The sequence below is a fragment of the Ruditapes philippinarum genome, unplaced genomic scaffold (assembly GCF_026571515.1).
Source record: "Ruditapes philippinarum isolate M1 unplaced genomic scaffold, ASM2657151v2 ctg761_1_1_1_1, whole genome shotgun sequence".
Taxonomy (NCBI): Eukaryota; Metazoa; Mollusca; class Bivalvia; order Venerida; family Veneridae; genus Ruditapes; species Ruditapes philippinarum.
In genome coordinates this window covers 10,245-71,192 of record NW_026865114.1, presented here as the reverse complement: position 1 = coordinate 71,192, position 60,948 = coordinate 10,245, and the positions used below count along the sequence as shown (strand labels likewise).

The 60,948-nt window shown below is 32.4% G+C and overlaps 3 protein-coding genes and 4 long non-coding RNA genes across 7 annotated transcripts in view; 2 read left to right on the top strand and 5 right to left on the bottom strand.

Moving 5' to 3' along the window:
- Positions 1–436: 436 nt before the first annotated feature.
- LOC132727893 (sodium-dependent glucose transporter 1-like) lies at positions 437–8,275 on the bottom strand. The gene is made up of 4 exons (XM_060713493.1): positions 7,981–8,275; positions 4,057–4,202; positions 2,975–3,114; positions 437–2,036 (listed from the first exon to the last, which is right to left on the bottom strand). The coding sequence occupies exons 1-4, from the start codon at positions 8,197–8,199 to the stop codon at positions 1,009–1,011; spliced, it is 1,533 nt and encodes a 510-aa protein (XP_060569476.1). The 5' UTR covers positions 8,200–8,275; the 3' UTR covers positions 437–1,008.
- Positions 8,276–12,089: 3,814 nt separating this feature from the next.
- On the top strand, positions 12,090–13,528 carry LOC132727888 (uncharacterized). Its single transcript, XR_009625406.1, has 3 exons — positions 12,090–12,246; positions 12,729–12,854; positions 13,413–13,528. It is a non-coding gene; the product is annotated as an uncharacterized LOC132727888 (long non-coding RNA).
- A 6,317-nt stretch (positions 13,529–19,845) lies between these two features.
- LOC132727897 (uncharacterized) lies at positions 19,846–21,949 on the bottom strand. The gene is made up of 3 exons (XR_009625409.1): positions 21,770–21,949; positions 20,736–20,850; positions 19,846–19,968 (listed from the first exon to the last, which is right to left on the bottom strand). It is a non-coding gene; the product is annotated as an uncharacterized LOC132727897 (long non-coding RNA).
- Positions 21,950–30,760: 8,811 nt separating this feature from the next.
- On the bottom strand, positions 30,761–32,821 carry LOC132727896 (uncharacterized). The gene is made up of 3 exons (XR_009625408.1): positions 32,723–32,821; positions 31,186–31,386; positions 30,761–30,885 (listed from the first exon to the last, which is right to left on the bottom strand). It is a non-coding gene; the product is annotated as an uncharacterized LOC132727896 (long non-coding RNA).
- A 2,452-nt stretch (positions 32,822–35,273) lies between these two features.
- On the bottom strand, positions 35,274–36,737 carry LOC132727895 (uncharacterized). Its single transcript, XR_009625407.1, has 2 exons — positions 36,129–36,737; positions 35,274–35,612 (listed from the first exon to the last, which is right to left on the bottom strand). It is a non-coding gene; the product is annotated as an uncharacterized LOC132727895 (long non-coding RNA).
- A 394-nt stretch (positions 36,738–37,131) lies between these two features.
- On the bottom strand, positions 37,132–39,404 carry LOC132727891 (sulfotransferase 4A1-like). Its single transcript, XM_060713486.1, has 4 exons — positions 39,206–39,404; positions 38,843–38,971; positions 37,944–38,041; positions 37,132–37,359 (listed from the first exon to the last, which is right to left on the bottom strand). The coding sequence occupies exons 1-4, from the start codon at positions 39,402–39,404 to the stop codon at positions 37,132–37,134; spliced, it is 654 nt and encodes a 217-aa protein (XP_060569469.1).
- An 18,223-nt stretch (positions 39,405–57,627) lies between these two features.
- LOC132727900 (sulfotransferase 1E1-like) overlaps positions 57,628–60,948 on the top strand; it is a 5,210-nt gene continuing 1,889 nt past the window's right edge. Inside the window, exons 1-4 of the mRNA XM_060713496.1 lie at positions 57,628–57,752; positions 58,477–58,574; positions 59,467–59,596; positions 60,179–60,273. Coding sequence (XP_060569479.1) covers positions 57,632–57,752; positions 58,477–58,574; positions 59,467–59,596; positions 60,179–60,273 — 444 coding nt within the window. The 5' untranslated portion in view covers positions 57,628–57,631. The remainder of the gene's footprint in view (positions 57,753–58,476; positions 58,575–59,466; positions 59,597–60,178; positions 60,274–60,948) is intronic.

Here is a 60,948-nt window from a genome sequence, read left to right as displayed (position 1 = left end):
TGACAGACACTTCGCTCCAAAAAGTTACACTTTCGGCAAGATATACTTCCATATAGAATGTAAAATTATTGCCAGGGAGATGCTTTAACATGTTTTTTCCATAAATGATCACATTTCTGACAATATTATTGCCAATTCAAAATATAAACTTTCAATGACTATTTCCAACACTGAGTCCTTGCCGTCTTCTATAAATTGCCAAAAAAGATACACATTTGCCAAAATATTTTACAGAAATCATCCACTGAAATTCATGCGTCAATTATTTTTATTTTATTAATGTAATGAACTGTGTTTATTCTTTAACAGATGTCAAGATGTGAAAACTATCGGCAACATACAGAGAACACGTTTCGGATATCATCAGGAACAAGTATGAACCGCACTAAGGGCACTAAACTTAACAACTGATATTTTTTGGCAGGACAGTGGTGTCAAACATGACATACATTTTTATCGTGCTAAGGGCGCCGAAATATAATTATTCGAGCTTTACTACTGGTGTTCTTTGGCTGATGTCTTCATACACTTTTAATAATTTCAGTACTAAAAACCAGAGAAGACAGGAATCACTCTTTAACACTCAAAGCGACAAAAAATAATAAAGTATGTTAATGCATGATTTACGTCACTAGATTCGGCTTAAGCAATCTAACATTTAAAATAAAATTTTAAATTGAGAAACAGTTAATGGTAAGTAGATATATGTTTTAGATATGAATGCATCCTCCGTAACTCATTTTCCAGTATAAACACATGCTATACAGGTGTGCGTTTTTGAAGCCATTTAGTATATTACATAAAATAATTTGTAAAAGCACAACTACAGGTATCTTTGAATAGTTAAAAAAGAAAAGACGCTTAACATGTCCGTCAGGATTATCAAGCTTTTTCTTAAAAAATGTTTGCTTGTGTAATTTTGAGGAAATTTATCCGTACACAAGTTTGAACAAAGAAGACAGTGATTTAACTACAGACATTGGCTTTACTGTGTTACAGAAATCCTGTTCAAGAAACCACGTTAGTGTTTCCTTTCAGGTCATGGTTTTTAACATAAACTTTAAGCAGTACGCGAATGGATATGTAAATACAAATGGTGATAACACATTGAGCAATCAGCAAATCAACAAAATACATTTGTGTATAATTGTCCATCAGATGACCGTATAATAAAGGGAAAAGCATATTAAAAAGTGACACTCCCACGAGATATACAGCAGAAATTGTTCCTGTCACATTAAGAATACTTTCGCCTGTCCACGTGAAAATGGCGGGAAAAATCACAGACATGCTCATCCCAGCTAACGCCGCGCATGCCCAGACGAGTTCCTCGATATTGTACCTTGCTGCAAGAAACATGCCTACAAAGGATAAAGTAAGCGCACCCACGTATATACCTATCATTGTAGGTGTTTTAACGAAACGTGTTACAAGAATACCAAGAAATCTGCCAGCCGCAAATGTTCCCCAGAATAACGACGTCACGTGCAGACCTTCAGCCGTAGACCAATCCAAGTATTCAGTCAAAAATGTCGTTAAAAGTCCCGAAAATCTTGCTTCTGTACAAGCATATATGCTGATAAGTAGCATCAGAAGTGTGACAAATGTTATCTTTTTCTTCAAAGACAACTTTGGAAGGTCATCAATCGTATTTTCATTTTTAATGTCGGATGAAGCTAAAGGTGAATCGACGTATGTTGCATACTTCTGAGAAAGCAAGAAAAGGCAAAGAAAAGGGATTGTCGCAGTAAGCGATACAATACCTGCAATAAGATATGCATAATGGATATGTGTTTCACCATATACTTCTTCACATTCTTCACTTCCTGTTGTAACATTTACAACCGGAAGTTCTGTTGTTGTAAATGCCGTAACAGTAATGTTTTCAACTAATTCACTGGGACAAGATTTTGGCGCCAAAAATGGTTCTGCTGACAATGGACTGATGATTCCACCGAAGCTAAAGCCAAAGTGAATGGTTTGCATAAAAGGTGCTGAATTCCGTCCCCAAATAGATGCAACATGGGAATTTCCCCCTGCAAAAATCAATTATATTTTTGCGTGATCACGTGGCAATTGTTTTCGGTAACAATTTGTCACCATTTAAAATCGTGCACATCATTTAATGGTGTATTTTGCTATTCTTTCGTGTCATTATTTAATATAAGAAAAATCAATGTATACCATGTTTAGGCAATTATTCCGGTGTTACATAATTTACCATTCTGGCCCATTATGCTTGCCAAAAATGTTCAATGTTGGAAGATTTTTGATAAATATATACGATTATATTATGTCACAATTTCTGCAAGCCACAATAGTTTCATTAACAAAATCTGCACCATTGGAATCAGCAAATATTTGTTTGGCGCATGTTATATGTTAATAATTCAAATTTTGAAATAGTTTACTTAAACTTAGCAAATACATTTTAATCATGAATGTTTGCCAATAACGGTTATCAGATGTTAACTTTAACAAATAGCATGTGATCACCTATTGCTTTTAAACATTTGAATTAACATTTGCACACGAACCAATATTAGATTAAATTTCCTGTCTATGATAAATGAAAAGTTGTTTTCCTATGATATTAAGCAGGACGTGTTTCGTCCTTTCATGACAATTCAAAGAAAACCACAAATTACAAAGCCAATTTCTTACTGTACGTTATTCAAAAATGTTTTAATTAAGTTTTGAACAACAAATAGATAGAAAAGAAACCGATTTTACTATTAAACCGTTAGCAAAAGGGAATGCAAGACAATGACACAATACAAGTTAAACAAGATTTTCTTTTAGCAACATACGAGGAATGATCCAAAATAACGCAGAATATTGCTGTTGCTTAGACATAGGTGGATTAAATTTACGTTGAACTACATAACGTTGATATCAAAAGTCTGCAGGTTTTTAATCACCCCTCGTACCTTGGTCAAATCTACGCCCAAAATGTATTTAAAGTAACACATACCAACATCCATTCCACCATTAAATAAGCCAGAAAAGAAATTTATCGCTAGCATGGTAGGAAAGGTGCTGCACCATGGAAATGCTGCGATAGCCAAGGCGTTCAATATCGTAACGATTATAAGAAGCAGTAAACGGTTCATTCTAGAAGAGAAAAGAAAAATATAGTTACATACTGCTGACAGAATTTATCAATAACGTGTTCGACTTCAGGTAGTGAATTTTCAATTGTTCACAGGACTTATGAAGAATATTTGTAACTTTTCTAAGTACTTGTCAATGAACGGTACATTGCTAGTCCACAGTACCTGTAAATGAACCTTAAAGTGGATTGGTCTACAATGGGCACATTTTCAAAAATTTTAAATATCGAAAAGACACATAAAAAAAATATGATTTGAATATTCTCATTAAAAATTGTTCAAAAATAGTTGTAGACAAAGCTCTTAGTGATTTGGTATGAACATTCATAATAATCATGTATCGGACCATATATCTCACGCTTACCAACAAAATCCATGCAAATGTTTTTCGTTGAAACTATTTATCTTATTACAGACCTTTCTTTATAGAACAATTCACTTAAAGTAAAACAAACCAACCAATAAGTATATGAGTGTATTAAATAAGTTTTATTACAGTATATGTATAATTGTTCATGGTACTTATTAAGTGTATGCAGAACGTTTTTCAGTACATTTCAGTGGAAGATATATGGAATTGTACACTCCAAAGCACATACTTGCTAATGAAGATTATGAAGAATTTTTATAATTTTATACACTAATTGTTTACTATTTTACACACACGAAATTATATAAATATTTAAGTACTTATTTTCGTTTTTCCTTTTTTTTTTTTTTTTTTTTTTTTTTTTTTTTTTTTTGAAGAAAATGCTGGCAATGTAATAATTATGTATAGTAATATATTGTTATCAAAAGAGGAACATTTTTACTTACAGTGGTGGATTTTTTTCTTTTTATTTGTTTCGTAATAGATCTCAAACATTTGTAAGGTTCATATACCCGCAAAACAAATGGACCTCCAAATAAACCGTCAATTAAGTAAGTGAGTTTTAATATATACCTGTCAAACAAGAGTCCACCAATGAAAGCACCTAACAAATAACCGAGAGACCCAAGAGTGAATATCCAAGATGCAGTCTCCAAATCTTTCTGTATAATCAGACGAAGATCTGGAAAAGTTCCTCCAACCACCGATACGTTCCATCCCTGGTTGAAAATTATAATCGCCATCGATTAGTTAACACAAAACTATTTGAGAATAGTTTATATAATTCTATGCGTACTCAAAACAATTATAAAAGGGGCTCCAATGAGATACAACTTATCAAAGTGGCTCCAATGAGGTACAAATTATCAAAGAGGCTCCAATGGGGTACAAATTATAAACGGGGTTCCAATGAAGTACAAAAACCTAAAAACATAGAATTCGAAAATCTTAAAATGGTTCTACTCGAGTACTTAAAACTGAAAAGTATGCTAAAGATAGTTCATAAATATATTCAGAAATAAAATAGAAATTCATATTTCGTGACAGCTATTTGATTCAAAGATCCTGCATGTTGTAATTAAGGTTGTTACCACACTTAAGTGAAATTTTATATATGTATAATAATGCTTCTAAATCAATTGTCAAACATCGAACACTATGTACTGTTAATATTTGTCCACATTATATGTAATCAAAAAAATAAATATATGCATTTATTTCTTATTGACAAATTTGACTGAGACTTTATAGGAAATAAATTTTTAATTACCTCCTTTTAATAATATGAAATGTAAATTCGGTATTATATTTACAAATAATGCATTTGGGAACTCACTATATTGATTAACCTTCATTTGAGCATTATATTCATGATATACATGATATATAACCATAAAAATTGATTTACTGAATCTTTAAAATCATAAAAATTATTTTATTTTAGATCATTAATATATTAACACTATAGAAATGGTCAATATGGAGAAACGAAGAAGTGAGCAATTGATATGAAAGTTTGCAAACAAGTTACAAGGAAAGACTCATATCGATACATGTAGGTATAAACATCGCAAAGAAATTATTTATTTGTAGTCCAATCATGCGGAAAAAAACCTTCGTTGGAGTTACTTTAAACTACAAGTAAATCATTCATAAAGAAAAAATTAATACAGTTTGTTAGAAACATTCCGTGTAGTTAACACAACTTTAGTAATGTTGTAGAATTTTGTACGTTTTTCCTCTCACAGTACCACAAACACCGATATGCCATCTAAAAAGTATGAGCAACACCTTACTGAAATCATGTTGCTTACGAAACCCTATCGAACAAAATGTCTTAAGCTAATGTATCAAAATATGTCTCGTATTCATCTGTACTTCGGATATTAGTTTACTTTTAAAGACTTTCTCTTGCAACTTTAATCTAAAATATCGGTATGTTCCTATAAAAATGCTCTTGAAAGCATTTAATCGAGCGAAAGAAAATTTAGAAAAAAGTAATTGTTGAAAAATTTGTAGAAGAGATGTATCAAGAGATGTATAAAAGTTCACTAACCAGGACATGCTTTGCATATTATATATGGAAAATATTTACTAAATAAACAATTTGTATCACCATGCTGTATTCAAGTTCAAGAGTTTATTCAGCATAAACATACAATATGTTCATTGCCATACATATGATATAATGTGCATGTAATATGACAAGAAAACAAACAAACAAACAAACAAATAACAAAAATAAAATACATTTGGTAACAATGAGAATAACCCAAACAAACACACACACACCCACAAAAAAATATTTTTGAGAAAAGTGTAAAGAAATAGTAATTATTCAATATGTATTTAAACAGTCAGATTTATTGATTATACGTATCTCGTTTACATGTAGCTAGGTATAAATACTTTGCCAGTTTATTTATAATACTTTTTTGGCAAGATGTCATAATATTTCTAAATTTCTGGATACTAGGCCAAGAACAGTAATAATTAGGAAGGCAACGATATCTTATTTCTCTATAAAAGGGACACACTAATAGAAAATGATACTCATTTTCAACAACATTCATGTTACAACGTAAACAGATTCGTTCAGATCTCGGAATATTCCTGTGTCTACCTTCCTCTATCAGTAATTTGTGAGCAGAACATCTAAATCGACATAAAGTAGTACGATAATTTAAATTACTAACACACAACAAATATTTTCCGCAACATGTTCATTTTTAAATATGCAATAAGTTTCTAATTTAGGTAAACTGTTGATTTCACTTTGTCATTGTTGTAAGTATTGATCTTTTATTCGTGCTATACAAATATTTAGTTGATCATTTGTAATATTTTGATTATTCCATAAAAACGGAAAACCTAACTCATTCAACAAATCTCGTACATCACTGGACCACTTGTTTAATAAAACATCATTATTATTTCTCATACTATAAATTCTATAAATAAGTTTGTCGTTATTCTTAAGAATTCTGTACCAAAATTTCAATATCCTTATCTTTCTATATACAATTAATGGAAATCTTCCTAATTCTCCATACACTGTTGTATTTACAGTTTGTTGCCTTACACCTAACAACTGTTTCAAAAATTTCAAATGTACTCTTTCAATGTCAGGGGCTTTATGTAGCCCCCATATTTCTGATCCATAATTTAATATAGGTAATATCATGGTATCAAATAATTTTAATTTATCTGGTATCTCAAAATTAACTTTATCAAATAATGCATTTAAAGAAAACAAAGCTTTTAAAGCTTGATTAGCAAGCGATTTTTGTGCTTGATAAAAACGACCATTAGAAGAAAGCGTCACACCTAAGTATGTAAAAGTTCTCACAACTTCTAGTTTTTCACTATCATAGAATATATCATAATCTTGAGTTCTGTTTCCAGATTTACAAACCATGACTACAGTTTTATCAGTATTAACAGTAATATTCCATGCTTTACAATACATGTTCATGTTATTTAACAAATTTTGTAGACCTTCAACAGTATATGAAAATAAAACAGTGTCGTCAGCAAATAATAACATAAACATCTGTATTTCATCTAGACTGAAAATATCATCAGATTGAGTCAACATACAATTATACATATCATTTATGAAAAATTATTACTAACAGATAAGAAGCTATATAATCCTCAAGTGTATAATGCAAGTTTAATCGCTGTGTTTGTTCGTACTCATTTTTTCTTCGGATCATCCTCTCATTCCGAGTTTACAGAAAACTAATAATCTTTTTATTGTGCAAGAAACGCGTTTCAAATGCTTATAATATCTTACATTATATCTTACATTGGGCCAATAATCACATATTAAATTATCGATTATCTGGGTATATTTCTCTAATATCGTTTTCGAATTTTTCGTTAAAAGTGAAAAAGTTGATCTATATAATTATGATTTCCAAATTTTATAATTTTAAGCTCTAGGACCGCAGTGGAGCTCAGGAAATGCAAGGATGCTTGACCTCCTTAAAGAAATACTAACTCTAAGTCTATCTTAAAATTAAAGAAACTTTGGATTCTGGCATTTCTGCAACAGAATACATGTAACATATCTCTCTTGACTTAAGTTTTGCTTATCTAACTAATCTAAAGACTCCACGGGCCGAACTATGATTGGTTGTTTATTACCATAAACATGATGCTAACATAACATTGTACCGTTTGAACGTTGTTGATATTTTTGTTGGTTTAAACATAATTTTGTAAGCTCGATTGCGAAACAATGTCCTTCTATCTATATTAATCACTGTCGAGCCGCTTCTTTGAACCATCCACTACTTGTGTCATATGTAACATGGTCGTGATCCGATTAGGGCTCAAATCCATGCTCTCTGGGTTTAGAGGCAGACACCTTAACCACTAGACCACCGCTCGCCTTTAATTTTCATTGTAATGGCTAATATAATAATATATAATTGAGTTTTCTTAAGTGTTCAAAATTGATGATAACAAGTAAACTGTAAAAATAATTACCAATGTGATGAACATCCAGACAACAAAACATGTATGTAAGAAACGAATTCTGTATTCTCCATTGTATCTCAATTTACCAAGAAACGTAGTACTCTCTGTTTCACTATCATCTTTAATTACCGGATTTTCATTTGTCCCACGGTCTGGATTGTCAAAGTTATTCATTATAAACTTTATCCCAACGACACTTTTACTAGTATCTTTTTCACTGTAATCCATCTCCCGGATATATGTTTAGACTAAACCTTTGAGCATTTAAGGTGGGCAAATAATCACCCCTTTAAAATGAACCGTTATGAAGATAGTTCCATTATCTGATCTATTACGATAAAGAGTTTCGTGCATATGACTTTTGGTTTTGGATAACATGTTTGTGTTGATTCGTACCTAAGGAATGTTTGTAGAATATATTTAAAGCTGCCAGCCTTCAGCTGAGCAAAAATGTTTAAAGAAAATCAAACTAGTGAAAAATGACCTAAGCTTTTAAGAAAGTAAAAATATTCGAGATTCAAGTAATCATTTACATGTTAAGTGCATGACAGGACTGCTTTTGCTGTATTTATGGCAATATTTCTACAACATTACTAACTAACGCTGTAAGGGCTATTATTGTATATTGTGACCTCTATTTTTTGGTAATTTGCGTGGACTGTAAGTGCTGCTTGCCATGTGTAATACTTTCTTTGTTCAATTCACAACATTTTACTTCTAATTACATTTTCAAAATTTTTATGAAAATTAGCATGACTCTAGAGGAATTCTGCACATCTTGCAGAAGTGGGTTATCATTTCAAGTCGTGTAATTTGTTGAAAAAGATAAAACCATATCTTTTCTGGCATAAAAAGTTTACTGTCAATTAAACAGTAGTTAATATTAATTCAAACAACCATTGCAAGAAATGCTAACTGAATAAAGGGAAAATTGCTTACTTAATAAAGAGATTAGCAACACAAAAATAATACCGAACAAGTCGTAACTTCATTAAATTCATTACACTTAAATTCCCTGGGCTTAAACAAATAATATATACTCTACTTTAACACAGACAAATCTTTTACAATGTTTTTATCTTAAGATGTATAAGAATTTTCGTCATCATTAAAACGCGCCTAGAAAAATACGCCATCTATTTACTGGAAGTTCATATTTTAGTGTTTTAAGTAACAGTACCATGTCTTTTGTGTACTTTTTTTCTATCATTGAATTATAAAGAGTTTCTTATAGACAATTATCCTTTTAACCAAGTTCTCTATATCCATACATTTTTATAATGGGCGGAATTCGGAAAAAAATGTTTCTTATAGCTGAAAATATAACCTGGTTCGGCCTAAGTGAACTTAAATGAATATCGATATCACGATATACCACCGTAATACGTAAACTATCTCTTTCGATACCACGATATACCACTGCAATACATAAACTATCTATATCGATATCACGTATAAACTATCTTTATCGATTCCACGATATACCACTGTAATACGTAAACTATCTATAGCGAAACCACGATATACCACTGTAATACGTAAACTATCTATAGCGAAACCACGATATACCACTGTAATACGTAAACTATCTATAGCGAAACCACGATATACCACTGTAATACGTAAACTATCTATATCGAAACCACGACATAAACTATTTATATCGATATCACGATATACCGCTGTAAAACGTAAACTATATTGATATCACGTATAAACTATCCATATCGATAACACGATATACCACTTTAATACGAAAACAATCTATATCGATATCACGATATACCACGACTGTAATACGAAAACTATATTAATACTACTATATACCACTGTAATTCGTAAACTATCTAAATACCATTATTACACGTACACTTTCAATACAACAATATACTGTTGCATATAATCTAGAATCATACCTTTTGGAAAAAAATGTATTTTTCCAATACAATATCATTTAACAATACAGTTTTATAACATTATGAATTTACAGACATAAGTGTATATATCTACACTCCGTAGTTACGCAACTATTCGCTTCATCATCATTTAGATAAATATGTTCCCACTGAGAAAAAATAAACAAATCTAAAGTTTAATCATAGAACGCAAGTATTTATAATTATAAAAAAACCCGCATGTCTTTAAATCTAGCGTTGATATGTGAATATGAAATGTATCACAAGATATACTATGCCAAGTTAATAGTATGAAACTTAATAAGCCAACACTGTACATGTATATAGCCGAAGTATTTTGACAGATAAAGCATAATATATTAATTCATAATCTTAGTGAAAACCAGAATAACTGCTACACATGATTTGTAGAACATTTATTAATAATATTGACATAGAAGACTCAACAATAACTTCAGCGGTGTTAAACACAGCAAGCAAATACTAATGCATGCATGACAAAAAATGTAGAATATGTTTTATAATAACAATAAGTTTCAATGGTTATTGATACCAAAACATTCCATCATTGAATTATAATATTACATATATACTGTTAACACGCATATTTTACACACGTATATTGGGATACCGTATTCTTTTTATGCCAAAATTCATAAAGAAAGTGTAATACTGATCTGGATATGGTTAAGTAACGACAAAGTAAGGACAGTGTGAGGAACAATACACTATTGTGAATATCTTACAACTTTAGTCAGTTAACATTATTGTACAGAAAACGCATGTATACATACATACGTGGTTAGGTCAGTGTGGCAGTCAGTAAACTTTGATGAAATCTGTGACTCAGCCACACCATTGTTCGAAGCATCAGTTCTAAACGAATCGTTTTATATTGTTTTATAACGATTTCTAAAGATGATGTTCAAGCTGTTCCGCGTTCCATCCATTTGAATTGTATCGTTTTATTAAGATATGGTTCCTACAAAATAGCATTTGTTTCAAGTGAGACATAACTTTTGTTAAGCTTTATCTGTCTGTATCTTTTCCCGTAAGCTCTAGCTTGTGATCTAGTTGTGAAAAGCATATATATTTTTGAAGAGTCACAGAAATTGTGGTTTTATAACCATCAGAGGTTCGATATGGTGCGTTTAATAAATGTTCTTTTTTGTTGTTGTTGTTGTTGTTGAAATATAATAAAATGTAATGAAGCGGGTACTGGTGAATATGTACTTAAAACGGAAGCTTATTTTGATCTAGCCAAATCATGTGTGACAATCAGAAGTGCAACATTTTCTATGACCCATTTACAAATAAAACAAAACCACAGTGATTAAGAGTGGGGAGGGCCCAACACACAAACATTTAAATATTACAAATGTTTGTTTTATTTAACGTGTATGACAACGGTATAAAAGGATTAACATTATTCACACTCCTAGCATCGGTAAGAAGAGAATTTGATATTCAAAAATTAAAACAGGATACGATATAATCATATATATTATTATAGACCTATCACTTTTTCGAACAGACAGACAGGGGATAAATATATATTATATAGGGTTGTTACAAACAGAGCGCTCGTTCCCTTTTTTCTCACCCCTTATTCTTTCCGTTTTAAGGTTTAATACCTGCTGGCTACCATGGAGGTGTGGCAATGTTATATAAGAGTGTTTCTTTGATGAACGACACCCTTTGTTGATCTTTCTCCTCATTTTTCTTCATATTTTATGACATGTTAGGTCATAAAATCCAAATATTTTTAATTTTCAAAACCTACGTATTGTTTGTGTCCAGTTACAGTTTTCAAAATAAACTCACTGATCATATAGCTGAACCATGCTCTGTTAAAGTAATTTTGGTACTTTGTGTAGCAGTCAAAATACAATTTTGTTTACATTGTGATATATTTATAACAAATCATTTCACATTCTGCTCTATTTTCCTCCTGTTATTAGCGTTTTATATGTACGAAGCTCTAAGTGCTTTTCTACAGAAAAAATAAACTTTGTTCCAATGCTTAGGCTAAATTTGCTAAAAGAATATTAGTAATATTTAACAAACCACCCATATATATCTGAACGGTTAGGGCCTCATTCAAGCCGTCGCATAAAATGCCTTTGAACGGAAAATAATATACAGCTTTTTAACAATAGAAGTATATTCTTATCCTTTTAAAAATCCACACAAGATAGAGTTTGCCTTATAAATACTGACAGCCAAGCGTTGGTTATTCATCGTCTGTTAAAGCTACTTTTTTGTGGACAGAACCTCCAAGACAGCAATATGAACGGGAAACTTATGTTGGTGCTACTTTTGGTTGGAATGCTTATGCTAGCTTCTATTGAAGTTGCCGGTAAGTCACATTTACTGATATATTCTTCACGATCTTCATAACTTGTAAGAGATGAACTATTCATAGTATTTAGAACATTAGATTTGTTTCCATTTTCACATCTGGTTTTGTATATATGTGTTTAGATGCATTATAGATAAATTCTAACAGTATACTTGTTGTATAATACATGTATCTCGATAATATTTATAAAAGGTGATTATCTTGCATTTGAAAGGTGTAATGTTAGCTAGTATTTTAATGGATTGGTAAAAAATTCAAGTAACTTACCGTTTAAAAGCAATTCAGTGCAATTTAGACAAAATCTGCTTTATCATTATCTTTAAACACGATTTATAAAAAAGCGGCGGGTTGTTTTATTTTACCACAAAAATATCACAACCACACATAATTATAAACCGTGTTTAAATCATTTACAAACTCATTCATAAAGCCTATTACTTATCTATACCCAAAAAAAACAACACCTTATTTTCTTTCAGATGCATCATATAGCTGTTACAATGAGGGAGCCGGTTGTCCAGGTGGTGCAGGTTCAGTCTCTGGTTCAAACTGTGACAATGCTTGCTCCAGAGACTTTATGTGCTGTCAAGATTAACAAAATGATGGTATGAACTTTGTTGTTGATTCTTTTGCATTAATACAAATGCAATAATATCTGGTAATAGTTACATTTTATTCAGGAACTTGTATATAACTGTACGTAGATATCGAGAAACTGTAAAGACGTACATTTAGTATACTAAATAAAGGGCTTGTTTATATTGATAATAAGCTGAAATGAAATTGTTTGGAAACGTTGTTCCACTTATTGCTTGAAAACAAAGATCAACAAAGAAGGGTGGCATTCAATGCACGTATTCCCCAACACAGAATCACCGTCCCAGCAAGATACCAAATATGGCAGGGCACACGGGCAGTTATTATCGAAACAAGAAATTTCGAAGTAGAAATATATATTTAAAACACATTTGGATAATAAAATTAATAGCCTGTGTCACCGGATGTAGAAACACGGTACAATCTTTTGATCATAATTAAGGTTTTCGTATGTCAGCTATACTAATTTGTTTGTACACTGATTGTGGCCTGTATCCCGTTTAGCTACGTTTAAATTAATACATTGTATCATTGTTTTACATCGAGCTTTTTTTATTTTGTTTCAGTTCTGACATCGAAAGCTTTTGGGATGAAACATTTATTAGTACTCAACATAAAGCTCAATGTTATATGTATATGACACAACCAATAGATATTATGGAATTAAATTATAAAGTTAAAATTGTTCTTATTTTGTTATACTGGACTTCGACCCGACATCTATTGATAACACAGAAAATACGCCCGAACTATGAAGTATGCTAAGTAACACAACGTCTACTTAGCAGAAGTCGGTATTCCTACTTTTAATAAGACAAAAGAAAATCAAATAATCAAATAAAAAAGAAATATGAACACAATGAAAAAAATACTTGAATAACAAATAATTCCGCACTCCGTGCAGCTCTCTTCAGGTGATAAGCTTCTAACAAGTTGAAAAAATATTTTTTTAGTTCCTACTAAACTCATTTTATCTTTTTCATCAAAGAAGTTTATTCGTCCCGAGGCATAATGTGCCTTTACAGAAAAATGATTTTATGTAAGCTTCACAGTGACAGCTTGAGCACACAATAACAATTCATATTATTTTCAAGTACATTTCTTTTTATTGTATAATAGTTTGGGGACCTTTCCGTTGAAAAAGTGCCATAGTTAAATCGTATACAAATATAACATGACCAGTGCGTTAACTGTAGTGCAGATATAAGTTACGTAAACTGTCTGTAACGATAACACGATATACCACTGTAATACCCAAACTACCTATATCGATACAACAATATGCCACTGCAATATGCGATACCACGGTATACCACTGTAAAACAGAAACTATCTATATTGATATCACGATATACAACTGTAATACGCAAATTCTCAGTATTGATACTACGATATACAGCTTTAATATATAAACTATTTATAGCGGTATTACGATATACTACTGTAATACCTATAATATATATGTATTATACCATTGTTACATATACACTTCCAATACAGCATTATAATGTCGCACATATTCTTTATACCTTTTGAAGAAAAAAATCCAAATAGGTTTTCTTTTAGCAATAAATTTGTCAAAATCATTTACACAAATAATTTGATTTCCCTTCTCTATGGTTAAGCAAATATTTGCTTCATCATCATTTAGATAAATGTGTTTCCAAGGAAAATAAATATACAAATATTAAGTTTAATAAACATTTAAAGAATGTAAGTATTTATAATTAAGAAAAACTAGCATACATTTACATATCGCGTTTATACAATATATGAAACGTGTTGCAAGGTATGCTATGCCAAGTTAAAAGTATGAAACTTAATTAGCCAACACTGTATATACCCGAAGAATTTTGACTGATAAAACTTGATATATTAATTCGTTATATTAGTGAAACAACACAGAAAACTGCACATGAATTGTAAAACATTCATGAATAAAATTGACCGAAAAAGAGTCAATATTACGCACAGAAGTGTTAAGTAATTATATACAGGACAAAGAAAGGTTAAACTACAATAAGTTCCAATGGCTATTGATACAAAACATTATTTAAAAGATAATAATATAGCACGTATACATATTTTGCACACGTCTGTCGGGATACCTTTTTCTTGTTATGCCCATATTTTATAAATTATTAATACTGTTCTGGATAAGTTTAAAGTAGGGACAAAGTAAAGTCAGTGTAAGGTACAATACACTAACATTAGTCAATTAGCAGTTTTATACAGAAAACTATTTCATACATAACATGAAAGTCAGTGTATCATTAAATAAACTTTAATGAAATCAGTGACTCAGCAACACTTTTGTCCGAAGCCGCAATTTTTAATTAATGGCTATATATTGTTTATAATGCTTTCTATTGATGAATTTCCAGATGTTTCAACGTTCCATCCATTTGAATTGTATCGCTTTAAAAAATATGGTGACTATAAAATAGCCTTTGTTTCAATTGGGAATTGGACCCTTTGTTTTAATATATTTGTTTGTATCTTTCTCCATAAACACATGCCTGTGATCAGTGATGAAAGGCATATAGATTTTGAAGAGTCACGGAAATATAGTGTTTTTTATATAAACATCAGAGGCCAAATTGCTCGTTTTTTATAAAAGTATTTAAAAAAAAACCTAAAAAGCATGTACAGTAATACAATGAAGCGAGTACCGGTGAAGATGTAAACTAAAGCTTACTAGAGTATTGTAACAAATCATTTTGATTAAGTCAGATCCTGTGAGAAATGTGAAGCGCAACATTTCCTATGATCCAAAAAACAAAAAAACAAAACAACAAAAAAAAAAAGAACACAAAAAAGTGATCAAAAAGAGTTTTGACTTGTCACAGCCTAAATTTGGCGCCTCAGGTCGGTCTGAAAGTAATGTGTAACCAACGCTGAAAAGTCATTGACCCTATCTCAGTTCATTTAGAAGTTGCAACACTTTGAAATCAGTTTTGACTCCCACGTTGCCATTGTAACAGGAAATTTAAGATTGAGCATGCCGTTACAAAGGCTATGGCCAAGACAACATTTGTAACATGATTGGTAGGTATTGACGCATTTTTTAAAGTTTCATAGCAATTTGAACTTGTAACACGGGGCTTTTCAATGATCACAGCAATTTGTTACAGTTTTCAAAAAAACATATTGTCCACGTTCTACAGCTTAAAAGAAAAATCCATTTCTTACGCTTAATCTGCCTTATAATATGTAAATGTATGTGATAACAATATTCATATATATAAGAAGCAACATTTGTATATATGAACGGTTAGGGTCTCATTCCAGCCGTCACATATTCCTAATAACAAAGAAAAATAATGTTCCGCTCTGTAACAATAGATGTATATTCTTATCAGCAAAATAACGTTAGACTATATGAATAAATCTCAGCTAAACGTTGGTTATTCATCGTCTGTTATAGCTGCCTTTCTTTGTGGACAGAAACTCCAAGACAGCAATATGAGCAGGAAACTTATGTTGGTGCTACTTTTAGTTGGAATGCTTATGCTAGCTTCTATTGAAGTTGCCGGTAAGTCACATTTACTGATTTCTACTTCACATATTTTATAACTTAACCTAACTAAGACATTAACCATATTTAGAAAATTAAATAAGTTTCAATCATGCTTCGAGTTTTATATCTAACATTTTTATAATCATTATGATGAAATACTTTTGGTATTTTAACAAAAATTTGTAATTTCTTTTGACTGCAAATATATGACACCATCGCATACAAACCATTTAAATTTTAAACATCATTTGCAAAGATAGACATAAATAGCCTATTGCTTATAAATACCATACAACTATATTTTTTCTTCCAGGTGTGTCATATTTCTGTTACAGTGAGGGATCCGGATGTCCAAACGGGGCAGGTTCAGTCGACGCTTCAAATTGTAACAATTGGTGCTCAAGTGATCAAATCTGCTGTAGAATTATGATAAAATAATGGTATGATTTAAAAAAAATAATAACAATCACTGGTAGCCGTTGGTTTTATTCAGGAACTTATTTAATTGTACCTTGATACCGAGAAGCTCTAAGAAAGAAATGTGATAATTTAGATATATAGTATGTTTAATTCATAATACTAGTATTCTTAGACGAAAGTGAAAACGTTGTTGCAATTATTAGTATAACACTATTTTGAAACAAGAAGTTATGATAGGACTTGATAGTTTAAACAGTAATAAATATTCAGGTTATGTTGTATAGTATGTGATAGTCTTGCTATTAGTTATTTTTTTGCTAGATAAATAAACAAAATGGGTTAATGTTTAACAATGGGACGTATGATAGCACGATTGTCTTGGACGTAAATAATTTCATTGTGCATCTGTATATTGTATAGAAACGTCTGTTATAATTTTATTTATCATTATCTTAATCATTATACATCAGTATTTTATATTTCATTTCAGTCATGACATTGGAAACTTGTGGGATGATACATTTATTGATATTCAACGTATATATCAATGTTATATGTATATGACGTATCAAATGACAATTATGAAAATAAATTATGAAAATTAAATTGCTAAGAGTTGTTATTTTGTTATACTGGATTCCGACCATCTACCGGACAAAACACAGCAAAGACGACAGAAATATGCTGAATAAAATTTGTTTAGCAGCATTTAGCATTTGATACTTTGTTGGTGTCATTCTTTATATAAGATATGATTGATAAGATTATCAAGATTTGATAAGACATGAATAATCATACAAAACGGAAAAAACTTGAACATAATTTATAAAGATGGCCATACCCAATTGATTTGCTATATATATTCATAGAATGATATCTTATAATTGATAATTATCAAATACGAGTAAAGATGATTTTACTTTTAAAAACATTTGCGATATTTCAAAATTCTAATTTTCACAATTTCGCTGTTTAAATTTTGAATTCTGCATAACAAACCGGTGCTAGGGGCTTGGGACTTTGGACGATAACTTGCACCTTCCTGTTCCGTCCGTGAACTGTCTAAATGAATCCGAGCCTTCAACATTTGCGCGAAAGATAACAATTGATATTTCTTTCAATTAGATTCCTCTACTCTCTTTTATACAATGCATGTACTTGGTCGTCCATCTCTTGCAGATAAAAGGCATTCCAAATTTCCGATTTCATTTACTTTTTTTTTTTCATTATAGTAAAACTGTGAAATTATGTTTTATTAAACTTAAATAATTATGCCTTTTAAGTCTGTTAAAGACTAGGAGCTGGCTGATTAGCATTGTGTATAATTCGTTTTACTGGATGTTTTTCTAATTTGAACTATATTTACACAATTTGATAGACACGGTATAAGGGCGTTTACGACAACTTTTCGGCGCAACTTCAAAATATCTTTCTTCTGACCGAGCTATCGTAATATTCTGCCATTGATGTCAAGCGTCCATCGACTGTATCCTTTAATTGGAAGCTCATTAATCTTGACTACATGCAAAAAGCTTCACTAATCAAGTCAAGATAGTTAAAATAGTTCGGGCATACTTTGAAAAATATTGCTTTGATTACGAAATACGAGACGCCTTCTTGTCCGTTCAGTCAATAAAACTGGTCAAATTTAAAATATAATTATGCACATTATTGTCGTTTGAACAAGTAACACGACATTTTCAACATGCTTTTGTAAATTTTACATGATGTTCAAGTTTCATTAATCATCGCATTTTTCAATTCATTTTGTGTTGTTTTTTTCCGGTAACGTCGGTCAAAGAAAGATCTTTCCATGTGTGGTTTATGCGTTTGAAAAAATATTTTAAAAATAGGCTTACTAATATATTGACACCATTGCACATATCTTACTTGTATTTTGACATAGACTCGGCTTTCGAAAGACTTCCATAAAATTACATTTTATTTATGAAACAGCAAGCGAACAGTCTTTCATCAAACAAGATTCATTTGTAGGTTGATCTATAATCCAACAGTTACCATTAAAACGATGTCAGTAATTATCAGTGTAACGAAATAAAAATGCGCTATTTTAATTTAATATTCGTGTCAGTGGGTCTTCTGCACCATATATTCTCTTAAATTTACAATAGAAACTCATCATTTTGTGTGGTGAAACTTCAATTTATGCTGAACATATATTATTGTGACAAGTACGAGTTATGTTGAGGTCGACACGACCTTTTGTAAACGCTGTTTCTTCGATATATGTAATAATTGCGAATCCTGTTGTGCTATATCAATGATGAATTGCTTCAAAAATTCGATGAAATACTTAAAAAGTTGGAATAATTTTGCTATTTCTAGCAGTAAGATATTTTATTAGTTATTACCTGCAATGCAATTAGCCTGCAATTACCTTTTTGTCTTAAACTCGGTCAGAAATATGATATTTTGACGTTGCTCGGAAAGGTTGTGGTAAACTTCCTATCACCGTGATAGATATTTTCCTTTCCTAATCTATATAATATCAATGCTTCATCGAAATATTCAAGTATTATGTGCCTTGCAAAGGTGCTGTAAGCCTGTCACGTATCATTCTCAATACTACCAACATATGTTTGAATGGTTTTGCATGTGGTATGTGGTAAACCTTCTATAATTGACAAATTCTTTAAATTGTTGTTATATGATATGAATCATTGTTGAAGGTAAGTATATCAACAGTCAAGATCTTAAAACAATCTTGATATACGACTTCTTATCTTTATAACTGCATTTTTGCTTTAACCCCGAGCGAACATCTTTTTTACTATTTAATGAACTTATTGATAAGTGGAGCCAACAATTTTTCGCATAATTATTATTAGACAGCTTCCTTACATCTATAGTGGTATTGAACCCACTTTGCTCATAGGCAAGTAATGTGATGTCAACGGCCTAAACTACACGGTGGAAGAGTTTGGAGGCTCGATATGGACATTTATATGGGTCAATGTAAATCATTCATATTGATAAAATCTATGTGTTTATTCTATAAGATTTAAATAAATAAAAACAAAAACAAGTCATTTAACTCATTATCTCACTTCTTAAAGATTTATTTTCTACTTAGATATTTACATATACAAATAAATACATGTTAATATATTAACTGTTGAAGATCCATTTTTTTTCTTCTAAATGATGCAACATTGTCTTACCTGAAATATACATGATATCACAAATGATTTATACAATAGAATTGTAATTTTTAATGATGAGAATATGGATAAATTTTCGAAAATAATATTTGTGTGTATGAAATTGAGTAAAATTATTCATATTTTAACAAATAAATGTGCAAGAAAAATGATCCTCTCTTATTTTTTATGTATTGCTTTTCCGAAAGATCCCATTACTAACTAACCCATCTGCGGAATCAACATTTTATCAGTTTTTGCTTAATGTTGAATTCTGCTTACGTCGGTGCTAGAGGGCGTGGACTGTAGCATGCAATTACCACTACCGTCCATGAACATCCTCAATCAAATCGAGTAGACAACATTTTCAACACCGCCGTGTTGGACTTTCTTTAGGGATTCTGTTTTTCTCTATTTAAATACACAAATGTGACCTTACAGATCTACTTGAGGAAGACCTTAGTTGCACAATGCCAGGCAAGGACACCTTTGCAGTTTTATATGACCATTAAATTTATATTGTATCCGAGAATTATAACAAAAATGCATCATAAATTACTTTTTCATATATACGATGCATTAATATAATAACGAAGGACACGTTCACATTTGATCAATGATCTTACACAAAAGGCAGTTGTACAAAAGTCTGGAAAAAGTGCCACGTACAGAAATTGATAACCGGGATTTTTTGTTCAAAACATATCGCTAACAAGCTTATTTTTTCCTTTTTTTGTATAAATGATTGAAGGATGTTTATGTATGAAAGGTTCAAAGTAAGAACATACTGTTATGGATCTTCGCAACAAATAAAATCACCAGTACAACTATCATCACAGAATGATCCTGCTACTTTTTCACCTGCCGGACATCCAGAGTGTACGTCATAGCAAGCGTACGCCTCTGTAATACAAAAAGAAAGCATTTTATTCGCATTTAAATCAACCAATGCACATTGCGTTTGTTGAACTCATGCTCTTTTCAATGTATTGTTTTATATGTAAAGTAAAGTCTCCCTGGATCTTTAGCCAAATAGAATACTTTTGAATATAGTTTGATACAAGCGTTTAGTTTTTTTTATTGAGAGGACAGTATTTCAATATTTTGCTATGATTTTACAATTTTACAATTATTTTAACATGCGTCATTACACTATTGTTATCTAATCAGACAAACGCACTGGCATATGTTTGTAGATGGTATCTATATTTAGTCAACAGTTTGCATGGTATAGACATGTCTGGTACAACACATGATGCAACAAAATGTATGAAACCGATTCTGTCGGTACATGAAGATATATTATAAAAGATATAAATGAATCAAGCAAAATGGTTGTGTGAGACTTAATACTGAATAGGAGTTCAATTACGTTTAGTTAAATAACAATAGCATGCATGTACTATCTTCAAAGGAATGGAATTGCATATAGATATTTGTGTGTAGTATTGTCCGACTTTATGAATAATATCATTTTCCCTAGATTTTCTAAATAAAAAAATAATAAAAAAGAACCGAATAATTCTACAATGTAGTGTTGTTACCATAATATGTTCACACGCGTAAGCAAAAGCCGAAAACAAAACAAATACATATACACATGTAACCCTTGTGGTAATATAATTTCTTTTAATGAAATTTACAAGCTCAATCTTGCCTCTGACTTTGATTCAAACTCTGATAACACTTCTAATACTCCCGATCCTAATCATACGTGGTTTAAACAGCTAATCAATCCTGACAGTTTACAGCAATTCTAGGATCAATATAGCCTAAAATGGAAATATTGTAAATTAGAAATTATATTAAATAAGTGATTTACCTGCAAGATGTACCGACATCAAAGAAAGCATTCCAATCACAAGAAAAACAAACACTAATTTGCCAACCATATTTAATTTATATTCTGCCAAAGTGCTGTTATGTGTAGTCAGAAAACCTCGACGATGTTACTTGATGCTTGTTCAAAATAACAGATATCTCCATGTATTAAAGATGATAATCAAGTACACAGCTGGTAATCTATGACAATGTGATGAATTTATAAATGTGTTCGTTACTGCTGTCTGTGAGGGAGACGAATAACTGTATAGTTTCCCTTGATTTCTCTTATTAACACAATTCCGGGTCATATGGCGAGATGTGTTCATTAAATGCCACCCCTTGTTGATCTTGTTTTTCATATTTTTTTGTGTCGTTGAATTCTGCTTTAACCTGTTCCATCAGAGAAGAATGTTACCTACTTGTATCACTGTCTAGCAAAACTGAGCTGCAATTTTATCATTTTAAAATGTCGGACGATCTTTATGCCCCCCCTCTTTTAAAAGCGTATATGATTCTGGACTTTCATGACTATTGATTTCAATATTTTTATAGTTTTGGAGATAGAATATTGCGTATATCTTTGCCATGGAGCGTGGGAGATTTTACACTTTCTATTATCTCTCAATCTCCATCGCCCATTCAATCAAATGAGTCTGCAATTTTCGCTTTTTAACCTTGTTTTCACAACATTTGAGTGATCTCTCCTATTCCTGATCAACTTTCCTTTTTCACATTTATTTTAGTTACTACCAGGCATATTTTCAGTTATGATACAATTCGGAATTCACATCGTTTTAATTATTTCTATTTCGTCATTAGTGAAAAGTGTGTTGCGGCATTATATATGTTGAAACATTGTTCAAACTTTACATTCTATGATTTGTAAAATAGATATCATTTATATATATTCATATGAAATAAGGAGAAAACACGAACGTTTCATCCTTAACACAGTAGCAGCTTGGATGCTCATCATTCTATCTACTTTGTGTCTAGCTATTATTGTATTTAAATGTATTGTTCTCTCTTTTGTTCTTACACAGGGGAATGTTAAGTTAACATACATTTGTTGCGATGCTCTCCCTTTCCCTGAAACAAATTAAAATTACTACCATGTTTTGAAATGTTTGTCAAACTAGCATGTTGCCTTCACTTTTTATATCTGTATAAAACGGTACAACAAAATTTGTTTAATGATTATCAATTCGGCTAAACTGCCATGAGATTATACATATATTAATATATGTAATAACCAGTGCATGATGGTAACAAAAATCAAACCCATAAGTACATAACATTATATAACCATTTTATAACATGTAAAAGTATCATCCATACAAATGCACTTAATGCAAATGGTATAGAACAAGCAGAAAATGTGTGTTTTATCTTATAATAAAATGTTTCCATTATTTTATTCTGATGAATCATATAGATGTTTTTTGATGGTCTTCTTTTGTAGTTGTTGTTGTTGATTTAAAACCGACGAATTGACCATTTCAACTGATATAAATTGGTGGGATGCAGTAACGCACATCTGTACATTAATTTTGTTATCATGCGCCTGTCACAATAACATATCATAACTTAGTGTGTTACCTATCAACAAATGAATACCTTACGTTTCGTTCATATATATTTTCACGTTTTAAAAATAAGGGCAATACATGGCTGCTATTTAAATAAGTTAAATTGCTCATGTATTTCTATGAGTCCTAACAGCATCCACTCGAGCGAAACAACACATTAGAAAAGCATAATGTTTGTTTGTTTGTTTTGGGTTTTACGTCACATCGACACAGTATAGGTCATATCGCGACGTTCCAGCTTTACTGGTGGAGGAAGACCTCAGGTTCCCTTCCGTGCAATATTTCAGGCACGAACGGGTACCTGAGTAGAACCACCGACGTTCCGTAAGCTAGCTGGATAGCTTCCTCACATGAAAGAATCCAAAGTCCCTGTCGGGATTCGAACCCACATAGGTAAGGGGCTAGTGGTTTGAAGTCAACGACCTTAACCACTCGGTCACGGACGCCCCAACTAGCATAATGTAATGTTCCCTTAGACCATATAATTTTTCGTTTGAAGATATCATTTAACTAGATATACAACTGTGACAATCTATAACCCTTACCACGCTAAATATCTTAAATGGACTTGTCATCTTTCAATCTGGACAAAAGCAGGGGTAAATTAAAAATATTTACTGACTAATTAGCGAACATTCCACACCATGCGCAGAAAGCTTAGATCTTTTCGGGTGATCTTGGTCTTCTCTGGACTCAGAAGTAGATAATGTTACAGCAAGCAGGCTAAGTGTTAGATTATGCATTTTTGGTTGCCATGCATAAACTTGAAAATAAATGTCAACGAGGAAACACAGTCGTTAATTACATCCAGTCAAACTCAAGACCAACGAACAGAAACTGTTGCACAAGTGTAGAGAAAGGAGGAGGATAAAAGTAGTGATGAAAAAGAGAGTTATACAAGACCATGCACGCTCGTTCAGTGATCATTGGTAGGGGGTTCAAAGGAGAAAAGGAGTAGGGTTAATAGATCTTTTATCATCTTTTATGATATTTTACCAAAAGTATAAAGATGTTTCTAGTTCAACACATTAGGGACTTAGTATTGAATATTTTGCAGAATTACAGACAGACAATGTTAACACTAAAAACATTGAATGTATTCTATAATTTATCTTACAATAGGTAATATGAATAGATGATAGCCTTTATCACTAGATAAACCCGATAAGAACAATTCTAAGCGGATTCTTCTAATACTTTTCAGACGTTTACAACTGCAGATCAATCAAACATATTTTCTTAAGGTTAATGAAACATTAAATTGATTAAAACTCTTAATAATCAGTCTTAATTGCAAGCTGAAATAAAACGTATAGAGGGAAATTTTATAAAAGCAAATGCATGAAATCTGTCAACCCAAGTTGACGTTCTTTGCCATATATTTTGACTATCAAGGTATAGTCAAAAATATATTAAACTACTGTCGACTCCGCTTATACCGAACTCTTAGGGACATTCAGATATTGTTCGTTATATCCGAAGTTCGCTAAAGGCGAAGTAGCAATAACTTTCGTTTACATGTTTGGTTGGGCAAATTTGTCGTGAAAAACCATATCTGTCACCGGTCACCTGTTGAACTTTTTTAAGCTGAACCATGCGTGTTGATATAAGTATAAATTTTACTACACCATTTTGGCATGTAAGAAAAAACTATGACTAAAGTCTATATAATAAATCACACACCGTATAATTATATATTCTAATAATCATTTATTTGCATAATAATTCAACCATAGTACATGTATAGTTTGATACCGTATAAATTTGACGTTTAATTAAAGCAACAGGCCCGATAATTAAACAACTCGTAAAATACGTAATTTGATTATTGTATATGTTGTTTTATATTGTTATCTAAAGTTTCAAATAAAAATGTCAACTCATCTGAAGGATGGTTTTCCTAATGGTCTTAACATTGATAAATTGGAGTTACAAAGTCCGACTATGGTATTGATTCTCCTAATTAGCCTTTTATTTGTTTCGTTAATATGAATGACAAGGTTCTAATTTAATTTATTTTTTCTCTATTTAGAAGTTTATAAAGACCTATTCAGTTGCTTTTACTTAATCAGTCCTTATAAATTTCTCTACATAGTTATTGTTGTTGGCGGGTCAATGATATTTAAATGATGAAATATTATACAATCCAAAGTTACACAAAAACATATAGACTATAGGAAGATCTTTTAAAGCAAAACAATATTAGACTCAAAACACATGATAAAATGTACACTGATATAATTACATTAACTAGTAAATGTAATTAAATATTTCATTATGTTATTGCTGTTTTCATTGTTATTTATTTTCAAAAAAATACATGATATTTTCCCTATAAGAATTGTCTCAGCAGCAAATATCCTAATACACGTACATTTGATGAAATACAACGTCAACGCCTAATTGTCACTGAACGTTAAACCAGAGCCTTCAATTTCATCTAGAAGTTTATCGATTTTCTTCGCAATCTCTGGCGTTAACAAGTGTTCCATGCTCAGCTCATGACGCTCGGCACCCAGTTGATTTTTCGATATATAACGCTAGAAATTGAAATAAATCTCAACATATTATGGTTTGACAACTTGATAGCAATATAAACTTAAACTCCAAAAACTATAGAATTAATTACTCCAGATAATATGGGCAACTTGAATATGGTTAGATGGACACCAAACTTGATAGAAATGAGTGGAGCTTAATAATAATATGATATTTGGAATATATAGTATTGAATAGACGCTGAAAATAATGCGGTATTAAAGAAAATGCGGCATTGTATATAATCATCATTAACCATAAACCAAGACTTATGAGGTGTCAATTTTGTGATTGTTAAAGCTACCACTAAAGACCTTATAAATGTGATATGATTATTAAAACAAATCTCAGCCCCCATTATCAATATTACATTGACTGAAATTACGCATTTATGTTATGCATAAAGAAAAACTTCTTATAAAACATCCCACCCCCCCCCCCTTTCATGTTATCTTATTACCTGATTTATTTAAATACCACCATCTGGAAATATATACATATACTTTCCCTGAAATCGCAGTAGCGTAATTGCACATTGCGTCCATTTTTCATGTATATATTCAACAAGAACAATAAATCACATATGTTAGCCACAATCTTATCTGCAAAATTATCTACCCGAGAATTCAAGTTAGTATTACAAGCTCCCTTCTATTCCTACAATGTAACGAAATAAAACTTAATAAATGCTAATCATTGTAGTTACAATATGCAATATTTTCTAAATAATATCATGTAAAAACAACTTTATGACATCATACACTATGTCAACACAAATTAACATACTTTATATGATTTTTAAATTTAAAAACTAGAATGTCAGAACTGATTATTTAGAAACGAATGATATAAATACTCTCGGGCGGCTGTTTGAAGAGGCCATAACGGTGATAGTGACTTTATCAGTTGATTGTTGTGTTCATTGAACGCCGCCTTTCCTTGTTGATCTTGTTTATTACATTTTGCAAGGCCCGTTTGCAATGTGTAATAATCTGCTGCTATATAGTACGCAACATAACGATCTGATTGTGCGCGCTGATTTGGCATCTTAGGTCCGACTGTTTAAGGTTTCAATTTTAAAATGCTTCAATCATATTCAAAGATTGTATTAGGTTAAACTGTTACCCGTAGCCACGTAGCCGTTAACATGCAAATTTAAACGGTAAAATACTGTTACGTCTGATTAACAGTCTATCCCTTGGAATAATATTTTTAAGGTAACACCCATCTCTCTGGACAGTATTTATCATTCATATTGTTTCCCTAAAGAAATTCTATAATGATTTGTCATTTTCAGTTACTAGTATTGTAAATTACACTTAGAAATACATACCTAACTTCAATCGTCTTATACCTATCCGCATATGATGTAACATTTCTTATAATTGTATCACTCTAATGAGTAGCATGGTAATACTACAGGCCAATAACAATAACTCGTACCTTAATCTAATAAACATGAAATATCGATATACCACTACAATATCGTACAGCTTCATTCCGATCTAACCTGAAAATATCTTATTACATCTTGAACGCAAATATACTTATACACTTCACCATACCCGTCCACCACCTAACATAAGCGCTACTTGCAAAAAACAGACACTTTTATCATTTCGTACCTGATCCAACTCTAAAACATGTCGATGGCCAATGGGCCAATTTGTGACCTGAAGTGTAAGAACAATGAAGCTATTATTGCACCAACCTAATTGTACTTTTGCATCACAAACCAATATAATTAAAATCCTAATACAACTTAAGTTCTTCCCTTCAAACTGCAATTGCTAGTTTTGCCGTTATCCTATGCGTCCTTTTAAAAATAGGATAGATACAATAACATCAACTTGATACGTTACTACGTGATGTTCTCAGACCCTTCAATCATATGCTTTACAATTGCAATGTGAACAAACACAGAACACGCCTAGCTTAAGTTGCGAGTGGTAACGAGACCATGATTGTTAGAGATTAAGGCTAAGATAAAGCAACATCATACGGAAATGTTATGCCAACTCGCATGTATGTAGACTATCGGGGTTCCTCGTGCTGTTGGATAATAACCATTTTAGTAACTATAGCTTCACAACACTAAGGTAATTAAAAGTACTAGATATCTTAACTAAATTAGATGACTTTCAGCAGCTACCATTAATGATTCATTCTATTTACTAAATGTATCAAATAATGATCAAAAGCATCTGATATCAAATGTAAAATCAAACTGCAGTTATATCAACTTATATATGTTTCTCATTCCTTTAGATGATAACGGCAATAAAATACACAAACAAATACACTTTACATATAAGTATGAGCGAGGGGGACATTCTAGTGATTAAACCCCTCATGTTATAAACATTATTTGTAATTTTACCTGTCCATTTACAACTATGTCACCAATCTTACAGACTTTTCTCAGCAAGAAGACTCCGCGACCACCAGTTGTCATATTAATAGCATCTACCCACATTTCACCAGTGTCTAAAGTAGGACAGTTCACAAATATCTTTAATGGATTTCTTAGCGATGTAAATAAATCTACAAACACAAATTTCTGAATATAACTTATGTGAATGAAATATTCTTTTAATAACAGGGATGAACATGCGTCTATTCATTCAAAATAGATCACATCTTAGTTATATCATCTAGTAACATAAAAGCACAAATAAGTGATAGTTCAATATGAGTGCGTTCAAATGATAGAATAGCACTTTAGTCGGTATTTTTTTAAAAATGCGTCTCATCTCTATACAATTTTTTGACATCAGCAGATCCATTTATTTGTAATATTTGCAACAAAATGCACAGAATCATAAAAGAATGTACAAAATAGCGGTGGACATCTTCGATGATAAATTTCGATTTTATCTTTCAAATAATACAATCAATTCGATAAATACAACGTTGCAAATACCAATGTACTCTCAATATAAATCCCACGTATATTACCAGTCGTATTCTATAACGATAATAACTGGAAAATATTAAATAATGCACCATTAAGACCGTATATCCCTAAATAACGCGAGCCAGAGTGTCGTTACTTTGTCATAACGATCTACATTGCCGATGGTATATGTTCCGTCAGCATGATTTATGATATAACGATAAATACTTGTAACCGTTTGCAAGAAAACTTACCCGACCCTTTCCTTTCTGTAACTGGAAAGGCAACATGAAGTGGTGCAGATGCGATTTAATCATACGAGGTGATTAATTGGTCATGTATTGGACACTAGAAACAAACGTCATAATCACAAGTGGAAACAAGAACCAAGACAGATCAAGCTCTAAAAGTGATGTCGAGTATTTGCAGATGTATGATAAACAAAACAGTAAAAAAGATTAAACAAGAGAGAAAAATCCTCTCAGATATCTCATTCGAGAAAAGCTCCTATTCACTGCAAAAATTGTAAATGACTGCATGGCTCATATTGGGAGACCTGGTTACCATGGGCGCGCTTTATGAGGTAAAACAGAAGTGCCCGAACAGTTAGTCGTACATGCCCCCTAGCCAATAGGCGTAAGAGAACTTCAACATCTCCATTTAATTAAACTGGTGAAAACTTCTGAATTTTGAAAACATCCGCGATGTGCCTTCAGTATGGCGTTATCAATGCAATGTGACATGATTGACATTAATGAAAAGCGCACAATGGTCCGCATTAAAGTTATAAAACACTATGTCTAGTCTCGCTGCTGACTAATAAGTGTATAACAAACTAATCGTCGAATATAGTTAACACACTCACGACTGTGTTACAAAGACGCGTATATCATTGATGGTGTGTGGTTTCCATTATTCATCTCGATATTAGATGTGTATGTTAAATATGACATAAGTAAAAACAAAAATACCGCAAAATGTCTTATACGGGTGATTAAACAGTATTCAGGTGAGGAATACTTGAGCCACCCGACTAAAAGTACACAAAAGTGGAAAGAGCTAAAGGTACCAAAAACATGCATTCAACACAATGAGGTTGTGCTTGACGATCTTCAAGTAAAAATGAATTTCAAAAGTTGCCGAGAGACAAGCTATCAGTCTCTTTTCGACTTTTTCTATATAGAAAGCTATATGACTGTGTAAGTATTTCTATGCAATATATAGTGTAAACTTAAACTTAAAAGTAGCATATTCATATTTGAGTTATTCCGAAATTCTGTTAGATAGGTCATAACTTTGTTATATTCGTCAACAACTTACTGTAATTTATAACACTTTACATTTCATTTGAACTGTATGACTATATGTTATATGTATACAATTTTATTTTGAATAAAATATATGTTAAATGTTAAATAAATCAGCCGCCATTAAATACCTTGTTACTTGTTACTTTTTATACAATATAGTGTTACTTGTTACTTTTTATACAATATAGTAAGTAATACGTGAATGTGAATATATGTTTCATACAATTATATTCAATTTATGAGCAAGCACATTCCGTACCTTAAATATGGTCATATTATTATCATCTATACATGTGGCCTGGTTTGTATGATACGTTATTTATATTTATATATTATTAATAAGCATATTTGTGCTTCATATAAACACATACGATTATGTCTGCCTCTGGAATCTCATTATGCAAGTATAACTATGTTCATGGCTTTTCCCTATTTGCTACTCAGGACGGAGTGCCGCTAGTAATATCCTATGTAATAATAGCTATTGATATGAAAGTCCTTATATAAAAGTACATATACGTAAACAGTTTTTTTATATATTAAATACTTTAATTCGGGAGTGTCATAATTTGAAATTTAATAATGCATGCCATTATTACACTTCATCAAACAAAACATATTCAACGATTGATTAAAAATGTCGATCAGATACCTCTATAAAACGGAAATCTGTCATCCTTCAACTCAAGCAAAGGAAAACGGTCGTCAAGATTAACAGTGTTTGCAGTTTTAAAGTCCAAGGTTTGTACTAGATACGTCATCTCCTGCGTCATCGTTGTCCCTTTGTGATATATGGAGGGAATATAATTTTTTAACGAATTTGTATGATCATATATGCAGCATTCCTTAAAAAAACAAAATGTCACAGAAGTATTTACTATTTAGCATATAACGGAATAATTCATTGACAAACATTTCTTACCATATATCTACTTTTAACTATTAAAACAAATTACGTTTCAAATTTAACATAATCAGACGTTATCTATAGAAGCATTTTTATCTGTTTCTGTCTGTCTGTCTGTCTGTCTGTCTGTTTTTCTTTTTTCTTTTCTGCGAATATACTGATATAAAATCCTACCGGATCTGGGAAAACTGCACACCCAAATATCGTCAATCCTCGTCTCCATCCGTTCTATATCATCAATCTCACATTTTAACATTGCAACCCCTTTATGTACCATTCGTTCGAACTGAAAATCTGGCATTTCGTCGGCGTCGTCTTTACTTTCACCATATGCATCTTTTGTATTAGCCATGTCCATTTTTTCATTTAGATATCCTTTATATATAATTCAAACCTTTTGATTTCTTTTTAAACAATGAAATACACAATATGTTACTTACCTTATGATAAATGTAAACTGAACAATGGTCAGTGTTATTTTTTATACTAATATTTTTATTAATATGGTATCACCTTAAAATAAGTAAAGTTATATAGCTTTTTTCAATATTTCAGCTTCCCTAAAACAAAGTATTAGATTTGACATTTGTATCCATCAAGCGTTGCGCGTCATCGTTAGCCATTGACTTAAATTGTTTAGTACTTACTAAGATCATTAAATAGTTTATTCATTACAAAACTGCACTGGCCATGTCAACTGAAAATGCTTCAATAATTGCTTATAGAACACAAGGTATGTAGGTTTGGCATATTAGGTACGGGACCAACACCCACCGGAGTGATTAAGTCTATAAGTTTAACATACACTTTTATGGTAAACGTCTTAAAAATCACGTGATATTTGACCTGTTGCATGTGCATCATCTAGGTGTTTTCCGAAAATGTAAATTATTTTATTTTCATTGTTGTCAACAATTTTTACCCTCAAATATATCTTCACTGTATCATATGTATATTGTTATGATTTTCCTCTAAGCAACAGCAACCTATCACTATTCAATTCTAAAGAAGAAATGGAAATAATTTGGGTTCATTGTGCGTAGGTAATAACCCAGTATTGCAAGACAGACTCTGGAGTGGGTTCCTCCAGGTTCAAGTTGAAAGGAAATGCCAACAAACTCGACATTGAGATGAAATAAACTAAACGTTAAATTGATTTTGTAACATATATTCTGCAAATTTCATTTGTAGTATTTTTTTTCGCCGTATATATTAATACCTAAGAGTTTAATCAAACGTTCATCAATATCACATGTATGTTATAAAATTTTGATATTAGATAAAATAAAATATTAGCACCTCACTTTTTTGATAGTTGATGTCATGTTGACGGTATTTTGACCGGGGACCTTAATATTCAAAAATAGCAGTGGTGTTATTGCTGCAGATGTGTTTGTTGTTTTTCTTTCTTTTTGTTTTTGTTGGTATCATAAGGTTACCTTTGTAAGACCATTTTGCCCATGTTTTGTTTTTGTCAAATTATTTTACTTACTTTTGCAATCAAACATGATCTATTGTTTATGTTTAAATTAAAATGGTGCTGCATAGTAACTTTAAAACTGCAAAAAAAAAAAAAAAAAAAAAAAAAAAAAATTGACAGATCTTTGAATTCAAATCATTTATGTCAAAACAATTTTATTGTAAAAATGTTTCAGTTTTTTATGAATGCTCTTCGGTTACAGATATAAGAAAATTTAAAGTATAAACTCACATGAGTTTCTTAATTTCCAAATTCGTGAACTTTGCCCTAAGTGCCGATTACTTGAAACAATAAATCAGTTATCAACCCTAGATAATACTGTCACTCCACCCTGATGTTTATCAACCGAGTTCTAAATGTGATAGGACATATATAAATTAACGAATGTATTGGTCATTAATGCACACAATGACTCTCTTACAGCGCAGTTATATGCCTATAAATTGAAATGAGATCAACACCTGAATAAAAAGTATTTGTTACATATCGTTGTATATCAGTTTGGCTTTTGATATGTTGATATTTCATTACTATATCACGTATGTAGCTAACGGTCAAATTATGACTAAATTGAAATTTGTTAAGATTGGACGGGGAAGATTATCAAACATTTATGCAATCAGCGTAACTTATATGATTCATATCTAACCTAAAGGTACAAACATGTGTATGATTTAATTACAACAACACATTGTATTATTGTTTATAATAATTTTATGTCTGCCATGTGCGATTTCAATTTTCAAAATAATACTCAATGCCGGTAACACTTTATCATTTTTCCAATGTCATGTTTTACCTGTGGTCCTGACCATTTTATTGTGATAACATCTTTAATAAAATAATTTAAGATGCCAAAATATGCGTTGAATTAAAGCAAAACGAAAACATGAAAAAATATTTTAATATGCTTTACCCATAACAATAGTGTAATTATTTATTTCGAGAGTTGTGGAAAGCAAGGGAGTTTGTATTCATGTCTACTCCCTGGTCACTCCCGAAAGGAAAGTAGAAATGTTTTTAATTCTATATGTGTTTTTTTTTCAATGTAAACCATATAAGCTTGTAACGCTGAACACAAAGGGTGCGTGCAAGGCAGGTAAAGAAGTGATATATTCATTATGCGGTGATCTAATTGTACTTTTGCCAATATTTGTCGTAGATCCAGATGTATGTGGCTATTTGTAACACACAATTTTAAGAATATAAAAGGCGTTAGTATAATGTCACAACGGTCACTAGTAATATTATCCCCATTGAAAACAAAATATTTACCGATCACAGTCGTAATTTGTACAACAAAAAATAATCGACATTATAAACTCTGCATGTATTGATAAGTAACAATTTCTAATACCCATTTCTACTTTAGGAAATATTACATTTTATTATCATATATACGTTCGATCTTCAAACAATTACATTCACAATTATTACAAGTATTCTTCATTGCACATGAAGAACATCCCCTTACCAGAGTAACGAAATATCAAAGACGTGTTTAATAAACGCGTTAATTTCAGTTATTGTTAATGATAATTATATTTAATATGGAAGGAAAAGGAACAAGACTGCATATCTTGTAAAACTTATTACAGTCCCCGTCCAGAAAAAAGAAACCTACACTTCTTTCTTATGTGAGATCTTTTTCATTATTTTCTAATTTATATGATCTATTTCCTCTTTGTTTAAGTTAAAGTTCAATATGAAATAGAAATTACAGAAATGAAAAATCATTTAAGCCATGATCGCCATGATGCTTCGGTTATTTATTTACTGTCTTAAAAAAATCTTATTACATTTATCATGCAACTGCTATGGTAATTGTCCGATTACACTTGCCTGTTAGTAACCTGATATCAAAAATAAGCCCCGCCCATTTCAACCTATTTTTCTCAATGGCTTATATTCTCATTTTTATCAGCCTTTAGATTACTACAACTATATATCATACCATAACAAGTCTCGAATCAGTATGTCATTTTTATCTAGATGGTTTTCTCTTGGAATACATGTACAGACTCAATCAAACCGAGTCTGCAATTCTCTTGTAATTTTGTTATGATTAATGCTTCCGAGGGATCACTTTGTTTCCAAATTTTTGTAATTTAAAAGTTGTGTTTATTTTGTTTCGCCAGATTATTATTTATCAAATAAGTGTGCAAATAGTTTCGTTCAGATGATTAGACGCATGTCTCGGTTACCTGTATTTGACTGATGATTTGTCTTTTCTTTTACTGAAACTGAAATTTCTGTGAAATTTTGAATTTGACATTTAACGGTAAAAGTGCAGTAAAATTAATGTGATTCATATTATAATATATACAGCATAGTTAAATAAAATAAGATTCTTACCTTTAAACAGCGGTCCAAAAATATCCCTATGAATCACATAAATTTTACTGCCCATTGTCAGCCGAGCGTGATAAAATTGATATCAAATACAGTAGCATGTTTTTCTATTTATCACGTAACAGTAATACATGAATACTTTTAAAATAACAAAATAATCTACTTTGAAATAACGAATTTTGTAGAAAGGGGCATTTTGTTCAAAGAAATAGTTCCTGAAAAACAATTCCCTCCGCCCCTGAAACTTAGAACTTGCAAATGGCAGCCATTTTTTCATTCGACTCAAGATTATTTCCTTTGATATCAAAAATTTAAATGTTACCTTGAAATATATTTCAGGTACCTAGCTATAATTGACGAATTATCTGCACTCGAATGTAAGACTACATTTCAAACATTTTAGTACAAATTACAGCCTTGTAACAAAATATGAAATATATGTATTTTATTATAAAAACATGATTTATTATGCACTAAAATTATGTATGTAAGTAACTGTCTCTTAGTTTCGACGTCGATGTTATGTGTCAATATCTTTTTCTCTATTGTAGTTTTTGATAATTTACATCATTTCAATGATTATTTTTCTCGTCAAAGCAAACAAAAGCTCGGAAAACCTTTGATTATTATATATACAGTACACTAGAAAATTATTCAACATCAATGTTTAGTTGTCACTAAACGTTAAACCGGAGCCTTTCATCTAGAAGTTTTTCAATTTTCCTTGCAATCTCTGGCGTTAACAATTGTTTCCATGCGCCTGCTTTGCCTGTAAAAATTGATATAATATTGACATTCCAATTAATGTGAGTCAACAAATGACTATATTGGACATATTTTATACAAAAATTTGGATGTGCTTACTGAATCCAGACAACAAATCGTGATTTTAACGTTTGAATTTCTAAAATCCCAGTAACCATGTATCAAATGAATATCGAAACGTTTATCCAAAAGATCTCTGGATTTTAAGCTATTAAATGCAGAACCTCTTTTTTCTGGAGAGTATTTATTTCCGGTAAAGATACTTATTTTATGTCGGGCATAAGGGCATTTTTTTCTCCTTCTTTGTACTTTTTTGTGTTCAGTCAAATCTTTTATTTTGTGTGTTTATGTCAAGAATATGATAAAGTTTAATAATGAAAAGGTCTTGATGACTTTTGAAACTTTTTTATTTGTACATATCATACCTTAAGTGCATAACAGAGGTTCGTTGTTTTGAAAAAGGTAGACACAGATAGCACACGTGAATATGCAACGAAAACTGTTTCAATTGACACTCTACCTTGATTTATAAAACCACCGTCAGGATTATCATATACTTTCTTATAATCTCTCCAATAAGACATATTGCACATTGGGTTGTTCTTCATATTTTCTACAGAACAATAATCACATATGTTTGCCACATCTTCATCTGTCAACTTTCTACCAAGAAAATCAGCAATCTGTCGCACAGCCTTGGGCTTATCCTGCAATGCCGAAAGCCCCGACGTATAATCGATGATAATAATTTTAAGAAAAGTTTATGAATTTGTTGCAACTAGATTTATATAATTATAAGGCAAAAATACTGAATCTGTTTTTGCTTAACGTATCCTAAATAAATTATGTCTCATCATTTAATAAAGATTTTACAGTTACTTTCTATACAAGTTGAAGATATTGTAAGCAAATGTGGCTCCGGAGATGGGCCAGTTTTACATTAATGATTTAAATATTTTATTTGTATTTGTACCTAAGGCAATCAGTGGAACCTAATGCAAAATCAGAATTTGGCTGCTTTGGGACTTGCATTATCAGAGAACATTTTAAATTAAACGCGTTTTTCTTTACAAGTTGAGGGCTGCGGGCGATTCCAAACTAACCCTAAGAGCATGATCGATGTTTATACCTCTCGTAGATCACAGATCACAAGGTGACACACTTTATTAAATGTTTTACCTCTAGACTTTTAATAAACTTAGAAGTGGAATTTAAAAGACTGATTTTAAATTGAAAGTTTCTTTGCTGTCGCTTTGACTTACTTGCTTCAGACTTAATCTTGTTGTGTTATTTGACTGTTGAAAAAAAACAACAACAAAAAAAACAAACAACAAAAGAAAAAACACTTAATTTATTTTGTAATATATTCGGCAACATCCGCCGCGTAATTAAGAAGAAAAAGATGTTTGAATAAAAGATAACTAAAAACGGTGCACAACAGCTTCTATTCGCCTACCAAAGCTCACCTCTATGACATTTGTGCATATGTATGTAGACTCAAGTAGACTCTAGAAAAAAGTCAGTCACGGTTCATGTGCCTCTTCTAGAAAGGTATAGCTCTTCTTAGTTAATATCAGCACATGCGCTAAAAAGGTCATTATCGATGTACAATGAAATTTACCAGTTCCGTTGACAAATGCGTCTACAAAGTTCTCAAATGTGTTTTCGTCATCTTTAAGACCACCCAACCATTTCATCAGTCTAAAGAATGAAGTTGCAATATCTTTTGGATTTCTAGCAATGTAAATAATCTGTAAAATATAACAATTCACATAATATGTTCAAACAGTGATTAAAGACCATGTTTTCATTCAATTATATGACAGTTCAATGTTTCACAAGCCTTAAGAAACCGTTAAGCAACAGAACAGCCAACAATGTGCTTGTTCCGTATATGTTTAAAATACGAAATCTTATCCGTTAGAAACAAGAATACTACGTTTGTATACATTCTGGGTCATGTAGTTCATGCGATGTTAATTCGCAGCGCTACGTATAAAAGTATCAAAATAATAACACCACAGAAAAGTCCCTCGTGCACATCCTACAAACATAAACATGACTAATTGTCACCAATGCATTTGGTGTACACTTCACAGAGATGTATGTGCTACATCAAAAGAGTTGTGTTAAAATGATCGTTGGATTGGAACAGTGTTTGATTTTTATTGAAAAGGCCTCTACTGAATATGTTCAAATATCAAATCTTTTCTGCAGTGGTCTGCAAGGTTAGCTATATAGTTTTTTTTCAGCAGATGCTAGTGCGGTTTTGCATTTTCTCATACAACCTTGAATATTTGTAATACATCTTATGTGATCTTTAGAAATTACATACCCGGCCTTTTCCTTCCTGTAACTGAATAGGCAACAAGAAGTGGTGAAGATGTGATTTTATCATACGAGGTGACTTCATTTGGTCAGCGTATTTTACACCTGGAAACATATATACTCGTTTTAATATTTAAGTGAAAGTATTTATTAGATGATGCTACCTAGTAACAAATGATTTGATACCTTCCATGCTGGACAAAAAAGATGAATGTGATATAATACGTTTTACGGTGTTAGCGTTGAAGGGTTAAAATTAACATATCATTACCTAGGTGCTTATATATCGTTAGTATCACATGTATGTAACAAATTATGCAGAAATTAGTTTCAAATCTATAAGTGTAATTTTATGTATACAGTCGTTATGTATGTCCGGTTATTAATATATATTATGCATAAAAATCTTCTTCACAAGGACAAATACGTGTATGTTTTGAAATTTCGGGTATAGCTGTATATGGATGTTGTAATATTTTTCTGGTCCTTCGGGATCATTGATGCCATCACTATTAAGTGTTGAGAATTGAGTACCGCTCAAGCCGGTGCTAGGGGGCGTGAGATATGTTGCACTTATTCATTATCTCTCATGTACAGATTCAATCAAACCGAGTCTACAATTCTTATGTAATTTTGTTGTGATTAATGCTTCCGAGGGATCACTTTGTTTCCGGATTTTTATCACATGTGATGTTTTTATAACTATGACACGCGTTTGAATGCGTTTTAGTACTATATACCTATCATTATACCATGATAGCATTTCTCTTACAAAAGTTGAATAACTATATCATGAATGTTTTGATCTCAGTTTCGTCAATACTTTAATAAAAGGTCAATATATCTGAAATGCACTGATGAAAATGAAACCTTTCACTAATTTAAATTACTTTTTCGGTTGAATACCTCTATAAAACGGGAACCTGTCGTCTTTTAACTCTAGCAATGGGAAACGGTCGTCAAGATAAACCGTGCGAGCCGTTTTAAAGTCCAATGTTTGTACTAGATACGTCATCTCCTGCGTCATCGTTGTCCCTTTGTGATATGAAAAAAACAGAAACAAGGAAATAAAGTACAATGTAAACCAAACCAAATAATGTAGCTTCACATATGCATTGCTTAGTACCATTGAAAATATTGAAACAAGAAACATTCCGGTCTCTAAATAAAAATCATTAAATGTAAAGTGGACACAATGGCAAATAATGAGCATACATAAACTCATTGCAGAAGCATTAATTCGACGAACCATTTTGTTATTAATATTACCTGATCTGGAGAAACTGCACACCCAAATATCGTCTTCCCTCGTCTCCATTCGTTTAATATCGTCAATCTCACATTTAAACATTGCTTCTCCTTTGTGTACCATACGTTCAAACTGAAAATCTGGTTTCTCGTCGGCATCGTTTTTATGTTCAACTGATTCATCTATTCTTTCACCACCGGTTTCTTTACATTCAGCCATCCTTTCTTTATAAAATTATAAAAGCTTTGAATGTTCATGATAAACTTAGCGAATTCATGATAAGATCAATGGGATATGAACGAAAGAGAAACCTACATATGCATTTATTGATAAGGCTATCATCTATATTCATATGGTTAAGATTTAACTTTGACACGTTTTCAATAGTAAGATTTCCAAACTATTATACAAGTAATAGAAATGGCATCAAAACACGAGTCTATCTGATTGGTACGAGGGGTTGTAATGAATATTCAATAACCCATGTGGCACACATACATTTCTATAATGTCATTAAAAATGTGTTGGTTACAAAAAAGTGGAACAGTCTTTTTATAATTACGGTAGTTTTGATGATTTAAATCTAATTGACAATTATTAGTCAATCACCATAAAATAATCATTCCCTTGAAATATATATCTATTTCATCTCCTAAACATGACAACGAAGCAATTGACAGATGTTCCTTTTACAACATGTTTAAAACAAATAAACATTTTTATTTAAATGTAGAAACAATTTAACAACAACACTGATAGTAACAAAAGATTCCTGCTTAAAATTTAAGTCATAAATTAGTATACCAAATAGTTTCATCACAGCACAATTATTAAAGTTTAAACTCACGCGAAAGTTTTAATTTCCCAATTCGCAAACTTCCTAAAATCTTATATGGTTTCTATCTTAAGTTAAATTATCAACCGTGAAATTCTTATTTTCTAATAAACTCATCTCAAATCAACATTTATCTCCTAATCTTTAAACTATGTACAATTTTTATAAGTCAATTATGAGCAAGTTAATGTCATGTAAATGTTCATGCACAAAGCGGTTTCTTCCCTTCTGGTGCATGAATATTTAGAACATTGGAAGGGAGATAACAACGAGAACATTATTTGAATTACTATATTTTACTTAAACACTTGTTAATCTATATGAAGTTTGGAAGGGAAAGATTGACTTTAATCACCTAGTTAATATAACTTACATGTAATAAAATGTCAACAAACATTATGTATACAATGTTATGAGATCCTGTAACGCTAAAATATGAAAATCAGTTAGGAATTGTGCAACAGAAATGCCGAATATGACTTTTGCAAATCTATTGACGAAAAGAATAACACGGTAAACTAAAGTATTTTATCATCTGATTTACTTTACGTAGTTTCATCAATCATGTGTTACTAAACCCCAGTGGAGCCTATTGGTAAGGTGCCTGCCTCTCATCCAAAGGGGTCACTGGTTTCGATCCATAATGGGGCCAAGACCAGGTTACTCGTGTGATACCAGGACTGGTTGGATCCACGAAGCGGATTCGAAAATAATTGATATAAGTTGCAAGAACTTTTTTATCTTAATTGAACTATAATACATATGTAATTCCTATGTTTTTTGTTTATGTGATGTTTCCCACATTTCTGTGATATGGGATGGATATAAGCGGTGGAAAACAAAACACGAATTATCGATAATTTTAAAGTTTAATAGTAATATTCCAAAGAATACATGAACACATTGCAGTGAAGAAGAAAACAACAGGAGAAGAGGAATCTATAAACCAGTTTGTTCAGCATTTAGGCTATATAGGAGAAATTACAGATTTAAACAGGCTTGAAGTCTTACATGATACAAGTGCATCATTAAAGGAACACCCCTGAGATTTTTTTCATGCTTGGACTGAAAATATTTTTCCAGATAAATGTACCATTTGATGTAGGTTTAGACCTCTAATCTTTGTGCAAAATTTCAGGTCATTCGCGCACTTCGTTTTTCGTTTTTATTCAATTTGTGAAAAATGACCAAAAATGAAAAGCGTTTGAACACTTGTCACTCAAATCGGACTAAGATACGTTTTTCAATTTATTTCATAGTATATTTCTTAACTATTTTTGCATATATTTCGGTTTAAAGTGTCCGAGCTCATTTATGTAAGAAATTCAAATGTTATGTTTTTAGGCTTTTTAACCTCAGTTAAGTAATGCTTTAAAGTAATTTATGTCGGATTTCGATTTTTGCGTACATTGCGAACATTAATTGCAAATATCATTTTTTAAATAAACAAATAAAGAAAAACAAAACAAACAAACAAAACATTCAGGAAACCTTTTTCCAAGCCTTAAATTTACGTTGGAATATACATGTTTATTATTTTGTTTAAAGAAATATTATACTTAAATAAATATTGATAATTGCTATTTTTCAAATGTAAAATAATAATAATATAATATAAGATGTGTTACTTTCAATACTCTACACATTTTAATTCAGTGTGAATGCATAGTGTTTTTTATAAATAATGTTTTTTTTTGTAATAGAAAGAGCATCGAAACACGAGGCTATCTGATTTGCACCATGGGGCGTACCCTCCGAGTATAAATGAGATTGCTGAGTGTTTTGGTGTTCTTTCTCTTTTGTATCATAGTTAAAATATTGTTCCTTGTTGTCACAATATGAAACCCCAGAAAAAAGTAACCAATGAACGAGCAATGAATATGATATTTCTATAGTTTTTCCTTTCTCTGCCGTCACAATAAGTAAACCCCAGAAAAAAAATGGCCAATCACTTGGCATTCTCTGGAGTGCGGGTATCTAATAACTTCACCCCAGTTCGCACTGTGCATGTACAATGTATATGTATATGAGTTAACCATGACAATTTTTAACAGAAAAGACCCCAAACTATGATACAAAAAGAAAATTCTTCATTCAGGAATCTATATATCTCAATTTACTGTTAAATTGGCCACAACAAATCAACAACGATCAATTCATGTTATATTTTATAATTTACATATAAATTTAACTATATCTTGTGAAGAGATTATTGACAGCTTTCTTCCAAATATTGTGTTGTACTAGTCACTGCTGAAATGATATACAAACAAATTGGAACAGAATTATAAAAAGAATAATCATGATATCAAGTACTGCCTAGGTCACAAATAAAACGATTTTTACAACATCTGCGGCTTAGACGATTCCGCGAACGCCGGGCGATTTTAAATCTGACACCTTGCATGGTCATGAATAAAACTGTTTTGCCAGATTGATGTAACAGAAAGCATTCAAAGAATTGGCGGTCGCTTCCCTATGCCCAGACGGCGTCTGTTTGATTTATAAATGGTTTGGACGGTCGCCGCGTGGACGCCGGGCGGTAAAGTTTTGGCATGATATTCTTTTAAAATTCAGTCAGTGGTCAATATGCCAGCAAAGAAAGAAGTTAATAGAGAAAAGATGAAGGCCAAACAAATAATGCAACAATTGTGGTTTGCCGTTTCCTTAGTTATAATCCGCGAAGACGTTCTTGCTCGACAATAGTTCTTGTTTAATCCAAAGGAATGCACAGATACACTTTAAGGCAACTACATTTACAAAAAAACTCAAGCCGCAATCACACCAAAGTCAAGCCGAGCGATCACCGTACGAGAAAACGATGACTGATCTAGCTGTGCCTATACATGAATCGTCCGGTACCGGGCGATACTCGTTCGGCGAATGGTGTCTATTCGGGCGCCGGGAGGGACCGGGGCGATACCCGCCCGGGTGCCTTTTAAATTGGACAGAGTTTTTGTATCACAAAAAATCTGCCGATCTAAAAAAAACATTGCTCGGGCGCCACCCAATGGCCAGGCGATCTCCGCCAGATGACTTTTTCAACTCACTGACCCCAAAAATTATTGTCCGGACGCCATTAGATTTACGTTGTACTTAAAACTCGACTGCACCCGCACGCTAAATAAAATTTTCAGTGTTATATTTTAGTTTTAGCATCAAAGAAACATTTCTAAAGTGCTTAAAAGCATTAGGTTTTGCACTCATTAACTCAATCAGAACTGATTTTTAGTTTGTTTCTATGATTTCAATGGAATGTACTGTATGTCACATCGACACTCTTATGGTCATATTGCGACTTTCCAGCTTTACTAGTGGAGCAAGTCCTCAGGTGACATTTATCGTATCCAACACCACCTACCAGCCATTATTTGATTTTGTATGAGGGTGGAAAACTTGAAATGAACAACGTTTTAATGGAGACATTATAAGATAGAGGTATTGTTGTAGTTGTTTTGTCTTTTTGTCTTAGAAAAGCTCATTTTGAAATTCAGATTCATGTAGGCTATAGCAAATATAAAGGATCATTCACATATTGTATTTAAAAGCATTTTATTGCTTTTACATACAGGTGAAAGTTTTATTAAAATGACGTACATAATTATGTACATGTATGTCATTACACTCCTTTCTAAGTTTGCGAACTTTATGATACATGATAATATGTCATCCCGTTCACATTTCATTTGAACTTTAATTAATTAATGATGTGAACCGATAAAATAACACCATGCTTTGCTTTAATATTAGTTACCGGTCGTATGTATGTCTTCGTATCTTATCTTCTTGCATTCTAATCATGTACACAGCAGTTTATATGACTAATATTTCTGTCAATATATAAGCTTCCAATCTTTTATACTGAACCAATATGATATATTTAAAAGCATTATAACTTACAAACAATCGTGACTCTATGTGTATTCTCATTCCAAATGAAAGTCTGATTAACTCGTCTCGTAAACGTTTTCTAATGAAGGCTAAATTAATTTGAATAATATACTTAAATTAGTTAATTAGTTTTAATTAGTGGAATAATATGTTTAAGAATGTATGTCTTAATGAATTAAGGTACAGCTGTGTATATCGTAAATACGACAGCTGTTTTCTGCCTTTGTTTGCATTGCCATTAACCTAGAATGTGTCTGCTGACATTGCATTTTAACTTTTAAAATTTTGACATTGCAAGCTTTAATATATGCCGCATCACCTAATATTGGCCCAAATCCATTCACTGCCAAATAACATCTAACTCGGGAGTAAAAAGCTAATTGAAAAATAAATTACGCAACTAAACTTTACTGTGATTTACCTTGTATAAAAAAATCCGTGCATTGACACTTCAAAAGCCCTTGGAACTGCTTCCATTCTGGCTCGGATGGCTTTAACCCTGTGTCACAACATTCGTCTAAGATATAAACACAATATTATGAATATATGCATCACGGGGGAGGTAGTGTTACTCGATGGATGGATTTCTAATGATAACTTGTCAAGAAGTTCTTGTGATAACTGTCGTGGAGTTCGTCGGAAAACTATTGTATATACTGAAAAACACTCGTCAAAAATGGTAATTTTCATCTTTGAAAAGTGACTTGTAGGTGCTAAAGTAATCTTTGATTATTAAGCTTGCCTTACATATTGCATTATATGTGTCAAAAACTAATTCATGGTCCATTTTTCATCGCATAGCTCTTGCTTGAGATATGGTAGTTTTGAGTAAAGTTTCGAAATCATTTGCCAATTCGAAAGAATTGGCCTGTTTATTCCAAGTCTTCGTCCTAGTCATACATAATCAACTAATTATAATGCAAAATTGCAAATTTATACCTGATTTTTCAAATGTCCGGGAGTTCTTGTGATACCTAAAAATATGTCCTGGAGTTCTTTTGATAAGTTTTCTTACTGCCAATGTGTTTCTTGTGCAAAATCACGACACGTTATTTTATTATTCAATAAGGTAATGTAAATACTTATGAAATATAATACGCGCATCCTTTGCACAAAATTTAGGATATATTGTTGGTCTTGATCGAGTGTCTGCAAAGGGTAAACTGGTGATAGGCTGTCATCTACAGTAAAGATTGAATCAGCGACAGTATCATTGCATAAACCACAAAACAAAAATGTCTCAAAACTTACACTGTGTTCTCAACCATCCTTCTCTAGCAGATAATGTATAGTTGTGCATCGCTTATCTAAGGGCTAAGTATTTTGTATAATTTAATACCATAATAAACAAGTACATGTTTAAAACCAAGATAACTTCTTCAAAACCTATGTTTCTAAAATGTACTACAATATGATATAACCTCAACTGCGGTTGGTTCTATAACTAACGATCTCTAGAACAAATTCGAAAGTCCCTCCGGGTTCAAACGAAATAAGTTTGACTAAAATATACTGCAAATAATAAATGCATAATTGATTGATAAAAAAAACGAGATAAAGTCATCTTTTTCACCATGTTTGAGTTATATAGAGGTATACTTGAAATGGCTCTTTCAAATGTCTGTCTTGAAAAACTGAATTGAGGTATTCAATTTTTACTTTTGTTTCATACTATGCACTCTCAATCGGTCCGTCATAGATTTTTATTACGTTTGTTATATTTACTGCTGTTGTTATTATCCCCCGCCGATGGAATCGGGAGTGGGATATAGTTTTGGCGTTGTCCGTCCGTCCGTCCTTCCGTCTGTCCGTCCATCCGTCCGTCCGAATTTCGTTTCCGGAGTAGTTCTCTGCAACTACTGGCTGGAATTCAACGAAACTTTATGGGAATCATCAACATTAAGAGGAGATGCGCATCTCGTCGGCTTGTTCCGGTCCTACCCTTTAACTCAAAGTTATGGCCCTTGATTAGTTATGTAGTATGCATAAAGAGTAAAAATCGTTTCCGGAGTAGTTCTCTGCAACTGCTGACTGGAATTCAACGAAACTTTATGGGAATCATCAATACCAAGAGGAGATGCGCATATTGTCGGCTTGTTCCGGTCAGACACTTTATGTTATGGCCCTTGATTAGTTATGCAGTATGCATATGGAGTAAAAATCTTTTCCGCGCTACTTCTCTGCAACTACTGGCTACAGACACTTTAACTCAGAGTTATGGCCCTTGATTAGTTATGTAGTATGCATATAGAGTAAAAATCGTTTCCGGAGTAGTTCTCTGCAACTACTGACTGGAATTAAACGAAACGTTATGGGAATCGTCAATAACAAGAGGAGATGCGCATATTGTCGGCTTGTTCCGGTCAGAAACTTTATGTTATGGCCCTTGATTAGTTATGCAGTGTGCATATGGAGTAAAACTCGTTTCCGGAGTAGTTCTCTGCAACTACTGACTGGAATTCAACGAAACGTTTTGGGAATCGTCAATACCAAGAGGAGATGCGCATATCGTCGGCTTGTTCCGGTCAGACTTTTTATGTTATGGCCCTTGATTAGTTATGCAGTGTGCATATGGAGTAAAAATCGTTTCCGCGCTACTTCTCTGCAACTACTGGCTGGAATTCAACGAAACTTTATGGGAACCTTCAATACCAAGAGGAGATACGCATATCGTCGGCTTGTTTGGGTCAGACACTAAAACTCAGAGTTATGGCCCTTGATTAGTTATGCAATATGCATATGGAGTAAAAATCGTTTCCGGAGTAGTTCTCTGCAACTACTAGCTGGAATTTAACGAAACTTTATGGGAATCATCAATATTAAGAGGAGATGCGCATATCGTCATATCGTCGGCTTGTTCCGGTCAGACCCTTTAACTCAGAGTTATGGCCCTTGATTAGTTATGCAGTATCCATATAGAAAAATATTTGTTTCCTCACTTCTTCTCTGCTACTAATGGCTGGAATTCAATGAAACTTTATGGGATACTAAGAGGAGATGTGCATATAATCGCCTTGTTCCAGTCAGATACTTATAACTCAGATTTATGGCCCTTGATAAGTTATGTAGTATGCATACATCTCATTGGCATTTCCAGATTTTACTATTTAACACAAAGTTATGGCTCTGTTATTGCCCTGAATATTTATCAAGTTCAAAGAATATTACTGTTAATGCAATGATTAATATATAAATAAAGCCTTATGTCTTCAGTTGTTGTGTTAATAATAACCAGTACTCGGCGGGGGATATAAATTCAACGAATTTGCTTGTTGTAAATGATTTACTCCTTCTTTTGTTTTCTTATAATTTTTGACTCAATACTCAATATTATATCTTTTTCTTTTTCTTTTATTCATTTGATATCTATTTCCCTGTGTCACGGGTCAGAAGTGATCAATATTTAGGGGAGAGTATGTGTAAGCGTCCGGATAGCTCATTCGGTAGAGCCGCAGTACGGTATTCCGAGAGTCCAAGGTTCGAGTCCTGGCCAGGCTGCACATTTTTCTCACCATGTGATACCTATAAGAAATCGGTAATCCACATATTTAAACGTTTCAAAGCTATTTCACCGTGTATTATATCTGTAAAAGGGGTAGTTCGGCGCATTTTAAATACATGTATATTACCCCTGAGGGTCAAGTAGGTTCAGGGATTGTCCAATCTATTTAATCCGTGCCATGACAACATAAATGGGTTTGCGACCAGCATGGATCCAGACCAGCGCAGGATCCTTGCTGTTCGCTATCAGTTTCTCTACTTGTTCACCGTGTATCATATCTGTAATAGGGGTAGTTCGGCGCATTTTAGGGTTTGTAAGCGAACAGCATGGATCCTAATCAGACTGCACGGATGCGCAGGCTGGTCTGGATCCATGATGGTCGCAAACCCATTATATTGGTTTTGTCGTGACGCAGCTCATTTCATCAAAGCTTAGTAACATTTACATGTTCTCATGTGTATCCTGTACAACATTAAATACATGAAATCTCAATTTTACCTTCCCAATTACATAAAGCTTGACATCCAACTTATCAATCGCAACTACTCGGCCCTTTCCGTCAGTCTTCGGATAAGGACCTCGAACACAATAGTATGAATACACAGAACGGATGCGGTATTCCGGTCTAACCTACGCTAAGAAACTAAACATGTAAACAAATAGTAATTTAATGCTGGGAGTTGTTGACAAGTTTATTTCCAATATATGTAGTAAAAGTCCACCTAAAATAAGTGAATTCATACATACAAAAGCAAACAATACATTATTTATATATTTACTAATATGGCTGTAGAAACCGAAAGTACAAAAAACCAACCTGTTGATATTTAGTCGGATTTGTTTAAAATTGAACATCAGTGGGCATATTTAAATTACAAATTGTTGTCAGACATATTTTCAAACATGGGAGTACCGGAACAGACATTAGATGTCAAATATATACATTTGTTTTACATTATCTCTGTTTCTGTTTACATATGTAAATCACGTGGTAGAACTACTTTCAATCCGTATTGTTCCCGAGGTTATTATAGATAATAGCCGAAGCAGTTCCGAATGCCAACTTATATACCATCTTTACGCTCAACTATATCAAATACGAAACGAACACTCTTCCACCTTCCATTTTACCTTCCATTTTCCTAAATATTATTGGGATGTGAGGTGAGCATTGACCTTATGATACATAACCTATATATTTATTCATGACTGTGTGTTTTATCAAAATTTCGTACCTTAAGGTGGTGACTGAGGAATTCAGGTGATTGTGTTTGATAAAAAGAATATTCAAGGTTGAAAGTAAATGTTTATTTTTTAGTAACTTTACGAATAAGGAGACTTAAAAGCTCGCGTAAGTTTAAACATTAATACTCATACTGTAAGGTAAACATTGTGCATCAATGTATTTGTAATTTTTGAGAAGTTACCATTTTTGCACAATCAATTATCTATTATTTTGTAAATTAAGTTTTAACTTAAACATAAGAAATGATAGTTCGATAAAAAATGAAATAAAGAAAAGAAATAGTAATACAAAACAAGAGGGTCATTATGTTTTTAAGTTGCTCAGCTGAAAACAGCAAGGAAATATTAATACATTATAAAGCCAAGAATACATTAAAATATTACATCGACTATTTGTCAATTGAGCCGTGTCACGACAAAACCAACATAATGGGTTTACAAACCCTAGAACAAGTAGAGAACCGAAAGCGAACAGCATGTGTCCTGATCAGACTGCGCGGATGCGCAGGCTGGTCTGGATCCATGCTGGTCGCAAACCCATTATGTTGGTTTTGTCGTGACGCGGATCATTTATATTCATTGAATTATTATTATAATCATTGAATCATTATTTTAATTATAAGCATGTACAATTAATTTATTATTCATTATAATCTTGATTTTTAAGGGTTGTGGACTTTCACGATATTAACCATAAACGTCTTAAACTTTTATATATTTCAAAGGATGTCTGAATGTAAAGAAGTTAAAACAGACGAATTGATTGAACGAAAAGATAATACCGACGAAAAGCCAGATTTTCATTTTGAGCGAATGGTACATAGAGGGGTTGCAATGTTTAAATGTGAGATTGACGATATTGAACAAATGGACACGAGGGAAGACGATATTTGGGTGTGTAGTTTCTCCAGATCAGGTAATATTAAATCTTTGTTTTATTTCTTTTTAGCTGGTTTTATGTCGCACATACACAGTAGCACTAACATGGCGACTTCCGGCTTAACTGATTGAGGAAGGTCTTGGGTGCCCCTCTATGCTTTATTAAAAGCACAGCGCCGACGTTCTGCAAGATATCTGGGGTTAGTATCTCGAAGCTATCGTTAGCATAACGACTATCGTTTACCTCTCGTTAAGGTTTTCACCGCTATCTCGACGTTCTCGTAATTAACGAATAATCGTTTACATGCCCAATTATTAACGAATGCCTAGAGGGTCTCTTAAGGCTCTCGTTACTAACACTTTGACACAAAGGTAAGAAAGGTGCGATTTTAAAGTACATAAAAAATGAGAATTATATCATTTTATTGATAAAAAATGATGAACCGACATAAATATAGTATTGTATTTCTTTTTCTCACGAATTTTCACAGGCCCGTAATAGATTTTATTGTGTAAATTCACTCAAAGAACTCTTTAATACAATTCCATAAAAAACATCATTGATTATTTGAAAGAGATAAACTTGTATTCTTGGATCTAATTGACTCATTTTTATTGTCATTTACAAAGTTTTACATAACATTTTAAGCCTATTACAGCATTCGGCACGATATGGCCAGTTATGTGTTGACGTGCCGTAAAAATCCAAACAAACAAACTTTTTCTCACATATCAAACATATGTAAAGGTTCTTTACAGTTTAATTAAAGACTTATATTTGAATGCGGATGAAAAAAAGCATATCATAACTTAAACAGCGAAAGGAATAAACTCTGTAATGTGTAATTTTGCACAAGAAAATATAAATAAATATATGCATACATCATGCTGTAAATTCAACAAAATTAGAATTATATTTCGAAAAGTAAATTGTGAAATTAATGGCATCATGAAGAAAAGTGCATTACGTCAGCTGCAAAAATCGGTACCACAAAAAGGCATGTAATATATAGAAATATTGTTTGTTTATCATTTCAGATTAACATATATTTCACTCGCGAACACCAGCTGTTATAATTTAACTCGTTATCTTTTAATTTAAAATTCAGCAAACATCTTTTGTTTAAGACAAAATGAAAATTTATCCATATTAATTAACAGCAGTCACGTATATAATATTATTTAGTTATACAGATTTTTGACAGGTTATATGGCCGTATATAAACGATAACCCGAGCCGCCTCGTGAGAGTTATATTGCAAACAAAATTATATCGGCCATATATCCTGTTAAAAATCTTTGTAATACCCCGGTCACATATTCACGGAATACGCCCACGGAAGAGCCACGGATTAATTCCGGCATCGTCCGTAGCTACCCGTACTGGTCAGTAGCTCTCCGTATTGTAACCGTAATCAATCGTAGTAGTCCTTGTATATCCGTAGCGATCCTTGACAATTTTTGAACATGCACAAAAATTTGCTACGGAAAAATCAACCGTAGCGTATCCCTACTAGTCCGTATTAATCCGTACTGATACGTACTGGTCCGTACGAAAACCGTACTAGTCCGTACTGATTCGTAGTCCACCAACTCGTCAAGGATTTCCACGGTTTTGTACGGAGAACTACGTATTTGTACGGTTACCCTACGTATAAGCTACGGTTTTAATACGGATTAATACGGCATTGTCACGGAAAGCCACGATCGTAATACGTTGTACTACGGAGAGGCAAGGATTAGCACGGTCTTATACGGTTTATTGCGTTGCAACACGAAACGGTACGGAATGGTACGGTCCACCAATGTTTAGTACGGATGAATTAAGTATCATGTACTTTTAAAGGTTATGAATACTACCTTCTTGTTAAAAACAGACATATTTGAGGAAACATTTAATAAATGATAATTGCCATTTACTGGGTGCAACTTTATATCGAAATGGCTCAGAATGCGGAGGCAATGGTCGAGCTGCTTGATGACATACATAGAAGTAAATTTATATTAATATCGTACTACAATTCATAAGTAATAGAATAACATTTAATGTTACATATTTTACAAACATTGGATCGTGAAATTGGAGTAAATATGTACATAAAACGAAGTGTCTCATAAGCCTCGGAGGCTGGCCCTTGAGTGATAATAAGATTAATTAACAAGCTTTTACATATTTTTAAAACATAAACATCACGATAATTAATGTAATTGTAAGATGAACAGCAAATCTTAAAATTAAAAGAGAAGCAGTATTGATCAACATTTTTCATTAAAGATTACTAGTCCATATCTAATCAAATAAGAGAAGATAGACGAAATGGTGGACTAGAGATGGGCTTTTACGAAGACCGCTTCAAGTTTAGTATGAGGCTCTCATGGTCGAACTTGTTGAGGATCCAGCGTCCTTCAAGAAATTCACTTTAATCGGACCTGATGTGTTTTGGGGGTCGGACGCAATTAGGCCGAGTCCACTCCGCCAAAATCATTGAATTCTGCAATTCGTTTTCTAGGTGTTCTTTTCTTTTGAGGCATTTTGAAAATGAGCAAGCAAGAGGTTGTGGACGGATGTATTAGGTCCGTATAGATCCGTGGCAATTCGTTCTACTCCGTATCAATACGTTCTTCTCCGTATCAGACCGTACTTAATCGTACTAACCCGTGCTTATACCGTAGCAGACCGTAGTGTATCCGTAGTGCGTCCGTCCTGATTCGTGTCGCTCCGTATCAAACCTAGTCGGTCCGTAACAATCCGTGTCTCTCCGGGGGCATTTGGTGGTAAATCCGTCGGACTCCGTACTCGTACCGTTGTGTGTCCGTACTGGAACCGTAGCGGACTACGAAATTTCACATTTCCGTAGTAATCCGTGAACGATTAGACCGTAGCTCTTCCGTGGCATTATCCGTGAATATGTGACCGGGGCATACGAATTTACAATACTGCACAATACTGCAGAATAAGAGAGATTTCTTGATAAATTGACAGCAGCAGTGTATATAAACTATATAAACGCCACAATTATCCAATGAAAATTGACGTTACAAACTTGCAGTAACAAACGTGCAGTATTATAAAAGATTTTATAATACTGCAGGTTTGTCATGTCACTTTTCATTGGATAAACGTGACAGTTTTATATACACTGTTTCTGGCAATTTTCTAAGAAATCTCACTTTTCTTCTCAAAAAAGGGAAGTTTGTGGTTTTATAAATTCGTTATAAATATTCCTGACATGTTAAATGATCATATACAAACGGTTGTAGGCAATATAACCATCGCCTAGCGGCTCGGGTTATATTTCCAAACAGTCGTTTATATAGGGCAATATTACCTGTCAAAAATCTTTATAACTAATAATATAAACGTCATGATTATCCAATGTAAATCGACTTTTACATATTTAATATATATTTATGCTTATGAAGTCATTGTTTTGCTCATGGTGTCATTGTTAGGCGCATGACGTCTTTGCAGCTGTGTAGCAAGTGGGATTTTAGAAAGAGTTGCTGTACATAATTATGATTGTCTAAAAGGTAAAGTTTAATTATGTTTCGTGAAAATATAGTCCATATTTCACTGAAACGGAAAGCAACAATGAAAGCAACATTTTCAAATTTGAATATTGACAGTATACTTACACCCTAAAACAACATGTTGATATAGCCTGAAGAATGAGGGATGGTTATCTGTCCCCAGATTTTTTGACTGGTATTGAGAAGAAGCTCCGCCAAAATATTGGCTTTAACTATGTAAAGTGTTTAAAATGTCTGACTACACTTGCAGTCTCTGACTAATTAATCTGCAGTCTCTGCTAATCTATATACAGACGTTTTTCCTATGTTTCTAGACTTGCAGTTTCTATTTTAAGTTCCCGACACACCCCCCCCCCCCCCCTCTCAATTGAATCACGCCTGTTTCATTGGAACTTTCAACAGGGGCAGTTCCAATGACTGTTCTCTTTTTTAAAGGGACCGTTTTCATAGGTTTACCACTATCACAATTGACATTATCAAGGCAATCGGGATTTTCATCGCAAGACAAGTCTATATTGCTAGACGACAGACCGGATCCTGCATGTGTCGTGTGATTGTGTGTGGTTTAGCATATCGTATTAATATTCAAAAGAAAATGAGCAGTATTTAAAACAAAGCTTTGATAAAAGATATTTTGTATTTGAAACTTGTATACAATATTTTAAAATTGAGAACACAGAAGCTGAGAACATACCGCCATATTTAATAACAATGAACCCTCCGTATTCGCTCTTTTCCCATGTCATTTTGCTTCAGCTCACCCTTGAGTTCTAGTCTCTTACTGTTCCGACCGAGAACAGAAAGGGTTTGGTCGTCCGGGCAATAAACGCACACATACATTTTGATTAAATTTAAATATTTGTGTTCACTTTAAACGTAACAAAGACCTTCCACTGTAAAAAATCAGAGTTCTGGGATAGCGTGGCTTGGGCTTATCAGAAAAGGCAAACAAAGGGTTTCATCTAACATGCGATTGGTCAGAATTTAAAAGTTACCAATACAGAGCCTGCATGTTCAGTCACGTGACCAATGTTCAGTTCCTTTTCAAAATGTCGGAAAATAGAAAGAGAAAACGCAGAGGACCGTACGGAAGACACAATTACGATCATGCAATAGACCACTTAGAGGTGGAAAGAATGTGGAATACTGAACTGACATCAGCAGAGTCTGAGGTATGAACATTGTGTTGTAGATATTAAGGTCGATTTGTATTTCTCCTGTCCTGAATAAATCTGCTGTACGTTTTTCTCTTTGGTTATAAGTGTATCTTCTTTATGTAATAGTTTGGAATAAAACTTATTTACACGCAAATTTGTAAACAAAATTTTATGTTTGTAAAATACGGATACAATTATCTCGCTTCTTTTTCACACATTTAAACCTTATGCTCCAATTCACCGTTGTCTACGCAAAATAATGATTCGGTGAATATAAACAAGAGCTGTACACAATTTTCGCGGTACATGTATTCAAATGATTAAATAATTCAATCGTTAATAACTAACGAGTAAGCAACGAACGATTGCTTAACTATTGCTTTCGAGATACCCGCGCTAGTCTCTCGTTAACCAACCCTCCGTCAATCGTTAGCACGTTTGTAAACGCAAATATAACGATAGCTTCGAGATACTATCCCCAGGTTTGTCATGTCACTTTTCATTGGATAAACGTGACAGTTTTATATACACTGTTTCTGGCAATTTTCTAAGAAATCTCACTTTTTTTCTCAAAAAAGTGAACTTTGCGGTTTTATAAATTCGTTATAAATATTCCTGACATGTTAAATGATCATATACAAACGGTTGTAGGAAATATAACCATCGCCTAGCGGCTCGGGTTATATTTCCAAACAGTCGTTTATATAGGGCAATATTACCTGTCAAAAATCTTTATAACTAATAATATAAACGTCATGATTATCCAATGAAAATCGACTTTACATATTTAATATATATTTATGCTTATGAAGTCATTGTTTTGCTCATGGCGTCATTGTTAGGCGCATGACGTCTTTGCAGCTGTGTAGCAAGTGGAATTTTAGAAAGAGTTGCTGTACATAATTATGATTGTCTAAAGGGTAAATTTTATTATGTTTCGTGAAAATATAGTCCATATTTCACTGAAACGGAAAGCAACAATGAAAGCAACATTTTCAAATTTGAATATTGACAGTATACTTACACTCTAAAACAACATGTTGATATAGCCTGAAGAATGAGGGATGGTTATCTGTCCCCAGATTTTTTGACTGGTATTGAGAAGAAGCTCCGCCAAAATATTGGCTTTAACTATGTAAAGTGTTTAAAATGTCTGACTACACTTGCAGTCTCTGACTAATTAATCTGCAGTCTCTGCTAATCTATATACAGACGTTTTTCCTATGTTTCTAGACTTGCAGTTTCTATTTTAAGTTCCCGACACACCCCCCCCCCCCCTCTCAATTGAATCACGCCTGTTTCATTGGAACTTTCAACAGGGGCAGTTCCAATGACTGTTCTCTTTTTTAAAGGGACCGTTTTCATAGGTTTACCACTATCACAATTGACATTATCAAGGCAATCGGGATTTTCATCGCAAGACAAGTCTATATTGCTAGACGACAGACCGGATCCTGCATGTGTCGTGTGATTGTGTGTGGTTTAGCATATCGTATTAATATTCAAAAGAAAATGAGCAGTATTTAAAACAAAGCTTTGATAAAAGATATTTTGTATTTGAAACTTGTATACAATATTTTAAAATTGAGAACACAGAAGCTGAGAACATACCGCCATATTTAATAACAATGAAACCCTCCGTATTCGCTCTTTTCCCATGTCATTTTGCTTCAGCTCACCCTTGAGTTCTAGTCTCTTACTGTTCCGACCGAGAACAGAAAGGGTTTGGTCGTCCGGGCAATAAACGCACACATACATTTTGATTAAATTTAAATATTTTGTGTTCACTTTAACGTAACAAAGACCTTCCACTGTAAAAAATCAGAGTTCTGGGATAGCGTGGCTTGGGCTTATCAGAAAAGGCAAACAAAGGGTTTCATCTAACATGCGATTGGTCAGAATTTAAAAGTTACCAATACAGAGCCTGCATGTTCAGTCACGTGACCAATGTTCAGTTCCTTTCAAAATGTCGGAAAATAGAAAGAGAAAACGCAGAGGACCGTACGGAAGACACAATTACGATCATGCAATAGACCACTTAGAGGTGGAAAGAATGTGGAATACTGAACTGACATCAGCAGAGTCTGAGGTATGAACATTGTGTTGTAGATATTAAGGTCGATTTGTATTTCTCCTGTCCTGAATAAATCTGCTGTACGTTTTTCTCTTTGGTTATAAGTGTATCTTCTTTATGTAATAGTTTGGAATAAAACTTATTTACACGCAAATTTGTAAACAAAATTTTATGTTTGTAAAATACGGATACAATTATCTCGCTTCTTTTTCACACATTTAAACCTTATGCTCCAATTCACCGTTGTCTACGCAAAATAATGATTCGGTGAATATAAACAAGAGCTGTACACAATTTTCGCGGTACATGTATTCAAATGATTAAATAATTCAATCGTTAATAACTAACGAGTAAGCAACGAACGATTGCTTAACTATTGCTTTCGAGATACCCGCGCTAGTCTCTCGTTAACCAACCCTCCGTCAATCGTTAGCACGTTTGTAAACGCAAATATAACGATAGCTTCGAGATACTATCCCCAGGGTCGCTTCTTCACATGAAATTTCGAAACATATAATATTAGAAATGAAATAATACTAATAAATACTTTTTTCACTGAGGCAATGCTCATTATATATCAGCCCGTTTTCCATTTTTCATTTATCAGAAGTGATCATAAGTTATGCATTTTCTTATTACTTTTGCCATTTTTTATCGACTATAAGCAAATAATAGCTGTACAATGTATTAAGATTTATATTATGCTTACTTGATGATAATATTGTGTATTTATGTCAAATAATAGGTATACCTTAGACATACAAAATTAAACATCTGTACAAATAATGCCTCTTTATAGTTTTCTGTTACTTACTAGAAGTAATTTAAAGAGCTTATAAATTTTACAGTAATCATGGACTGAAAAAGGCAAAATAATCATTAATTTAATTGATAACTTTTTCAAGTAACCAGACCCATGTCTGATCTGAAGTACGAAAAAAAGTACGAAACACGAAGGAATTAAAGCAATTTTCCTTAAGAGACTGGAATAACATAAGTTTCTACATTTTCATTTGTTTTTAAGCAACGCATATGTGAAGCTATTTAATTAGGTCTTGATTGGTTTTTGTTAATTCATTTATTTATTTATCTAAATAAAAACACACCAACATGACGCGTCTAAGAATTTGTCATATTTTTCATTTCTTATATTTACTTATTTATTTATTATTTACTTATTTAAATACAAACACACCAACGCGACGCGTCTAAGAATTTGTCATATTTTTCATATCCTTTTACTTATTTATTTATTTACTTATTTAAATACAAACACACCAACGCGACGTGTCTAAGCATTTGTCATATTTTTCATATCTCAAAGGGACAACTATGACGCAGGAGATGACGTATCTAGTACAAACCTTGGACTTTCAGACGGCTCTCACGGTTTATCTTGACGACCGTTTCCCATACCTGGAATTAAATGACGACAGGTTCCCGTTTTATAGAGGTACCCGATGGATAAAATTGAACAAATCACATACATTATTCTTTTTTAAGGATGTTATAATATTTATCTGAAATATTATTTTATCTAATGCACCTTGATTTTAGTGCTGAATAATAATTGAGATAAATCTATTCATAATTTAGTCAAATACTGTAGTAAACAATCTACCTTTAACAGTAATGGCAATGTCAAAAAAATACATTAAATTCAAAAGACACCTTCAAAACGTGTGTTATGAAAAACATTACATGTGCTACAGCCATATACATCCGTAACTATGAATATTCCATGAAAAACATATAACAAATTAGCATGTGTGTGGTGTTTTTTTTTTTGTGTGTGTTTTGTTTTTTTTCTCTCGTTTTCCTTTTAGAGGAGGCTTCTACACATACATTGTATGTGAATTAAAAACTTATACAAACATGTAAATACCTATATCAAAGTCATATATTTGAACACCGTTTTACTCAACTTTGTATGATGATTTAATTATATAATTTATGTATATCCTTGTATATCAATAATTTAATATGTAAGCGTTACTCACAATAGCTTAAGTGATGATAATGTATTTATTTCATTCTAACACTTCTAAACTTATTAAATTAGTTTAATCATTGTTGTATCCAACATTGAACATCATCAAATAACGTTACTTGGTAACTTCAACTTTAAGACATCATTTAATGCACATTATAATAATTGTGTCTTTATCTGTTTCTAGGTGTAAAATACATTGACCAAATGAGGTCACCCCGTATGATAAAATCACATCTTCACCACTTCTTGTTGCCTATTCAGTTACAGAAAGGAAAAGGCCGGGTATGTAATGTCAAATGGTCACATGGACATTTTTATGGATATTTAAGTTTTAATTGCATGTATTCGTGAGAATGCAAACCGTATCAAAGTCACACACACATATTGATATTCAAGCTTATGAAAACCTGCTAGATCTAGCAAATGATATGACCATCACGTCATTCATCACTTAGAAAATAAATTTATATACAAACATCTTTTTTTATAATATTCAAAAGCAATCAAATGAATGAGACCAAAGATCACTTAAGAAAAGCAATAATCACAGAACGCAGCCTATAAAGTTTTTGACAGTTATGTATGAAATACGTCCTTCTCGTTGGCGTATTCAAAGAAAGCAATTAGTGAAAAGTTGTTTTATTTATTTGTTTATTATTGTAAGTAGAAATTAAAAAAGAACTGGTTATTTATAATTGTCATATTTACACATTTCATTTACCAATCTTTCCCGTTTAATACGAACAGAGAATTAGACATTCCTTTCCAAAGTGAATGATTCAGATAGGTAAACCAATGTTGTAAAACAGAATATATTTTCTTATAAAAATATAAATGTTACATGCTTGCCGTTCTGTTGCTTAACGGTATATCACATTTGTTGTAATATATCAAAATTTCATAACCGGCATTTGATGTGCACATCTGATGTTTGCAAAGTCCAAATTCCACCATTTTCATGTTGGATTCTACTTAAGCCAGTGCAAGGGGGCTTTGACGGTTACTTGCAGTTTCCATTACCGTCCATGAACATGAACCTGCAATTTTGTCGTTTTGATCGTTCTCTCTAGGAATTCCGCCTTTTTCTATATTACACATTACTGTGTAAACATAATACGTAAATGGACGATTATATATTGCAGATTATTTACATTGCAGATTATTTACATTGCAGATTATTTACATTGCAAGAAATCCCAAAGATATTGCAACTTCATTCTTTAGACTGATACAATGGATGGGTGGTTTTGACCGCAATGGATACACGTTTGACAACTTTGTAGACTCATTTATCAATGGAACTGGTAAGTTTCACTTCAAAATATTGAAAATGAACTTTATAGCGCAAGTACCGATGTCACTAGCTAAGGCTTATACGTGACAGAAAAAATGCTCAAGGCCTTTTGATTCCGCATTTTGACAGTCTAAAGCATGAAAATTTGATAACAAGTGTCAAAGCATGCCAATTACATGTACACCAGACAACTCTATGATCCTAGGTGAAGACATGTCAATAATTTTTGATATTGCGAGTATGCTTAATACAAAGTGTTATATGTTACAACGATATTTGGTTCCCATCAAATTGCAAAATTACAAGGTTTAGTTTTTCTGATTTTTTGGAATCATTGGTCCCGGCACTTTTAAGTGTTGAAAATTGGATACTGCTCAAGCCGGTGCTAGGGGGCATGAGGAATGTTACATTTTTACATTATCACTCAGACAAAATCAAACCAAGTCTGCAATTTTTATGTTAGTTTGTTCTAGTAAGTGCTTCCGATCGACCACCCTTGTTCTTGATCTTTAGTTTTATTCAATAAGTATTATCATCATTCCATGTTATTTTCTGTATGAACATCCTGTACAATATCGTTTTATATATTCAGGTCACAATTGTCCATGGCCTCGACATGTTTTAGAGTTTTGGGAGAGACGAAATGATAAAAATGTTCTGTTTCTGAAGTACGAGGAAGTGGTGCGGGTAATTAGCTTTTTATTTTTATATAATCAATAACATGCAAAATAAAACAGTTCAAATTCTGTTACTGATAAAAAAAATAAGTCTACGAAATTATCACATTTCAGATCATAATTAAAGTAATGAAATCAAAGTAATTATTTTGATTCATATATGTGAGGCCAAAATATTATTTTATAGCATGATTATATAATTACTTTGCAGGATATTTTAAGTAAAAAGAAAATAGTGAATAAACAAGATATGTTTGTAAAACATGTATGCCCCCAATCAGCAGCCAATTGGTCATTTGATCAGGTTATTATGACTGATTTTCGACCTAGTGACCAAAAAATCAATACGGGTTATCTACTGGTCATGACTAGTCACAAGGTTTAAGAATCATGTAGGCCTCATTAACGACAGCCAAGATGTTATATTACATAAAACCTTGAAATGTGTATACCAAAAGGATTTTTAGTTTTATAAAAGTATCAACCAAGGCAACTTGAGTTGTTGAGTTATTTGTCAATCCTTTACATACAAGGTCAATATGACATTGACCTTTGACCCTTAAATCAATAGGAGTTAACTACTGGCCAAGACCAATGCAACTGTGAAGTTTGAATGTAAAGGGTCAATGTGTTATCCTCAGAGGTCATCTTCACGCCTAAAGCAATGAATCTGTAAAGCTTGAAG

Excerpts from the sequence above, each read along its gene's own strand:
- LOC132727893 (XM_060713493.1), bottom strand. The coding sequence starts at position 8,199 with ATGGATTACAGTGAAAAAGATACTAGTAAAAGTGTCGTTGGGATAAAG. Across the intron at positions 4,203-7,980 it reads TCTGGATGTTCATCACATTG|GGATGGAACGTATCGGTGGT; the intron begins GTAATTATTTTT and ends ATTTTCAACCAG. Across the intron at positions 3,115-4,056 it reads GGTGGACTCTTGTTTGACAG|AATGAACCGTTTACTGCTTC; the intron begins GTATATATTAAA and ends TTTCTCTTCTAG.
- LOC132727891 (XM_060713486.1), bottom strand. The coding sequence starts at position 39,404 with ATGGCTGAATGTAAAGAAACCGGTGGTGAAAGAATAGATGAATCAGTT. Across the intron at positions 38,972-39,205 it reads GTGCAGTTTCTCCAGATCAG|GGACAACGATGACGCAGGAG; the intron begins GTAATATTAATA and ends CATATCACAAAG. Across the intron at positions 38,042-38,842 it reads CAGGTTCCCGTTTTATAGAG|GTGTAAAATACGCTGACCAA; the intron begins GTATTCAACCGA and ends ATATGTTTCCAG.